The 72,089-nt window shown below is 34.7% G+C and overlaps 2 protein-coding genes and 1 long non-coding RNA gene across 3 annotated transcripts; 1 reads left to right on the top strand and 2 right to left on the bottom strand.

Moving 5' to 3' along the window:
- Positions 1–5,198: 5,198 nt before the first annotated feature.
- On the top strand, positions 5,199–22,860 carry KLRK1 (killer cell lectin like receptor K1). The gene is made up of 6 exons (XM_059934481.1): positions 5,199–5,304; positions 9,147–9,239; positions 9,418–9,471; positions 9,823–9,974; positions 10,270–10,373; positions 22,743–22,860. The coding sequence occupies exons 1-6, from the start codon at positions 5,199–5,201 to the stop codon at positions 22,858–22,860; spliced, it is 627 nt and encodes a 208-aa protein (XP_059790464.1).
- Positions 22,861–31,291: 8,431 nt separating this feature from the next.
- LOC132372469 (uncharacterized) lies at positions 31,292–32,692 on the bottom strand. The gene is made up of 3 exons (XR_009505195.1): positions 32,562–32,692; positions 31,968–32,031; positions 31,292–31,336 (listed from the first exon to the last, which is right to left on the bottom strand). It is a non-coding gene; the product is annotated as an uncharacterized LOC132372469 (long non-coding RNA).
- A 12,440-nt stretch (positions 32,693–45,132) lies between these two features.
- KLRD1 (killer cell lectin like receptor D1) lies at positions 45,133–50,209 on the bottom strand. Its single transcript, XM_059934480.1, has 6 exons — positions 50,186–50,209; positions 48,762–48,854; positions 48,552–48,614; positions 46,953–47,104; positions 46,069–46,172; positions 45,133–45,253 (listed from the first exon to the last, which is right to left on the bottom strand). Exons 1-6 carry the CDS (start codon positions 50,190–50,192, stop codon positions 45,133–45,135), a joined length of 540 nt encoding a protein of 179 aa, XP_059790463.1. The 5' UTR covers positions 50,193–50,209.
- Between the last annotated feature and the right edge of the window lie 21,880 nt (positions 50,210–72,089).

Here is a 72,089-nt window from a genome sequence, read left to right as displayed (position 1 = left end):
GTTCCATATAGATCCTGTCTATTCCTGTTAGATTTACTCATAAGTACCTTACAGTGTTTCTGTTGTGGTTGTTAAGTTAATTAATTATTTCTGTTTATTATTGAACTTTAATAGTATTTGCAAATTAATGTTACATTCAGTTATGCTAATATTATTTCTATTAACTGGTCATTAAATTATTTTTTATGTTCTTTGTGGATAAATATATCACAGCAAAAAAATTTTTTTAAGTCCTTTTCTTTTTAATTTTCTATGGTGATCTTAAATGTGCTGGAGAATCTCCTCAACGATATTGAAAAGAAGTGGTATTATTATCACTTTGTCTTAATGATTTTCTAAAAAGCTACTAATACCTCAAGGTTAAGAATGATGTTTATACAGATTCTGATATATATGCTAAAGATTGTTTTCATCATGAAAAGCTGTTGAATTATAATAAATACGCATTCCACTTGGATATATTCATCTTCTATTTCTTTAATCTACTGTTTGGAGCAAATTTCATTTAACAATTTTTCTTCCAAAAGAAATTATTATTACAACCCTGAAATAAACTCAATTTGGTCATCTATAGATTAGACAGTTTTATACACTGTTTGATTTGGTTTGGTACTGTTTTAGGATTTTGCAACAACTTTCACAGTAAGATTGACTTTTCCTTTTCCTGTTAACACATTCTCATCTAATTTGGACATCAACACAACTCTAGTTGTAGTGAAAAAAAATAGCAACAATTCCTTTCTCCCCTATAGTTTAGGAAAGTTTATATGTTTTAATTATTTCTTCCTTGAAAGTTTATTATTTCTCTCCTTTAAAAAAATTTGGCTTTTGTGTTATCCCTATGGGAAGATTTTAAATAATGTATTGATTTCATAAAAATTATTATAGCTTTATCAAACTTTGCAGAATTGATTTTTACCTATGTTAAATTATCTCACACATATTGTACACAGTAAATAGTTACAGTGTCTATGTAATTGTTCTATTAACTAAAATTTATTGCTTGATAATTCTCTTATTGACTGAATAGGTTGTGGATTTACTGGTTGAAGTTCTGTTTTCAGAAGAGCATGTTCAGTGAAAGTTCATATGAATGACTCCTTTTTAAGCTGTTTCCCTTTAGAGTGGTTTTCTGGTTTTCTGTTTCAAATTGCCCCATCTAATTTATAATAATAATAAAGATAATGATTATTACTATTCTGTAGAATATAACATTATAAAGAAGTACCAATACCTATTTTTAAATAAACGTTTTATCTTAGAATAGTCTTAAATTTACAGAAAAATTGCAAAAATAGTACAGAGTGTTCCCATACACCCAGTGTCCAGTTTCTCTTATTATTAACAGCTTACATTAGCATGGTGCATTTTTCACAATGAATGAACTGATATTGATATATTATTATTAACGAACATACTTTACTCGTATTTCTTTAGTTTTTACCTAGTATCCATTTTCTGTTCCATTATCCCATCCAGGATACCATGCTACTTTTAGTCATTCAGTCTCTTTAAACTCCTTCCAGCTGTCATCATTTCTTAATATAACAGAAATTATAAATAGCTAAAAATGAGAGCATTAAGACATTAGTTGATTATGTTACTATTCTGGTAAGAGATTTGGTGCTATTGTTCTGAGCAATAAAGAGAGAGTAATATAATGAGTGGTGTACACAAGGAAGAAGGAGAAAAGAGCCTTATTTAGGAGCAGAGATAGATCTGAGACACTCACATACATCAGAAATGAAATAATATTGGCCATAAGTTGATAATTATTTAAATGAGGCATATGATGATTCATCACGGAATTTTTATTTTGTATACACTTATATTTTCATTATTAAAAGGTCATATAAATACACACATATGCATATATACATATGTATGCATATACATGTAGGTATGTATGCATATACATGTACCCATGTAGTATATATATGAAAGCCATCTCTCTGTTGTTTCAACTTATATGATACAGCATACTTAATTCCACTCAAACTTATAAAAGCCTATGCACAAAATGATTAAGAAGTTTAATTTTTTCTCTATTTTTTCCACACAGTACTTATAACCATATTTCATTACAAATTTTTCACTTTTGAAAAAAATTCAGAAAGAGATTATGTGATCCCACCATTTGTTTCTTAAAACTCTGGTGACCTCTTATCACTGAATTCACCATTTTTAAGTCATAAAGTGATGTTAGGACCTAACATTTATTCCACCAAAAAGGGAAATTTTCTGTGTAGTGAGAGGCGGAAGTACTGTGGTTTGTGCTATGCTTTTTCAACAGAAAGATGACATTAGAATAACACTTGTCATATCCTTTTCAGGGATCAGAATTGACTGGATATTGCTAGTATCAAATCTAAATCAGGAATTCAGGACGTGTCTGATTTTTTCAGGAGGCTCTTATCCACAAGAATCAGGACCTTCCTTCTCTAATCAGGTGTGTGTCTGTGTGTGTTTGTGTGTGTGTTTCTAACAACTATTGTTCAAGAAATAAGAAACTCTTGAGGTTTTTTTTTTTTTTTTTTTTTTTTTTTTTTAAATTATTTATTTATTTATTTATGACTGTGTTGGGTCTTCGTTTCTGTGCGAGGGCTTTCTCCAGTTGCGGCAAGCAGGGGCCACTCTTCATCGCGGTGCGCGGGCCTCTCACTATCGCGGCCTCTCTTGTTGCGGAGCACAGGCTCCAGACGCGCAGGCTCAGTAGTTGTGGCGCACGGGCTTAGTTGCTCCGCGGCATGTGGGATCCTCCCAGACCAGGGCTCGAACCCGTGTCCCCTGCATTGGCAGGCAGATTCTCAACCACTGCACCACCAGGGAAGCCCTTGAGGTTTTAACCTCAAGAAAATTTCTAAAAATATTTGCGCCATAAGGTAATTCTAATTGTTTCTTAAGTGTTTGAATTGACTTACTGAAGGCAATGAATACTTGTTACTTCTGAGATATATTCTTCTCCACTTTATTTAATGATAGGTAAGTAGGATATACTTATTGAAGAATCAGAAGTTATGATATTACTATAAGATGTGACACACAACCTTACTTGCAAAATGAAACAAATTATTTTCATTGTTTCCAACTATCATGATCAAATGTAAAACAGTTTATATTTTTTAAAATCTAAGCACTATGCACATTTATTAAACATCTTTTATTTTTTCCTGAGAGCTCTGCTAGGCAATGTTAAGATGTTACTATATAAACAAATGTGAGATTAGTTTTGTTAATGATGACAACGATATGGACAGAACTTTAATTAAAGTATACTAGGAAAAACCATTCAACAAAAATTCATATATCCTACCCAGACTTACCTTGCAAAGAAAGCAATTACCACCAATAAAGTTACCACCAAATAAAATAATACAACTATAAATAAAAAACTGTGTGTGTTATCATTCACTATCAGTGATGAAAAACATCTTTAAGTATCTTAGTGTAGGTGAACTAAAAACAGCTATTACATTTTTTAACATTTTGGTTTTTTATTTTGTAGCAAGAGAAAATTTAAAAGTTAATTTTACCTGGCTCTATATGAATTCTCATTTCCATTCTTTCCTTTTTCATGTCTGCATGGGTGAAATTTTTCTGTATTCTCACTTTTCTAATCTAAATATATCAACTCACCCCAAGGAGAGGAAACAGGAAAAAAATTCCCATTTTTATTTTATTCAGTAATCCTTTGTAAAAAATGAAGAATTTGGATTCATCTGTGGGATAGATGGGCAGTCATAATTCTATGATGGGGTTGGTCCGACATCAGTGGGCCCATCACGGCGCAGGTACGTACTTTCCACGTAAATGTAGTTTGGTCTTTCTGTACAATTTTAAGATACCCAGAATTTGATACAAGCATATAAGTCATAGAAAAGTAATTTACTATGATTCACTTACGTTCATTTTATATTATGGTCATGTTATATTTTAAATCCTGGCTTCAGAAACTTGAAAGGTTTTTTCCCCCTTCATTTCATTAACTACCTAAAGGAATGTATCTCACAATTTGAGATAACAGCCTTAGTATTTGGAGTTAGAACTGAGTTTTAATCAAAATTTTACCAGTCTCTAGCTTTGAGATCTGGGACAATAACAGCCTCTATGGACTTACGTTTCCTTTTTTATTAAATAGAGATATAAAACATGCCATATTTACCTTAGTGGATTTCTATGATATTCAACTCAAGTGACATAAATTTGAAAGTGCTTTTTAAACTAAAAGTATTATAAATTACTCATAGGTGATAGGTTTATGCTGAATAAGCAGTATGATTTTGGCCACCTCTAAGATTTAATTTCTTCACCCATAAAATAATAATAAATACTTACCTAAATAATAAATAAATAATAAATAAAATAATACCTACCTTTTTCACATACTTAATAATGAAGTTTAAATTAAATTACATATTGTATGTATAAACTAGAAAAATGTTTTAGTTTAATTTTAGGTGTAAAAGGTAATTCGTATTCACATTTCATTTATAAAAGGCTTTTACATATTAAGTAGTGATTATTTCAATAAGAAAAAGAAATTATTTTTCACTCGTGTTGTTCAGAGGTGAGATTCTTTACTTGTCGTTTTCCTAAAATTTTAGAACCTACTATTTTACTCTTTGTAAGTCCTTCACTATAAAGAACTTTACTACATGATTTACATTATTGATACTAGATGCATTTCATTTTCTTTTACTTTTTAAAATACCCACACCAGGTTTTGTTAATATTCTTTGTCTTCCTCCCTCCCTCCCCTCCCTCCCTCCCTCTCCCCCTTTCTTTCTGTCTCTCTTTCTCCATTTCTTTCTTTCTTTCTTTTTTTCTTCTTGCAATTTGTGAAATTATTAACCTAGTAAACGTGGCTCTGTGAATTAAACACATGTTTAATGCCCTAGATCCCTGTCTTTTTCATGATACAGTGTCTTTATTTTAATGTTATATTTCATTACACATTAAGAATTAACTTATTTTAATAGTACATAGGATCTTGCTAAAGATATCTTGCCATAGAATAAATATAACTTTACTTATATTACAAAGTATAAAAATCATAACAAAGTAATACGAAACAAAAGTAACTTGATGTTGTACTTTAAAAAGGATATGAATGGAAATGGCAACTTAAATTTTAAACAATTATGATTCAAGTGGCAGAAAGGCCATGATACAGTGGCCTGAATTGTTTTTTCCCAGAGATGAGTGAATCTCATGATCATGCCAGTGAACTGGTAAAGCATGGTGCTTCTACACGACAGCAAAAGAGAACATGTACATCAGTCACAAGCAAATGTGGAGAAAACTGTAAGTTCTATACTCCATTTGTCTTCTCTCAGTGTACTGAAGTGAATCTTAGAAACTGTGATTAAACTGGTGATAAATGTTCAGTTTATTTTACCTTCATGAGGAAAGCAGAATGAGGTTAACTCTCATATACTATTCAAATATATAATAAAGTTTATCATGTTTAGGATCTTTTCATGCCCTAAAAATGATGAAATTATCATAATAATGAAGACAGTAGTTTCTAAGGTATTGTTGAACAACTAGCTTTAAGGAGGAGTAAAGAGAAATGGAAAACAGAAGAGAAAACAAATACCAAATTTCCTTCAGTTATGTTCTTAAACAGTATGGAGGAGATGACTTGATTGCTATTCCCAGAAATGTTTCTGGGTGGTGAAGAAGATGTGTTCTCTGTCCTTTACCAAACCAGAATATCATGAAAAATAAAGCCTGAAATAGCTTATACAAAAGGAAAAACAACAGACTACTCTCACCTATAAATTTTGATTAAATGTTAAAAAATAAATTATCAAATAGCATCATTTCACAATGATTAATAACAGGGATGAAACTGTGCTGTATGTAATAATCAAAGGGGAAAGATTGTATGATCGTATGCATAATGTTGAAAAGTTTTCAGATAAAAATCAATATGAATTCTTAATTAAAAATAATTTTTAAAACCTCTAAAATATAAGTACTTGCCTTTGATATATTTTTTTCAAAAGGTATCATTATGCTTATTGATAAATGGTAGCAGCATTTTCACTGTAGTTAGAAAAAGAAGAATTTTTATTATCATTACTGTTGAGTAATATTGATTGTTTTGCTGGTATTAGCCAACATGAATAAACCAGAAAAGGAAAAAAGTAAATGATATAAAATTAGAATTAAAAGACAAAATTAATATTATTTGAAGAAATATGTGATTTAAAATATCTTTTAAAACTTTACTCAAAATATTACAAACAATAAGGATATCTAATATGTGGACTTGATTGAAAATAACATATAAAAATCAATTGCCTTACTAACTACAAAAACAAGGAAAATGTGATGAAAGAAAAGTGTCATATTTATAAAACAAAATATCAGAAAAAAACAGAAGTAAACTTTTAAATTGAAAACCCTAGAAATAAATTTAATAATTTAAAGTTGTACTGATGAAAGTAAAATAAAACATGCATAATAGAAATAGAAACTATTCAAGGATAAAAGCCAACATTTTAAAGACGTCAATTATCTCTCTATATACATTTAATGTGATTCTATCGAAAGACCATTATATCATATTTTTAAAGTGATGAAATGGGAGATTGGGATTGACATATATACACTATTGATGCTATGTATAAAATACATAACTAATGAAAACCTACTGTTTAGCACAGGGAACTCTACTCAATGTTCTGTGGTGACCTAAATGGGAAGGAAATCCAAAAAAGAGGGGTTTTATGTATACGTATAGCTGATTCACTTTGCCGTACAGTGTAAACTAACACAATATGGTAAAGCAACTATACTCCTATTTAAAAAATAAATAAATAAAGTGGCAGGTTCTTGAAAAGCTGATTTGAAATTTCTTAAGGCACATATGAAGTGTAATGATAGGGAAAATCATCTGAAAAAGAAATGTAATATTATACTGTGGGCACTAACAAATACTCAAGCATATTAGAAAATTTTACATGTGGTTTAAGTGGAAAGACAGACTAAAAAAATATAGGAATAAATGCAAGTACAAATTGGAATGTACTGTATGCTAAAGGTAGTATTTCATATCAATGAGAACACATTGATTTATTGAGCAAATATGTTAGAAAAATTCAATGCCCACTTGGAAAATAATTTTTTTTATAAATTTGAGCTCCTACATCATTTATTACACACACACACTACCAAATAAACTAAGTACAAAAGGAAACCATATAATATTATGGAGGAACATGGGCATAACTTATTTTATAAACTCAGAATAATGAAGACATTTTTATTCATATCAGGAAAAGCATAAGCCATAAAGGAAAGTTTGATCAAGTCAACCATTACCCATTTTGGCACCCCAAAAGTACCATATGTAAAGTTAAAGCAGAAATGGAATCTGAGATGTGTATTTGAAAAACATATGGTATGAAGTGAACTAATATTTTTAACCTGAAAAGTAAGAAACAAACAAGCTATTTAATACAAACAAGAGCAGTCTCAGGGAAATAAAATAAAAACATTATTTTTCCACAGAAAAAAGATGTTTAATCTTATTCATAACAGGAAAAACAAAGTTAAAATTTTGAAAATAATACTGCTTATCTTATTTATACATTTTAAAAATGTGAGTAATATTTAGCATGGAAGAAAGTGTGAGGAAACAGGCTTTTAAATTTATTTTTGGTGCTACATAAATTGGTATACCTTCTTTGGACTAAAACTTTCAATCATTACAAAAATTAAAATGCATATGTCCTCTGATTTAGCAACTACCCTTTTGGGAATTTCTCCTAGGGAGCTACTCAAAAATATGCACAGATAAGTATGAAATGTTACTCATATTATTATATCTAATAGCAAAAACTAAGAAAATTTAAATATGCATTGGAAAAAAATAAAAATCTGCCAATAATTAGATTTTGTCCATATACTAATGAAACACAATGCAAGCAGCTATTTATAAAAATTTGACCACTTTATAAGACATGATATGGAATAATCACCAGGATATTTTCTTAATGTTTCCAGAATATTTTGTGTAGTTTCTTAAATATGTGTTTTTAAAAGAGAGTTGAAGGGAATTGTCCGTATTTCTTATTGTATCTGCATGGAAAATTGTAAATGTTTGTTTCTTCTTTTATTTTTTTTTGAATTTTATTTTATTTTATTTTTTTATACAGCAGGTTCTCATTAGTTATCTATTTTATACATATTAGTGTATATATGTCAATCCCAATATCGCATTTCATCACACCACCACCACCACCACCCCTGCTTTCCCCCCTTGGTGTCTATACGTTTGTTCTCTGCATTTGTGTCTCTATTTCTGTCTTGCAAACTGGTTCATCTGTACCATTTTTCTAGATTCCACATATATGCGTTAATATACAATGTTTGTTTTTCTCTTTCTGATTTACTTCACTCTGTATGACAGTCTCTAGGTCCATCCACGTCTCTACAAATGACCCAATTTCGTTCCTTTTTATGGCTGAGTAATATTCCATTGTATATATATATACCATTTCTTCTTTATCTATTCGTCTGCTGATGGGAATTTAGGTTGCTTCCATGTCCTGGCTACTGTAAATAGTGCTGCAGTGAACATTGGGGTGCATGTGTCTTTTTGAATTATGGTTTTCTCTGGGTATATGCCCAGTAGTGGGATTGCTGGGTCATATGGTAATTCTATTTTTAGTGTTTTAAGGAACCTCCATACTGTTCTCCATAGTGGCTGTATCAATTTACATTCCCACCAACAGTGCAAGAAGGTTCCCTTTTCTCCACACCCTCTCCAGCATTTATTGTTTGTAGATTTTTTGATGATGGCCATTCTAACCAGTGTGAGGTGATACCTCATTGTAGTTTTGATCTGCCGGAAAATTGTAAATTTTTAAAATGGTAACTGTGATTTATTCTAAAGGAAGACTAGGGAACTTGAAGAAAGGAATAGGAGGGGATAATACATTTTTATACCTTATTTTTTAATAATTTACAAAATATATGTTTTACCTTTGCTGAGAAAAATAATTATGGAAAAGCACTGATATCATGCCTCCCCCATTAAAAAAAAAAAGCCTCTAACATTTATATTAAACAGAAAGATACCAGAACCATTTATCCTTTTTCTCATTTTTCTCACTCTTTTTTTTCTTTGAAAGCATCTCCATTTTTTCTTGCCCAATCCATTGCTGTAGCTATGGGGATTCGTTTCATTGTAATGGTAGTGATATGCAGTGCCATGATCATAAATTGTAAGTGATAACAGAGAAGTGAGTAACAGCATTATTGATCTAATGATTGTAATGCGTTACTTTGATTAGTATTCAGAAGCACAGAAATATAAACTAGCAATATTGAGTGTATTTTCTTTATTGAGCTTATACTTTTGCTTAGGCTATCAGTTACTAACAATACAAACCCTTTCAATAGCTGTGATTATTTTAATAACATTATTCAACCAAGAAGCTCCAATTTCTTTGAAAGGTAAGTGAAAATTTTCTAATATTTTGAAGCACAAACTGCATGAATCTGGGTATAGGCATGTATCCAATGACATGAACAAGAAAGTGAATAAGAAAATGATTAATCCTTGTCCACAATTCACTGTAAATTTATTTATTTATTTATAATGAAGAAGTACTTGTAAAAAGTAGAGGACATAGTTTTGGCATCTCTCTTTATATAAATGTGTAGAGATATGTCATTGGGCAATATCATAATGAGTTAATTATCTGGAATTTTAGAGTCGGAATAAAAAAGGCATTTAACCTGTCTAGATAAAATCTGCTATAATGTTCAGACATTCAGAATTAATAACGTATTCTACCTTTCTAGAAAACTACTGTGGTCCATGTCCTAAAAACTGGATATATTATAGAAATAACTGCTACCAATTTTTTAATGAGAGCAAAAGCTCGTACCAGAGCCAAGCTTCTTGTATGTCTCAAAATTCCAGTCTCCTGAAGATATACAGCAGAGAGGAACAGGTTGAGTATTTGTTTTAATTCCCCTTTCTATGTTTAGTCCTAACATAAAAACAACTCAGTGGAATATGAACCTAAAACACGAGAGGCACTAAGAGTCAGATACACCAACCAAAAATCTTTCTGCATTAGAAATAAGAAAGCACAGAAATTGCAGGTATTTTGTATGTGGTGTTTAAGTTGGAATTATGCTAGCGTACAGAATGCAGCTTCCCCAAATGTGGGAAAAAATGATTAAATGATTATAGCCTGTACTTATGAAATTCTAAGGACTGATTTTATTTGTGGTTTCAAACAGGATTTCTTTAAATTGGTGAAGTTGTATCATTGGATGGGACTAGTACAAATTTCCACAAATGTTTCCTGGCAGTGGGAAGATGGTTCCATTCTCTCACCCAACCAGTAAGTTTCTGTACCAATTGGTCTCTATTTGTGGATTTGTCCCTAAACTATCTCTATGATCACTCCACTATCACATTTTCCTTCACACAATGCCAGGACATCCTCATATTCTGATCAGTTCTACAAAAAACTCTTAGAGACTAAATTTAGGAGATTGTGGAGCAGAGCATCCAATACAAATAATAATGAGTAACATTATGTTGATGGATATTTGGGTAGTTCCCAGTTGTTGACTATTACAAATAAAGCTACTTGCAATGAACATTTGTGTAGAAGTCTTTGTATGAACATAGACATTCCTTTCCCTTATTTAAATATCTAGGAGTAGAATGGTTGTATCTTATGATAGGTACATGTATAACTTTTTGAGAAAGTCTTGAGCTGTTATCCAAAGAGGTTGTGCAATTTTACATTCCCATTACAACGTGTGAGAGTTCTAGGTACTCTACATCCTGGTCAATGCTTATTAAAGTCAGTCTCTTAAATTTTAGTCTTTATAATAGATATGTAGTGGTATCTCATTGTGGTTTTAACTTGTGTTTTTCTAATAACTAATGATGTTGAGCATCTTTTTGTGCTTATTTACCATTTATTTTTTGATTTTCTATTTAGTTATTTCTACTATGATTTTTATTTACTATCTTCTTATTCAGGATGGACTTTTCTTTTTCTAATCTCTTATGGTAAAAGCTGATATATTGATTTGAAACCTTTCTTTTTTTCTAATAGAAGCATTCATGCTATTAATATTTGAGGTGATTTGGCAATATCCCCACATATTTTGAAATATTGTGTTTTCATTTTCATTCAGTTAAAAATAGTTTTTAAATTCCCTTTTGCATTAGTTTGATCTATTGATTATTCAGAAGTGTGTTATTTAGTTTCTAATATTTGGGAATTTTCCTGACGTCTTTCTATTATTGTTTTCTAATTTAGTTCCATTCTGATCACAGAACATACTTAGTATGACCTAAATCCTTTAAAATTTATTGAGATTAGTTTTATGGACAGACAATTGTCTCTCTTTGGAAATGTTCTGTATGCACTTTAACAGAATGTGTATTACATCGTTCTTGGGTAGAGTGTTCTATAATTTCAGTTAAGTCAAGTTGGTTGAGAGTGTTGCTCAAGTTCTCTGTATCCTTTCTGATTTTCTGTCTATTTGTTCTATCTATCATCGAGAGAGAGGTATTGAAACCTTAGACTTATAATTATGGATTAATGTATTCTGCTTCCAGTTCAAACAGTTTTTACCTAATGGATTTTGAAGTTCTGTTATTAGGTGCAAAAATGTTTAGGATTGTTGCATACTTTCTATAAATTTATGACTCTATCATTATGCAACAAGTCCTGTCTCCTTAATGATATTTTGTGCTATGAAATTCTACTTTGTCTAGTATAAATATTTCCACTCCAATTGATTAGTGTTAGTATAGCATGTATTTTTGCATTCTTTTATTTTTAACCTATATGTATCTTTATATTAAAAGTGACTCTCTTGTAGACAGAGTGCAATTGGATTAACTTTTTTATCCAGTCTGACAATCTCTGCCTTTTTAAATGGGAAGTTTAAAACATTTACATTCAATGTGATTATTTAAATGTTTACTTTAAGCCTATTATCTTGCTATTTGTTTATTTGTTCAATTTACTATTAATTCCTGTTTTCCTCCTTTTCAGTCTTTTAAGAATATTCTAATTTATTATAAAATGTTATCTACTTATCTATTTTCTTTCTTACTAGGTATCGCTATTTGTTTTATTTTAAAGTTTTCTCTGAAGTTTATTACATTTATCTTTAGCTGATCAATTGCTATTATATCACTCATGTATAGTATAGGATTCTTGTAAAAGTATCTTTTCATTTCTCCCTTCCCAAACTTTGTACTATTTTTCTATCTTTATCAAGATATGGCTGACATATAATATTGTGTAAGTTTAAGGTATACAATGTGATGATTTGATACACATATATACCATGCAATGATTATCACAAAAAGGTTATTTAACACATCTATCACCTCACATGACTACAATATTTTTAAAACACTTAAGATTAACTCTCTTAGCAACTTTCAAGTATGTAATACAGTATTGTTAACTATAGTCACCATGCTGTATGTTAGATATATTATTAGATAATGTAGATATATTATATTTGTTTATTTAAGATCTTTCTTTTCTCTTAATGTAGGCCTTTATTGCTACAAAATCCCTTCTTAAAACTGCTTTTGCTGCATCCCATAATTTTTGGTATGCTGTTTCCATTTTCATTTGTCTCACACATTGTTTGATGTTCCTTTTGAATTCTTCTTTGACCCATTGTTTGTTCAGGAGCATGTTTAATTTCCCTGTATTTGTGAATTTTTCTTTTTCCTCCTGCTATTGATTTCTAGTTTCATGCCACTGTGGTCAGAAAATGTACTTGATATAATTTCAATCTTTTAAAATTTGTTAAGGCTTGCTTTGTGGCCCAGTATATGATCTATCCTGGAGAATGTTCCATGTGCCCTTGAGAAGAATATATATTCTGTTGCTTTTGGATGGAATGTTCTGTGTATGTCTTTTAGGTTCATTTGATGTATAGTATTATTCAGGTTTACTATTTCCTTATTGATTTTGTCTGGATGATTTATTCAGGGTTGAAAGCAGGATACAGAAGCCTTCTATTGTTATTTTATTGCTACCTTTTTATTCTTTCAGTTCTGTTAATATTTGTTTTACTTAGGTGCTCCAATATTGGATGCATATATATTTACAATATAGTAATTTTATCCTCTTGATTAATTGACCCTTTTATCACAACACAGTGACCTTCTTTGTCTCTTGTGACTGATTTTGACTTAAAGTCTCTTTTGTCTGATATAAGTATAGTCACTTCAGCTCTCTTTTGGTTACCATTTGCATGGAATGTCTTCTTTCATCAGTTCACTTTTTGCCTACGTGTGTCCTTAAAGCTAAAGTAAGTTCCTTACAGGCAACACATTGTTTTTTAAATCCATTCAGCCACTCTGTAATAGGTCTTTTTAATTCTCCCTCTCACTGGGCTTTAATAACTTTTCTTTATAACTGGATTTGAGAAATTTCTTTGTAATATGCTTTAGTTTAGATTTTTTTATATCCCTCCTGCTTGTGTTTTGTTGAAGCTCTTGGATCTATGAGTTTATAATTTTTGGCAAAATTAGAAAATTTACTGTTACTGTTTCTTCATATATTTTTCCTTTCCCATTTCTCTTTCCTCTACCTTAGATGCTACAATTACAGGTACATTAAGCCCATTGAAATTGTGATAAAGTTAACTGATGCTCTGCTCATTTATTTTCCTCTTTGTGTTTCATTTTGGATATTTTCTATCATCCTGAATTCAAGTTTACTAATCTTTCCGTCTGCAATGCCTAATATTTCCTCATTCTATAAAGTGTGTATTTTATCTCAGACTTTGAAGTTTTCATTTGCAGAAGTTTGATTTGGCTAATATCTCTTGAATCTCCCATGTATTTCCTTAACTTTTTGGATATATGGAATACAGTCATAGTAGTTGTTATAATGCCCTCATCTGCTCATTCTAACATCTGTGTTTGTTCTGAGTCAGTTTTGATTGCTGCATTTTCCTCCTTTTAATGGTCATATTATTTTATTTCTTGTTTACTTTTTAAAAAAATTCCAAATGCTATGTATTTTACCTTCTTTGGTGAGGCATATTTTTTACTTTAAAATATACACATGAACTTTTAATCTGGGGCATAGATAGGTTACTTGGAACCAGCGTGATGCTCAACCTACAGTTAATTATCCCCCGCTACTGAGGCAAGACCCTTCAAAGTAATCTACCCAAAGCCTTTTGAAATGTGAGGTTTTACAATTTGGTTGGTGAAAATGAGCATGATTTCAGACCTCATACAAGCACTAAGTACTTTTCCCTCTAAACTTTTAGATAGCTCCTTCTTTGTCCTTAGGTAGTTTTCTTATACATATGCATTGATCAATGCTCTGCTAATACTCAGGTGAGACCTTCTGAATACCCTCAGATTTGTTCAACTCTCTCATCTCAAGTACTATGTCCTGTGAACCACAGCTGTCTTGGTCTTTCTGAACTCTCAGATATCCTATGTATTCTGTTTCTATAGCTTGCTCTTTTAACCACTTGATTATACAGCTCAACTGTGTGTACCAGAACCAAGTGACAATATCCTTGTATTCATAGAGTTTATGAATATAGCCTTAATCCTTTTGATGAATGCTAGGTGAGCTCTCTAAAAAGGTCAGTTCCATCATTTGGAGGATCTGGCCTTTCACTACACTGTTTAGTAATTTTTCCATGCTGGCACAAAGATCAGGAATAAAACCTAGGTGGTTTGTCACTTCTGCTTTCCTCAAGTCTCATAATATCACAGATGAAACAAAAGTTCTCTAGACTATAAAATTTTCTAATTCTTTATTTCAAGTATATATTACTTGTTTGCATCTTTAATTTTTAACAAGCATAATAAAAACAATCCAGGTCCTGTGAAGGCGCTGGGGAGGTCGTAAAGGAAGAGCTGGCTGCTGCCGCCAAGAGGGTCCTGCTACAGCTCCTGAGTTTACCGCTACCTGAGGTCGGGACTGGTCTGAAGGCGGCAGGCGCCATCTGTGCCTTTTCAGCGGTTCCCTTCTGAAACTGCAGCCCTCAGCTGGCCCTGAAGACGGGTCCGCAGCTTCCACTGCTCAGGCCTCCGATAGTGTAAGGAATTTAAAGATGGAACTCCCATTGTAATCCATAGCACTTAAAATATGGATAATGACCTGTTCTACTAAGAAGATATCTTATGGAATTTAAAAAAGTGATTTAAGTGCATGACTAGAAGACTTTCTCATGAAGATCTTCTTCCAGAAGATATTTTTTTGAGACAGGCAATATACCTGTAACTGCTGTGTGGATGAAAGGCTCTTGGTGCTCCAGCCAGGCATCAGGGCTGTGCCTCTGAGGTGGGAGAGCCAACTTCAGGACACTGGTCCACAAGAGACCTACCAGCTCCACGTAACACCAAACGACAAAAATCTCTCAGAGATCTCCATCTCAACATCAAGACCCAGCTTCACTCAACGACCAGCAAGCTACAGGGCTGGACACCCTATGCCAAACAACTAGCAAGACAGGAACACAGCCCCATCCATTAGCAGGGAGGCTGCCTAAAATCATAAGGTCACAGACACCCCAAAACACACCACCAGACGTGGACGTGCCCACCAGAAAGACAAGATTCAACCTCATCCACCAGAACACAGGCAATAGTCCCCTCCACCAGGAAGCCTACACAACCCACTGAACCAACCTTACCCACTGGGGACAGATACCAAAAACAACGGGAACTACGAACCTGCAGCCTGTGAAAAGGAGACCCCAAACACAGTAAGATAAGCAAAATGAGACGACAGAAAAACACACAGCAGATGAAGGAGCAGGGTCAAAACACACCAGACCTAACAAATGAAGAGGAAATAGGTAGTCTACCTGAAAAAGAATTCAGAATAATGATAGTAAGGATGATCCAAAATCTTGGAAATAGAATAGACAAAATGCAAGAAACATTTAACAAGGACGTAGAAGAACTAAAGAGGAACCAAGCAACGATGAAAAACACAATAAATGAAATTAAAAATACTCTAGATGGGATCAATAGCAGAATAACTGAGGCAGAAGAAAGGATAAGTGACCTGGAAGATAAAATGGTGGAAATAACTACTGCAGAGCAGGATAAAGAGAAAAGAATGAAAAGAACTGAGGACAGTCTCAGAGACCTCTGGGACAACATTAAATGCACCAACATTCGAATTATAGGGGTCCCAGAAGAAGAAGAGAAAAAGAAAGGGACTGAGAAAATATTTGAAGAGATTATAGTTGAAAACTTCCCTAATATGGGAAAGGAAATAGTTAATCAAGTCCAGGAAGCACAGAGAGTCCCATACAGGATAAACCCAAGGAGAAACACACCAAGACACATATTAATCAAACTGTCAAAAATTAAATATAAAGAAAACATATTAAAAGCAGCAAGGGAAAAACAACAAATAACACACAAGGGAATCCCCATAAGGTTAACATCTGATCTTTCAGCAGAAACTCTGCAAGCCAGAAGGGAGTGGCAGGATATACTTAAAGTGATGAAGGAGAAAAACCTACAACCAAGGTTACTCTACCCAGCAAGGATCTCATTCAGATTTGATGGAGAAATTAAAACCTTTACAGACAAGCAAAAGCTGAGAGAGTTCAGCACCACCAAACCAGCTTTACAACAAATGCTAAAGGAACTTCTCTAGGCAAGAAACACAAGAGAAGGAAAACACCTACAATAACAAACCCAAAACATTTAAGAAAATGGGAATGGGAACATACATATCGATAATTACCTTGAATGTAAATGGATTAAATGCTCCCACCAAAAGACACAGACTGGCTGAATGGATACAAAAACAAGACCCATATATATGCTGTCTACAAGAGACCCACTTCAGACCTAGAGACACATACAGACTGAAAGTGAGGGGATGGAAAAAGATATTCCATGCAAATGGAAATCAAAAGAAAGCTGGAGTAGCAATTCTCATATCAGACAAAATAGACTTTAAAATAAAGAATATTATAAGAGACAAAGAAGGACACTATATAATGATCAAGGGATTGATCCAAGAGGAAGGTATAACAATTGTAAATATTTATGCACCCAACATAGGAGCACCTCAATACATAAGACAAATACTAACAGCCATAAAAGGGGAAATTGACAGCAACACAATCATAGTAGGGGACTTTAACACCCCACTTTCATCAATGGACAGATCATCCAAAATGAAAATAAATAAGGAAACACAAGCTTTAAATGATACATTAAACAAGATGGACTTAATTGATATTTATAGGACATTCCACCCAAAAACAACAGAATACACATTTTTCTCAAGTGCGCATGGAACATTCTCCAGGATAGATCATATCTTGGGTCACAAATCAAGCCTTGGTAAATTTAAGAAAATTGAAATCGTATCAAGTATCTATTCCGACCACAACGCTATGAGACTAGATATCAATTACAGGAAAAGATCTGTAAAAAATACAAACACATGGAGGCTACACAATACACTACTTAATAATGAAGTGATCACTGAAGAAATCAAAGGGGAAATCAAAAAATACCTAGAAACAAATGACAATGGAGATTCGACGACCCAAAACCTATGGGACGCAGCAAAAGCAGTGCTAAGAGGGAAGTTTATAGCAATACAAGCCTACCTCAAGAAACAGGAAACATCTCGAATAAACAACCTAACCTTGCACCTAAAGCAATTAGAGAAAGAAGAACAAAAAACCCCCAAAGCTAGCAGAAGGAAAGAAATCATAAAGATCAGGTCAGAAATAAATGAAAAAGAAATGAAGGAAACAATAGCAAAAATCAATAAAACTAAAAGCTGGTTCTTTGAGAAGATAAACAAAATTGATAAACCATTAGCCAGACTCATCAAGAGAAAAAGGGAGAAGACTCAAATCAATAGAATTAGAAATGAAAAAGGAGAAGTAACCACTGACACTGCAGAAATACAAAAGATCATGAGAGATTACTACAAGCAACTCTACGCCAATAAAATGGACAACCTGGAAGAAATGGACAGATTCTTAGAAATGCACAAACTGCCGAGACTGAACCAGGAAGAAATAGAAAATATGAACAGACCAATCACAAGCACTGAAATTGAAACTGTGATTAAAAACCTTCCAACAAACAAAAGCCCAGGACCAGACGGCTTCACAGGTGAGTTCTATCAAACATTTAGAGAAGAGCTAACACCTATCCTTCTCAAACTCTTCCAAAATATTGCAGAGGGAGGAACACTCCCAAACTCATTCTACGAGGCCACCATCACCCTGATACCAAAACCAGACAAAGATGTCACAAAGAAAGAAAACTACAGGCCAATATCACTGATGAACATAGATGCAAAAATCCTCAACAAAATACTCGCAAACAGAATCCAACAGCACATTAAAAGGATCATACACCATGATCAAGTGGGGTTTATCCCAGGAATGCAAGGATTCTTCAATATACGTAAATCAATCAATGTGATACACCATATTAACAAATTGAAGGAGAAAAACCATATGATCATCTCAATAGATGCAGAGAAAGCTTTCGACAAAATTCAACACCCATTTATGATAAAAGTCCTGCAGAAAGTAGGCATAGAGGGAACTTTCCTCAACATAATAAAGGCCATATATGACAAACCCACAGCCAACATTGTCCTCAATGGTGAAAAACTGAAACCATTTCCACTAAGATCAGGAACAAGACAAGGTTGCCCACTCTCACCACTATTATTCAACATAGTTTTGGAAGTGTTAGCCACAGCAATCAGAGAAGACAAAGAAATAAAAGGAATCCAAATCGGAAAAGAAGAAGTAAAGCTGTCACTGTTTGCAGATGACATGATACTATACATAGAGAATCCTAAAGAGGCTACCAGAAAACTCCTAGAGCTAATCAATGAATTTGGTAAAGTAGCAGGATACAAAATTAATGCACAGAAATCTCTTGCATTTCTATACACTAATGACGAAAAATCTGAAAGTGAAATTAAGAAAACACTCCCGTTTACCATTGCAACAAAAAGAATAAAATATCTAGGAATAAACCTACCTAAGGAGACAAAAGACCTGTATGCAGAAAATTATAAGACACTGATGAAAGAAATTAAAGATGATACAAATAGATGGAAAGATATACCATGTTCCTGGATTGGAAGAATCAACATTGTGAAAATGACTCTACTACCCAAAGCAATCTACAGATTCAATGCAATCCCTATCAAACTACCACTGGCATTTTTCACAGAACTAGAACAAAAAATTTCACAATTTGTATGGAAACACAAAAGACCCCGAATAGCCAAAGCAATCTTGAGAATGAAAAATGGAGCTGGGGGAATCAGGCTCCCTGACTTCAGACTATATTACAAAGCTACAGTAATCAAGACAGTTTGGTACTGGCACAAAAACAGAAATATAGATCAATGGAACAGGATAGAAAGCCCAGAGATAAACCCACGCACATATGGTCACCTTATCTTTGATAAAGGAGGCAAGCATATACAGTGGAGGAAAGACAGCCTCTTCAATAAGTGGTGCTGGGAAAATTGGACAGATACATGTAAAAGTATGAAATTAGAACACTCCCTGACACCATGCACAAAAATAAACTCAAAATGGATTAAAGACCTAAGTGTAAGACCAGACACTATCAAACTCTTAGAGGAAAACATAGGCAGAACATTCTATGACATACATCACAGCAAGATTCTTTTTGACCCAGCTCCCAGAGAAATGGAAATAAGAACACAAATAAACAAATGGGACCTAATGAAACTTAAAAGCTTTTGCACAGCAAAGGAAACCATAAACAAGACGAAAAGACAACCATCAGAATGGGAGACAATATTTGCAAATGAAGCAACTGACAAAGGATTAATCTCCAAGATTTACAAGCAGCTCATGCAGCTCAATAACAAAAAAACGAACAACCCAATCCAAAAATGGGCAGAAGACCTAAATAGACATTTCTCCAAAGAAGATATACAGATGGCCAACAGACACATGAAAGAATGCTCAACATCATTAATCATTAGAGAAATGCAAATCAAAACTACAATGAGATATCATCTCACACCAGTCAGAATGGCCATCATCAAAAAATCTAGAAACAATAAATGCTGGAGAGGGTGTGGAGGAAAGGGAACTCTCTTGCACTGTTGGTGGGAATGTAAATTGATACAGCCACTATGGAGAACAGTATGGAGGTTCCTTAAAAAACTACAAATAGAACTACCATACGATCCAGCAATCCCACTACTGGGCATATACCCTGAGAAAACCATAGGTCAAAAAGAGTCTTGTACCAAAATGTTCATTGCAGCTCTATTTACAATAGCCAGGACATGGAAGCAACCTAAATGTCCATCGACAGATGAATGGATAAAGAAGATGTGGCACATATATACAATGGAATATTACTCAGCCATAAAAAGAAATGAAATGGAGGTATTTGTAATGAGGTGGATGGAGTTAGAGTCTGTCATACAGAGTGAAGAAAGTCAGAAAGAGAAAAACAAATACAGTATGCTAACACATATATACGGAATCTAAGGGGAAAAAAAGCCATGAAGAACCTAGTGGCAAGACGGGAATAAAGACACAGACCTACTAGAGAATGGACTTGAGGATATGGGGAGGGGGTGGGGTGAGATGTGACAGGGTGAGAGAGTGTCATGGACATATATACACTACCAAATGTAAAATAGGTAGCTAGTGGGAAGCAGCCGCATAGCACAGGGAGATCAGCTCGGTGCTTTGTGACCACCTAGAGGGGTGGGATGGGGAGGGTGGGAGGGAGGGAGATGCAAGAGGGAAGAGATATGGGAACATATTGTATATGTATAACTGATTCACTTTGTTATAAAGCAGAAGCTAACACACCATTGTAAGGCAATTATACTTCAATAAAGATGTTTAAAAAAAAAAAAAAAAAAAAAAAAAAACAATCCAAAGAACATCCATATTAGCATCAAGTTAATTAGGAGCTTTCTATCTGTCAGTTTTAAGCGTTTTATATATATCATCTCACAAAGTACTCTTAAAAACCTTATATAACAGGTAATATTTTTAATCTTATTTTTCCGGTAAGGAACCGAGTCTAGGAGTGTATAATAATTCATCTAAGCTGTAAAGTGAGTAGTAGCTGCATTAGGGATTCAAACATATATCTTTCTGACTCCACAGCCAGAAATATTAAATTACTAAAAAAAAAAAAACCCTTCTTTTCACTGATTTTAAAGTTTACTTTGCACTCTAATGGTTAGTTGACAGTAATCAATGAACAACATTTTACTTTCATGGGTTCCTTTCAAGTAACAGGGACTTGTATTCATTATTACATTGTAACAGGGACTACCTACCCTCCTATTTCATTATATACTTGGAACTTGAAGGTACTGGTACACCTTAGAATTGATCTGGGGTGGTCTCACTTCTGTGTTACTCAAGTTTTACTTTTGAAAAAAAAGAGTTTATTCTCTGGAAATACTAAGATTTTGTATCACCCCATCTCAATATTTTTCAGTCTGCAGTGCAAAATTTTGTTTTTGCTAGAAGCAAAACAACTAGCATACTAAATTTCTGTTTCTGCATGTAATTAATATTTGTTGAGTGTGACTCAATTTCCAGGAACTGTGCAGAAATTACTACAGAGATGATTAGGACATAACTCCTTCAAGAGCTTCACACTTCAGTCAGAGATATAGTTATAAATAAATAAAGTATAATCCAGTGTAATCAGTACCCTGGTGAAATGTGATGAGAGTAGTATGGGAAAAACAAACACAGAAATTGAAGAAACATATGAGAAAAGTGAGACTAAAAAAAATGAGGCTTTAATGTACATAGGTTGAGACCAACTAAGAGGAGTTACTAAAAATCTCTTGATTGTTTTTCCTACAGTGGCTAGTTTTTGCTGTATCAAGAGAGTTCATTCTCTTGTCCTTTTAAATACATATACTATCAAACCATGATACTTTTTTTTTTTTTTTTAACATCCCAAGGACACACCTTAGTTTTTTTTTTTTTAAAGAAATTCACGTTATTTATTTATTTATTTATTTATGACTGTGCTGAGTCTTCGTTTCTGTGTGAGGGCTTTCTCTAGTTGCGGCAAGTGGGGACCACTCTTCATCGCGGTGCGCGGGCCTCTCACCATCGCGGCCTCTCTTGTTGCGGAGCACAGGCTCCAGACGCGCAGGCTCAGTAATTGTGGCTCACGGGCCCAGTTGCTCCGTGGCATGTGGGATCCTCCCAGACCAGGGCTCGAACCCGTGTCCCCTGCATTAGCAGGCAGATTCTCAACCACTGCGCCACCAGGGAAGCCCTATTTTTATATTTTTACCAAGTAAAATTGCATATATCTGAAGAAGATTATTTTTGCACAAAATGTGACGTCTGCTGACTTCTAAATTGAATTCTGAATTCACTTCTAATCTATTTGTTTTAATTTTTTTAACTTTCATTTTGACTCACATACATAGATGAAGCGATTTCAGACTTTTTAAAATGACTAATTTCTAATGTATAATAAAATAGTGGCACATAATTTATAATAGAATGAAATTTTTACTGTTATTATCTGAGTTGGCTATATTTTGCATATCTATGAATTAATAAAGGCCAGGCATGGTCCCCAAATCTCCTGAAATGATATTATTTCAGTACCTATATTTAAATATTATTTCATTTTTGTATTTTTGCATTAGTAAAGTTGTGCATATAATTTGTCCTTTTCTCTAATCTAGACTAGCAATGGTTGAAATGCAGAACGGAAACTGTGCAGTCTATGGCTCAAGTTTTAAAGCTTATACAGAAAACTGCTTAACTCCAAACACATATATCTGCATACAGAGGATTGTGTAAAAGCTTATAATTTATAAAATGTGATGTATTCAAAGACACAAAAGCCATTCTCTGAGTGTTCTCCTTGAAGAAAACTTCCAGAAGAAAATTCTACCAATAGTTATTGAATTATTTTTCCATGTACAACATATCATAAAAATTTCCTTGCAGGGAATAAAGACCAACAATTGAAGAATTTATCTTTTATAACAAAGTTTTGGGTTTTTTAAAAAATTAAGTTATGAACAGATTAATTTTTAAATTTAATAAACTGTTGATAATACCCAGTGTTGAGCTAAATTTTAAACTATAATTTTATTAAGTATGCACAAGTATTAAACTAATAACGCTTTTAGATCCTTTCAAACTTGAAACTTTTAAAAATTAAATAAAATTAAGGAACCTCCATACTGTTCTCCATAGTGGCTGCACCAATTTACATTCCCACCAACAGTGTAGGAGGACTCCCTTTACAGCATTTATTGTTTGTGGATTTTTTGAGGATGGCCATTCTGACTGGTGTGAGGTGATATCTCATTGTAGTTTTGAGTTGCATTTCTCTAATAATTAGTGATGTTGAACATCTTTTCCTGTGCCTCTTGGCCATCTGTATGTATTCTTTGGAGAAATGTCTATTTAGATCTTCTGCCCATTTTTTGAGTGGCTTGTTTTAATGATATCAAGCCGCATGAGCTCTTTGTAAATTTTGGAGACTAACCCCTTGTTGGTCACATCATTTGCAAATATTTTCTCCCATTCTGTGGGTTGTCTTTTCATTTTGTTTATGGTTTTCTTTGCTGTGCAAAAGCTTTTGAGTTTAATTAGGTCCCATTTGTTTATTTTTGTTTTATTTTCATTACTCTGGGAGACGGATCAAAAAAGATATTACTGCGATTTATGTCAGAGAGTGTTCTGTGTTGTTTTCCTCTAAGAGTTTTATGGTGTCCAGTCTCACATTTAAGTCTTTAATCCATTTTGAGTTTATTTTTGTATATGGTGTTAAAGAATGTTCTAATTTCATTTTTTTACATGTAGCTGATAGAGCTACCATATGATCCTACAATCCCACTCCTGGGCATATTTCCAGAGAAAAACATGGTCCGAAAGGATGCATGCACCCCAATGTCCATTGCAGCACTGTTTACAATAGCCAAGACATGAAAGCAACCTAAATGTCCATTGACAGAGGAATGGATAAAAAAGTTGTGGTACATATATATATACAATGCAGTATTACTCGGCCATTAAAAAGAATGAACTAATCCCATTTACAGCAACATGAGTAGACCTAGAGATTACCATACTGAATGAAGTAAGTCAGATAGAGAAAGAGAAATGTCGTATGACAGTGCTTATATGTGGAATCTAAAAAAAATGATACAGATGAACTTATTTGCAAAACAGAAACAGACTCACAGACTTTGAGAGCAAACTTATGGATATCGGCAGGGGAGGGATAGTTAGGGGTTTGGGATTGTCATGTACACACTGCTATATTTAAAATAAATAGCCAATAAGGACCTACGGTTTAAAAAAAATGGAGAGGGGACAAGAGAATGATATAGATGAGATGAGATTGGCCATGTGTTGATAATTCTTGAAGCTAATTGATGGATTCACGGGGATTTATTACACTACTCCTTCCAGTTTTGTGCATGTTTGAAATTTTCCATAATAAAAATGTTCTAAAAAATTAAATAAAATTAAAGCTTGGTGGAGGGTATATGAGATTTCATTAAATTTTCTATACTTGGAATTTTCAAAATGAAAGTTGAAAAATCAACAAATACACCCTCCAATCTTCAAAATTCCTCTACAAATTTAATATTGCCCATGACATGTTTGGCAGAAATTGAATTACTCCTTGCAATAAGAATATGGCACTGATTGCTACAAAACTTAGAAAATAAATAGTTGAATTTGAAGGGGACTTACAAGGCTTCTAGGAAAAGAATGGCCACTGGGTTGAAACCTGTAGAATGACTAGAAATTGTCTGGGCAAATCATTAGGGTAACAGAATTTTTGGCAAATGAAATAATACTTGCAAACGTGCAGTCATTGGAAGAGTCTTTGACTCTAAGGAAAGATGGTTTGGTGGAAGCAGAATGATGGAAAAGATGAGGAGCATAAGAAGTGGTGGAGAGAGAAGCAGAGGCTAAATCATTCAGGGTTTCGTATACTCTAGTAATAACTTTGGATTTTATTCTCAGTGCAATTGCCCTTTGTATATTTTATGAAGGGTATTAAGAAGTGGGTTGAACAGCATTTTAGGTGGAAATTAGTATAAAATGCCATGGAGAAAATGATTTATTTTCTACATAGCCAATTAAGGGCTGAGGAATGTATTGGTCCAAATTAGTTTTTAAATTATTGTCTGAATTTGTAATATACACCACACAGAATTAACAAAATTTAACATTTAGTCACATTTGCTTTAAGATTTTATTATTAAATGTTTAAGTCATAAAAAAGCATGCAAAGAAGCAGATATATTTGCTTTGGAAAAATTAAGCAACTTAAATTGGGCTTTGCTTCTGTTTCTGGAACTAAGGAAGGGAAGATATTAGGTTCCACTAAAAATAACAAAAAAGGTTTTATGATATTGTTGTATATTATAGCTTAGAGAAAACATTGTTAAACCAAAAATGGTAAAAACTCTGTAGAAACTCAGAATTCAGTGAAAATGAAAACCCTAAGAGAAAAGCAACCACAGAAACTGGCTTTCATTCTGAGGGTTTGTAATAACCTTGGGGAACTTTAGTTTCTGTTTTGAGCACTGGAAACACACAGTAAAGCCCAGGGGCCATCTAACCTAAAAAGTTGAATACAAGTTTTCTTTCTAAAGGTGGGACCCTCAAAGGCTACAATAACAAATAAAACCTACATTTCAGGAAATAGTAACAAGGACACTTGTTAGTGAAGCAAATAGTATATGCCCCAAAATATGCCTCTTTGACATAAAAACTATTTTGAGCTAGAGGTAATTAAGAAGCAACTTGAAATCACTGTCTTGAATATATTTGCACCCCATTTTCATAGCATCATTATTCACAAAACCAAGATGTGGGTACAACCTAAGTGTCCATCAATCATCAACAGATGAATGGATAAAGAAAATGTGGTATATAAACAAGGGAATACTATTCAGGTATAAAAAGGAAGGAAATCCTGCTATTCATGACAACATGGATGAACCTGGAGAGCATTATGCTAAGCAAAATAAACCAGACACAGACATATACTCTATGATCTCAGTTACATGTGGAATCTAAAAAAGCCGAATTCATAAAAACAGAGAGCAGAATCATGGTTGCCAAAGGCTAGGGGGAGGGGGAAATGGGAAGATGTTGGTCACAAGGGGCAAACTTCCAATTATAAGATGAATAAGTTCTGGGGATTTACTGTACAGAAAATTTCTAAGAGAGTATATCTGAAATGTTCTCACAGCACAACAAAAAAATGGTGATTATGTGAGGTTATAGATGCGTTAACTAACCTTACTGTGGTACTCATTTCACCATACACACGTGTATAAGTCATCACCTTGTATACTTTAAATTTACACAATGTTCTATGTCAATTGTATCTCAAACTTGTGAGGAAAAAAACCTGTTGGTGGTTTCCTTTTATCAACTAAACGAAACAAAACAAAAAGCAAACAGAAATGGCAAACACAGGGAAAAGGTCAGTCTACCTTTCCCTTTTCTGTGTAAAGGCAGACTACAAACGCTCCTTTTACTTGAAACAGACCCTTATCTGCCCATTGACAGCACCAGATGAATCTGCAAACATTCCATTACTCACCTCCCAGATATTTACCTTCCCACAGTTTGCTGCCCTGGAAAGCTTAAAATTGCTTATCTTTGCCCTATCATTTCTCTACAGATTTCCTGTTCTTTGTGAAGATAGAACAATATCTGTCTTCTAAGTCCTCACTTTGAATTACTCTTCCATTTAGTTTTCTCCCACATGATATGCACTGCATGTGTTAATAAACTTTTCTCTTGTTAATCTGTTTCTTGGTTAACGAGACCCACCTGAAAACCTAAGATGGGTAGAGGTCAAATTTTGCCTTCCCTGCACTAGTCTTGACCGCTGATGAAAAGAGAAAATAAAAATCTCCACTGAGCTTTTGTAATCACAAATGAGCCCTCTTTTTAGTTTACAGCCCAAAGTCTATACTAATACTTTCCAAAAGAAAGCAACTTCAATCCACTTTGTAAAGAATTTTGACAAATAACCTTCCAAATTTCTTGAACACAAAGACAAATATTGAGGAGGAGGGATGGGAAGAGGGAGGGATAGAGAAAAAGAGAGAGCTCATGCAAATATGATAATATTTTAACATTAAAGTAGTCTGGATAAAGGATATACAGTAATCCTTTGTACTACTTTTTCAGCTTTTTGTAAGTGTCAAAATACAAAGCTAAAATAAACAAACAAAAAATGCTGGAGTCATCCTTGAAGTCCCTCTTTCTCTTACACACCACTTCTAATACATCAGTAAATCTGACCAATATACGTATATACATAAGTCATCATTTCTTATCACCTCTATCACTATCAGACCTGCTGCTATTGACAAATTGCCAAAGTTTGATTTTCCTTAAATACTTTTATTTTACCTTAATCTTTGAAAGATATTTTTTACTGGATATAGAATATTATTTTGGTAGTTATTTTTGTTTGTCATTTTCAAAGTGCAATACCATGAATTTCTGCCTTCCATTATTTCTGTTAACTGCTTGGGTTACTGTTGTCCTCTTTCTCTGGCTACTGTTAATATTTTCTCTTCATCTTTGTTGTCAGCATTTTGACTATGATATGCCTTGTTATGGTTTTGTTTCTGTTTATCCTGTTCTGAGTTTGCCATGTTTTGTTTTATTCTGTTGGGACGGTTTACTGCTCCCACTTTTTCTCTACTCTTGTCCCATGATTCCAGTTCTCCATAAATTTGCCTTGTTGAGTATGTAACACATTTTGTTCATCTATCTATCAGTTTTTCTTTTTCTACTTTATTTTGTCTCTGTGCTTGAGTTTGTGTATTTTTATACTGACCAGTCTTTCTGAGTTCACCAGTACTACATTTTCCATTTGCAAGTGCTATTGCTATTGCTTGTAATCTGCTATTTAACTTATCCATTGAGTTCTTACTTTCAGATATTACAGCTTTCCAGTTTTAGAATGTCCATTTGGTTGTTTTTGGAGACAAATTTTCTGGTGAAATTCTTAACACATCTTAATTCCATCTATTTTGTCTATATTTTCCCATAAATTTTGAACACATTTATCATAGTTTAAAGTCCTTTAAAGTCCTGGTCTGGTAACCCCACATATGGACTGTTTGTGTAGCCTAATCTCGTGTGTGTGTGTGTGTGTGTGTGTGTGTGTGTGTGTGTGTGTGTAGGTTGTTCTTGATTATTGATACTATTTTACTGCCTTTTTGAAAGTCTTATAATTTTTTGGATTGTATGTCAGATACTGTGTATAAAAAAGAACCACATTGGTCCAGATGAAGTTATCTTTCATGATAAAGTGGTCCATCTTTTAACTTCCTTCAAAGTGGATAGGGTGGGGATGTGAACACTTTAATTAGGGAATTAGAGGGATTAAGTTCGGGTAACACTGAGTTACTCTATTCCTGTAATCTATGAGAAATTCAGTTCATTTCTTCATTTATTTTCCTTTCAATTATTTACCATCTTACTACACACAGCATCAAAATTTGACAGACGTCTTGAGGGTATTACCAGCCGTGTATTTCAGACCCACTATTCTTCAGCTTTGCCATTTTTTTCCCTTTGTTCATAGTAAAATCTCCACCACATTATTTTGTCTTGCAGCCATGCCTTCTACCAAAGGACAAATTTAGTTCTTAGCTTCTAGATGTTCCTAGACTCAGCCATTGTCACCAGCTGTGACCGTGGTGCAGGTCTCCACTGTCGGTTCACTGATCCATCCATGTCTTCTATATACTGTTTTCTGTTTGTCTGTTTATAACCCCTTCTTCTGGTTAGTCTTTGCTCCCTAAACACCAGAACTCTTTGGGAGGTTTCTACTTTTTTTTTCCTCGGAATCTTTTGATTTCACTTCCTCTCTCTGTCTTATCTCAGAATTTAGCAAATGGCTTCTGGGAAAAGTGACAATTTGAGGACTTTTAAATCTCCAATATTGTCACTCTAGTCCATGTAACCAGTAACAGATATTCATGACCCCCAGAACCTCAAAATGTGACCTTATTTGGAAATAGGTTCTTTGTAGATGTAACTACGTTTAGGATGACAATGAAAGCATATTGGATTGTGCCCTAAATCCATGAGAATATCCTCATAAGAGAGCAATAGACACACAGAGATGCAGAGAAGGAGCAATGGAAGTTGGAGGTATAGACAATCATCCCGTTGTCTCCAGGGTGTGTGTGGGGGAGTGGGATTGGTTCCAGGACCCCTGAGGATATCAAAACCCACAGATGCTCAAATCCCTCGTATAAAATGGAGTAGTACAGTCAGCCCTCTGTATCTGCATGGTTGGTTGGACCTGAGGATTCGGAAGGTGCAGACACGCAGGGCTGACTGTCTTTGAATGATGCCAAGGATTGCCAGAATATCTTGTATTTTCACAGAGGTTTACTAGATTTCCTTTATACATTAGCATTTTGATACACAAGTTCTACAGTATATACAGTACAAAAAATTGTTTTTAATAATCAGTAACAGTTTTCTCCCTGGAAAAGTTCAGCTAGCTCCTTCAAGGCAAAGGATCTTCCAGAGGAACCAACTCTACCAAGATCCTGATTTCAAACTTCTGCTCTCCTGAACGATGAGAGAATTAATTTCTGTTGTTTTAAGCCACCCAGTTTGTGGTGATTTGTTATGACAGCAAACTAATACAAAGTACACTGGGAGAGTCCTAGAGAAGCAGAGAGCACACTTTCAGAAAATTTCATTATGTGCACATGTCTTGGAGTCAAACTATATTGAAGTTAAAATGACAAATCTGATATGTACTCACTTTGTAATCTCATGCAAGTTTACTTATTCAATTACCTTTTAATAAAATGCAGAATGGTAATAACTCAATCAGCAACCTAAATGAGTTTTGAAAGTAAAATATTTAGCTTAGTATAAAATTTAGTATTTACTTAGTATTTTATTCCCTTCTTTCCATCTTTCCTGTCATTTCCTTGTTGATTTATTATGGCTACACCTGTTATGAAATCTAATATCTGTCCATATCTACACTAACTATTTAGATTTAGAAGAAAATAATATTATTCTTTACTGAAATTTTAAAACAGCAAGAGACTTTCTTGTTCAGGGTAAGTTGTGTGCCATCTAGCCAAACCCATTTCAGTTGTTGGTAGTTGTAGTATAAACTGATTGAAAACTTTTCTTTTTGCATACCACATTGCATTTTTGACAATTTTATTATAAAATTCTGCAGAGAGGAAGAGGAAAATAAATCAGAAAGTAGAGCTTTCCTTGAAAAGGAGGAATATAATAGTTTAAATGCTCATATTTCATGTAAACTTCCTTTTGGATTCTCTGTTCTTTATATCAAGAGAATCTGGAAGGATTAACCATAAATTCTTCAGCCATAGGCTGCATGTCCAGAGCTAATGACTCATTTATTCACTGAGCAATTTTTTTTAGTACACATTATATTCTAGGCATTTTCTTAAGTTTGGGGTTGTAAAAGTGAGCAAGAAGTCTTAAAACTGTAGTTGCTTAAATTAGGCACTGAAAAATTGAACAATATTCAATGAGCTTATGTAATGAGAAGTGACATATGCTACAAGAACAGAAATACAAGATCAAAGGAGAAGAATTCGCAGGGGATTTTAACAGGTTTTAGTGAACCAAGAATATTTTCCAAGGGGATCGTCTAATAAGCTAAAATCTTAAAAATGAGGATGTATTAACCGAGAGACAACAGTTTGGGATGGGAGGTGAAGGAGATAAAATTTGTCACAGGTAAATGGAAAAAGGGCATAAAAGAGCATAGGGGGACCATGATGAATTTAAATAACTTTAAAACAGCTGGAGACCATGGCACACTTCCCTTAGAGCTGTGTTATGGAGAGTCCTTAACAGCAGAGGAAGCCAGAGAAATAGGTAGAAATCAGATCACAAGTGACCTTATCTACATGTTATTTGTACTTTACCCCAAGTGCTGGGGAAAACCACTCAGGTGTTATTGAAGTACACATTCAAAATTACAAATTGCAAAGATTTCTGTGACTATGATACGGAAGGTAGTTCAGAAGAATATAAAACTCGAGTGACTGCTGTCATTCTAGAATTTTCTGATACTGAAATTTATGAAACAAAAATCTTGTCTTTGCCATCTCTTCTTCAATATTCAGTTTAAGAAATCTTGAATCTAAATCAGTGCAATAATGGTGACATTCTTTCCAAGGAAGTGTGTTTCTTTAAAAACAGTAGCAGTTTCCTCCATACTGATGCCAGTTGTTTGAACAAGCAGGATATTTCCAAACTATTAAAAAATTAGAATATAACTGAATGACTTCCATCGTGCAAATCACATCCAGTAAATTGACACAGCAAATCTACTGTCTACAAATAAAAAGTCTTCTGATTTTTACATTATAGACTGTGTGCACTTAAATTTAGTAGTAAATTTATCTTAAATTAATAACTCACTTCTTTGAAAACATTTTGGTCTTCAAGACTCATAAGATGCATATTGGGAAACAATTTTTTAATGACAAAATTAGAAATGTATCAGGAAATATATCCAATATATATAACTGTTAAAATTGTCAACATAATGTTCTTTGTCTTCACAATGAAAATAAAACATGTATATATTTATTTTTAAAAAGCTGTAAGTTTCAAAAATTAGAAAATAAGAGACACATAAATGAAATTATATATAGATATCCCAAAACAGATACCTTGTCAAAGTATTTTATTTAACTTTAGGTCATCATTTGATAGTGTCATCATTTTGAGTGTATACATAATATACACAGGACTACAGGAGAAATAATTTTTGACATACAAGTAGATTTGACTCATATACATTTACATGTATCAAGCAAAATACTTAATTATCACTTCTCTCCTGAAATAAAATTGTGACTCAGGGACTCTTCCAAAATTACCTGTTTTATTTACTTCCTTGTTAGAGGAGATATTTCCTGGACATCCTTCTGATTGAAATGACTTCTTATTCATTGAAGAGAATTCAGAAAGGTCAGTTTTAAACTCGAAAAGAAAAATAACTGGACACATTCTTGTGTGTAAGACATTGTACTGAATTTGGAAATACAAAAATGATTAATGAAACATCACTTGCTTCAAATAACTCAAATTTGCAGAGTTGCATTAGCAGAGTCAAAATTATAAAAATCAAATTACAATATATGTACAGCAACTTCACACAGCAATCGATCACAGAAGAAAGAAAAATTGGTCTGATAACAGTGTAAGCAAGTTTTTCATAGAGTAAAAAATTTTTTAAAGGCATTTCTGGTAAAGGAAACATGAGAACAAATAGTAAGGCATTAAGTAATGTTCATGATATGCTTAAAAATGGACAATATTTTGATGTGTCTCTAAGAAATTATCTTAAGTTCTGTGCAGACAATATTATACTTTGTAAAGGAATAGAAATGATCAAAACACTGTACTATCTTCAACAGATTTCACTACGTGAGTAATGGAAAAGCAAACTTCTATTTCACGTTGTGACTTACACTCAATGGCTAAGTATCCAACAGACGAAAGAAGTCCCAGGCAAATGATCCACAGAATCACTGCAACGAATTTCCATGAAGAAGATGGATTAGGATGATCTGTAGAAAGATTTGAATAAAACTTGTGACATCAGCTTCTAAATGTTTATTTAGAGTTCTTCTGTTTTAGGTGTAGTAAACTATACAACAGTATAGCTCGCATCCTAAAAATAGAGAAAAGGAAGGTAATCTACAAAATCATAACTCATTTTGAGAGAATGAAGCAGCTGAATTTAAAAAGTGATCAGGTGATCTGAATTCTAAAGAGGTGAAGCCCCGCTTCCTTGGAAGGACAGGACACAAACTCTATTTCACCTTTGGCAAAGCATAGGAGGAATAGTGGCAGTCATAAAACAGTGAAGAATTTCAACAAATCTTCAAGGGTAAGAGCAGGCTATCATGAGACTTTAGAATCTCTTGTACCCATAGACTAATGCGAGTTCACACCCAACTGCCAATTATTCTCTGCTGGCTTCCACTGGGAAGCTTGAGAGAACCCCTCTCTCTGATGTGGGTCTACAGGATCTGCCAAAGTTTGTGGGTGTAGTGGGTAAATCTGGAGAGGACCATCTCTGCTCTGAGCCCTGCCTAAGTACAAGGTGGTTAATGTCTGTCCTTGAGGGACAAACATAAAACCCACCTGGTGCCGTGGGTGTCCAGACTCCAGGACCCCCCAAAAAACAAGCTGCCCCTGGGGAAGGATTAATAAATGTTCCACCACCTGCCACCTCACTTATTCTAGGAAGAGTTCACCTGCTACTGGAGGAAAAGGTAGAAATCTAACCCACCCTGTACCCTGCACTGACAATAGGCAAAAGCCACCTGCTTCTAGAGAAGGGACAGAAAACCATCTTCTGCCCGGGATCCTGAAATTGTACAGAGCAGAGGACCTCCGCTGGGGGAGAGAGAGGTAATTGCCTCACACACAAAATCTACCAATACAGGACAGATGCCACAACGAAAGGGACAGAAAATCCACCTGTCTGAGCAATAAATTCTGCACTGAGTAGAATATTTTTTAAAGATAAAACATTAAAAACCAGATCTGGAGATGGATCAGCTGTAACTTCCAGGCAGGGAATTTGAAATAACAATGATTGATAGGTTAAAGCATCTAGTGGGAAAGACAGAAACTGGCATAAACATATGGGACATTTCAGTAGAGATTTGAAACTTCGAAGTACATAATGAAAATAAGAATATAATCTGAATAGAAAACATGGAATCTGAGATGAATAACTTGCTCCATGGACTTCTCAGTAGAGGTGACACAGCAGATTTTACCTTTCAGATCCTCTAGGCCTTTGCTCCAAACTTTGATAATACATATATATCTTCTTAAACTTCTTAAACTTGAATTTCTTGACTTTGCATTCTTCCAAGTCTTTAATATTATCTAAACCTACTTGTCAAGGTGGAATCAGTGAAAAACAGTGGACCTGTGGCCAACCTGTATTCATCTGGCTGAATTCCATGTCTTTCACTTCAAATGTCAAATTTGTGCAAAACATTTATGTAATCGTGACAGCGAGCATATAAGTGAGAAAAAGTGTACGAGAGCATTTGGGTGGATAATATCAGGAGTACAATTTGGAGTACATGTTGAGATTTCTACTAACACTCAAGAGATGATTTGGATTACAATACTGTGTAGTTAGTCTGGAATGCAGGAGAGAAATCCAAGTTTGACATAAATTTTGAGTCATTAGCAGTTAGATGATATTCACAGCCAAAAAACTAGGTGAATCACTAGGGAGTATATGTAAAAATGAAAGACAAGAGGGTAAGCTGAAACTACAGACAGTTCAATATTTAATGAATAGTGAAAGTAAGCATTTTATATCATGTGAAAACAAAAGCTATAGAGTAAACTTGCATTTTGTTAAAAGAAAAAATAAGTTTATTTAAGTAATATATGGTATTATTTTAATGTTTTTATGTATGCACTCATATAATTATATATATGTAAAAATGATTTAAAAGGCCTATGTCCAAATTTTACTTATGTTATTTTTGGTGATATAATTAATGTCCCATGTTACCTCCTTTTTCTTTCTTTTTGGTAAATTATAATTTTGCCTATTAATTATGTAGCACTTTGAGAATAATAATACCTGTAAGAAACTACTCTACTCTTCCCTCATATTTTTTCTTTATGGCCATGAATACATCACCAATATCTGGAAAAAATTTTGACCTTTGCTTTATAAACAGTGAAACCCGAGGGCCAAAATTATCTTCAACTAACATTTCAAGAAATACTGATAGATTCTTGTTTTCACAACGTGAAGTGAGGCATTTACTATCACATACATCAATCCTTCGCTGTAGTTGCCTGAGTGAGGTATATAGCAAAGGTTGTATTTTAAGAAATTTAGCTAAAACTAGAAAAAGAAAAACATCCAGCTCCTTGTTGAAGAGTTAGTTGAGAGTCATCAGAGGAAGAAAAGGCCTTGAACTTCCCAGGTAAAGACTGACTTCCAACAATTACAGACTCCAGTGTCTGTAACATGCCATTTAACCACCATGTCTCTGCTTATGTTTGTATATTGGGTATAAAAAAGAAACTTACCTTGTGGAGTTCATTTGCAATTGATTTCCATATGTGAAAGCACTTTATAAACAGTGAAAAACTAAGAAATATTGTTAGGTAAAGGTAAATTTAAAAGACAGGATAATGACTCTAAATCATTCTGTTTTGACATATGGAAAAACAAGAACAATGGTGAAGTATGTCATTTTACACGTACTTATGCATATACACACAATTAATAATATCATCAATAAAGTGTTCCCAGACCATTAGATTTCCCATACAAATCTAATGGTAACTACATTGGTAAGAAGTACATACACTAGTAAGATGAATAGTTCATGAGAAATAAAAAAAAGAACACAATTTCTGAATCCATAACAGGCAGAGTGTATAAGGCGTAAAAGGGCTTTTAAAAAATTATTAACAATATATTAAGCAAAATTGAATTAATGAATTCATCATTAGCCACATGGTAAATGTGTATATCATAAATAACATTGTAATAATTAACAATCTAAAAAATTGGAAAGTAACCAATTGAGGCCCTAGTTAAAAATAATACATCTTAGCCAAAGTCATGAATATCCATTTCATGTAAGACAAAATAGAACTAGCGCATTAATACACAGCACACTTCTAATCATTCCACTTATTAATTTAAAACATCCAAGGAATGCAAATTAGCAACAGGGAAAATACAAATTAAAGCAAATTTCAAATGATAGGAAGATAGTCAAACTCCGTATAGTCATACATACCAGTAAAGTAATAGCACTGCAGTGTGTGTGTGAGAAGCATGACACTTGAAAAAGATACACTTTGATCACACTAAATTAGCAAATATATAAATCAGGAAAACAAGAAAAATAATCCAAGTCACAGCAACTGTGTTAGAATAGTGAAATTACCTCTACATTTTATCACTTCTCTATTTCACAAATATCCTATTATATAGTATTGATATCTTAAATGACAGAAAATGATAAATAACATATTTCAATCCCCAAATATTTTACTCATTCTAAAAATATTGATGTAATGTTTACAACATAGTTAAAATTATGGACTCTCATAGGGAAAAAGTCAATCTTCCCTCAAAAGTGCTTATTTTCCTTGTTTAGTAAAAGAAAAACATTTAGGGACTTCCCTGCCGGTACAGTGGTTAAGACTTCGCTTTCCAATGCAGGGGGTGCGGGTTCGATCCCTGGTCAGGGAACTAAGATCCCACATGCCTTGTGGCCAAAAAACCAAAACATAAAACAGAAGCAGTATTGTAACAAATTCAATAAAGACTTTTAAAAAATGGTCTACATCAAAAAGAATCTTTTAAAACAAAAGAAAAACATTTAAATTATGTGTGTGTGCATATGAGCATGATAATGCATAATTTTATATATTTTTAAGTGCAATTTAAGATAAAGTGTAGAAAACACAAAATGCATTGATGTCTAAAACACAAAAGACCTCTTCTCTTAGGAGTTTCAAGTCTTTGCCTTCTCTGTGGCTAAGATGATGGCTGAAGTTGCAAATCGGAGTAAGTTACACCATCATCACTCATTACTGTAGGGCAGAGATACATGAAAATAAACAGAAAAATACATTTTAAATTCATGTAAATTATGAAATCCATAAGTAAAATTGGTATTGAATAAAATAGTGTTGGGAATGAAATTGAATAACTAGTGGTTAGAATATAATTACAAATATGAAAATATTTTAAGATTGAAAAAATATTATTTTCTAAGTGTTACTTAATGAATTGGTATGTTATATCACTTTTGGTCTTCTTAATATTGTCTATTCACAATGGCAAATCTATAAATGTCATTTACTGATAAGTAAAAATGCAAAAGATGATCTGATGGCTTTACTGAACTCTGTCAACTGAAATTTATCTTTACAGCCCGGCATTCACATTCTTCCACAATTTCACTTGTTCCAGCTTTCTTTTCAGTCTCATCTTTCACTTCGACCTACTTCCATTTTCCCCACAATTCCACTGACACTCTTGTTCTTTTTCAACATACCATAAGCACTTCTCCAATCTCAATGTTTTGCTCAAATTCTTCCTTCTCTAGTACATTTTCCTCCTGTATTTGCTGATTATAATTTTAGTTTGTTCAATCTGTAAATCAGATTCCACCACCTTTAATAAAACTTCCAGATCCTTCAATAACAATTCACCTCTTCTTCCAATTATTCTCATTATTCTTCATTTGTCACCATTCCATTAGTTATCTCCTCCTATCTTTCTTTCATTAAGGTCTCCCCACTGTATTATGAATTTCCTGATACATCTTATGATTCTTTGTTACTGCTGCAATTGTTTATTAGATTTCTATACAAAGTATAAAAAAGTTAAATTTATCTTCAAAACTAACGTTTTGTGTACTAAATAAACTCTAATTCGAGAAAAATTTGAAAAATATTTTTCCTGATTAAAACATTTTAGAAAATTTGATAGGAATCTATGTGAAATGTTTTTACTCTCATACTAAAGGATAATATACCCAAGTTATTCATAGTCACAAAACACATCTATGAAAAGGTTGATTATGCTGTACCCTGGTGAAATTTTGTATTTCATTTATTTTCTTTAAACCTCTATTTTATACCACTTAACAATGTTATCATAAAATGTCATATCTAATAATAACAGTGATAATAATAATGAAATTACTAAAAATAAATAATAATTAGAATAGTTTCTTTAAGACTACTCGAGCTCATTTGATTTCCCTCCTAGCAGCTTTTTTTTCTTCAACTCTTTCTCCCTTCCTTTCCTCTCTGTCCCCTTTCCCCACTCTGTCACTCATACTTTTGTTCCCTTTTCTCTCAAATGATATATATAGAGAGAGACATATAAATATATAGATATACATATTAATCATACGATTAATCAAAGATTAATCATAAACTCATTAAGGGAACTTGGCTTTAGGGAGACTTGATTTCACTCACTAACAGCCAAATGGAAAAAATGCATAGGACAAAGTATGTGTAAAGGCCAGGGAGCTTCCACACCCTCTCTGGACAGGTGCACCACCCTGCCAGCATATGGATGTGTTTACCAACCCAGAACCTCTGTGAATCTCTTTGTTGAGGGTTTTTGTGGAGGCTTCGTCATGGAGGCATGGATGATTAAATCACTGGTTACTGGTGATTGAATTCATGTCCAGCCCTTCTTCCCCTTCCTGTAGGTCTGAGGGTGGGGCTGAAAGTTCCAACTTTCTAATCCATATGGTTGGTTCCTCAGACAACCAGCCCTAGTTATCCAAGAGTCACCTCATTAGCATAAATTTAGAAATGGTTGAAAGGGGCTTATTATGAACCACAAAAGATGCTCCTTTCACATTTCACTCAGGAAATTATGAGGGTTTTAGAAACTCTGAATCAGGTACCAGGGAGGGAGACCAAACATACATTTCTTATAATATCACAGTATCACAGATAATATATATTAGCAAACTGTTGTATACATTTTCAGCTCTGAATTTTTTTAAAAAATCCACATTTTCATTCAGAAAGAGTGAGACGAATAAATCATTGACATCATTTTTCTTTTCAGGAAAGTGAGGATAGAACTTCCCAAGTTAGTAGATCACATGAAGCACTGAAATAAAGTTGTTGTGTATTATTTGGTGTCAATCTTCATTTAAATCTGTGTTGAGATAATTGCTAAGAAAAGAGGTATGGTGAAAAAAATACTATGTATTTAACATATAAAATTAAGATCAGAATATTCATAAAATAATTTACTTTATAATTTCAAGTGGCACAGAAATCTCCTCAATCTTAAAAGGAGGGCTTCCCTGGTGGCGCAATGGTTAAGAATCTGCCTGCCAATGCAGGGACACAGGTTCGAGCCCTGGTTCGGGAAGATCCCACATGCTGCGGAGCAACTAAGCCCGTGCGCCACAACAAGAGAAGCCACGGCAATGAGAAGCCTGCTCACACACGAAGAGTAGCCCCCACTCGCCGCACCTAGAGAAAGCCTGCGAGCAGCAACGAAAACCCAACACAGCCAAAAATAAATAAATTAAATTAATTAATTAAAAATAAAATAAAATGAATTCCTTCAAAGATATTCAAATTGTAATACATCTTAGTCTAAGATACAAATTGATCCATTTTACCTACTCCAGAAATAGATAGTTGATTGAAAAAAAGCAATTATTATTCTTCCTGCACTTACTGGACTATTTAAAAAATTAAATTATTATACATGATTATTTACATATATAACAATATTTGCTTTCACATTTTTATTTTGAAACAATAGTGCTTGGTATGTACATTATGAAGTCCCTTAGACATAAAATACATACGTTTTAATGATACTGAGATTATTTTACTTTCATGGCATCACAGCATTCTATTTCTATATTTTTAGATGTATATACGTGTTGATTTATCATTGTTTCTTGGATTCTCCCTAAAATGCTATATACACTCTACATGATATCTTTAATTTTATCACTATTTTATAAATCTTTGAGGTGTTTTATGCCAGTTTTGTAATGAGTATTTCAAGGTACAGGGACTCAAGAGACAAATTTTTTTCTAAGATAGCTATTCATTTAGTATCTGAATTAGAAACCAGGTCAAAGTATTCAACTTACTTGACTAGTTTGTTTTCCTAGATAAGCTGCCTACCGAAGGAAAATGTGTAAAATCAGGATTAAGTACATACTTGTCATCCTTGCCTTCTGGTTGAAGTATAATGAAATTCTAAGTAGCACAGAGAACCCAGCTCTCTGTTAAACTTTTTTCTTCATTAGCAAAATACTGTACTAACGGTTGCATCTGTACTCAATACACTTTCTGGACAAGCACAGAAGCCAGAGTCTAAGAGTGGAAAATAAAACATAATTAATAATATTGTTATTTTCAACATTTTTCACTGCTATTTACTCAATCAAAAACCACTTGTTATTTGTTCATTTCTATCAACAAACATTAATTGAGAAACTACTCTATGCACTGCAGTGTGAAGTGCTAAGGGGATATGACTAAATAAGTCAGATACGATCTTTTACACCATAATATAAAGGATAAGGTAAAGGGTAAGATAATAAAATTACCAATAATTTATTAATTACAATAAGTTATTCTTATTAATTACAATAAGTTACTATAATTAATAACTTATCAATTATAATAAGTTATAATCGATAACTTATAATTAATAATAATAAGTTATTCTTGTGGAAAACATTACAAGAATCATAGTTTGCTAAAAAAACAAAAACACGTAGCAGAGAATGAGATGGGAGTGCTTAGGAGAACGCCTTTTAGGAAGTGACCTACAAGCTGAGCTCTTAAGGGTGAATAGGAGTTAAACAGAAGGGGAAGTAAATGAGAAAATCTTAACAGGCAAAGGAAACAGCATTTTCACATTTCCTGAGCTGGAAAAGAACCTTGTGTATTGATGAATTTTTTTTATTGGTAAATAAACTAAGAAAAGAAATATATTTGTGCACCCTTAATTAGGTAGTTTAGTGGTGGAATTTTGATGGATGTTCAGAAAGTGTTTTTATTTTCCTCCAAAGTTTGATAGATTAAAAAAAAAATTAGCTGAAAATCTGGTAACATGATATGCTAGTGATGGTGTCTTATTTACTTTTCTCTCCTTAGTACCCACAAGTCACAGTATATGGTAAGAACTCAAGTGTTGCCATATGAAATTTGCTGAATTTGCTGAAGCGAGTCATGAAAGAAGTGTTACATGATCACAAAAGAGTGAGGAACAATTGCAGGAAGCATTCAGGGAAAGAAAGAATTCATGTAGCAATTGGATTTTGAGCTGGATAAGAAGGACTTGGAAATGCCCAAATATTTGTACTTTTTCCTGAGTCATGTAGTTAATAGCAGGAGCAAAGGAAAAGAGTTAGGAAAGCCTCAAAAGCTATGAGCAATCACAGGCTGGTAATCAGAATTCGCTGTAACATTTGTGGTATTTTGTTTGTAATCTGTTACATAATCATACGCAGGCAGAAAGGAAACAAGCTTGCATATCAAGCTCATATTTCCATTATTCATTAACATACAGATGTTAAACATTTACTATCATCCTTACATTAGAGAACGTTAAAATTGGACCCTCCTACAATGAAGAAAGAGAAGGTTTATTACTGTTATATTCCCTCATGCTCCTGAGTGGTGGAGTAGAGGAAAACCTCTATTTTCAGATTTAAACCAACCACTGGGGTTGCTTTACAAATATTGAAACCTACATGGTGATGGTGGTTCCTGGAGAGGATATTGCCTGGAAAATGTGTTTAGAAAATGCTGTAAGAAAGCATTAGATATTTACGTGATTAGGTTCAAGTTTCAAGAAATACATGAAATTTTAAGAATGTTATATATTGGTGAAATAAAACCTTTATGGTAAAAATGCTTCTGAAAAGGTTTGAGTCTCAAAAAGCTTCTCTAGAAGAAAATTAACCACTTTTAAATGAGTCATGCCGTAATTCAACACAAGGTGCAGCACTCCTAGAGTCTCAGGAATAAACCTTAATGGAACAGTCTGAGAAGATGCAGAGGAAGAAAGAGAAGAAAGAATCAGTTAAGGGATGGAGGTCTTAAAAATGGAAACCACTGGGGGAGAATTCAAAAGGCTCCGGGATCTGCGTAATAAATATATGGATGTGTCTTTTAGTCTTTAAGTCGTTTATTTGATACATAGCCATTTGAGCAATGAAACACTGGAAAAGGAAGATGTTCTGTTCAGACCCCTAACTCCATAATTTTTAAGTGGAGTACTTTATTCTTCAGTGAGATTATTTTTACATTTTCTTATCTACCTCCATCAGAGGAGTGTGAAGTGCTCAGGGGATATGACTAAATAAGTTGGACATGATCCTTTATACCATATTATAAAGGATAAGGTAAAGGGTAAGATAATAAAATTACCAATAATTTAGAAATCTGGAGTAAGAAAGCAGCAAGCTACCTCAGTTATTAACTGAGCATCTGCTATGTTCTCATTTCTGTTTTATATGCTTGCTTTTCAAGTACATTTTTTACTTCTCAGAAAATTCACAAGGTAGATATTCCCAATGTGTAGATGAAAAATTGAGGCTCTGATAATAAAATTATTTGCTCAAAGCTTCAAAAATAGTCAAAATTGAACTAAGAATTCAAATTCAGCTTTGTCTAAACCTCTAGCACTTTTAGTGACTGCTTATGGGGAGGAAAGGGGAGCTGTGGGTCTCAGTCCTACAACCACAAGGAACGAAATTCTGGCCAAAGGGTGAATGAGCTTGGAAGAGGACTCTGTTTCAGATGAGAACACTGCCTGGCCAAGACCTTGGTTCCAGCCTTGTGAGGCCCTGAACAAAGAACACAATTAAGCCGTGCCTAGTTCCTGATCCGTAGATAGTGTGAGATAATAAACGTGTTGTTTTAAGTTTCTAAATTTAGTGTAATTTGTTATGCACCAATACATAACCCATATTACATACATTCAGGGCAATGGATAACACATTCAAAGCAACAGGATGAAATTAAGAGAGAATAAACTGACTTTTGGCAATATTATTTTGTTATATTGTGTGTTTTTTACAAATTTCCTTACCCTCTTCCTTTTCTTCTATATCCAACATTGAGATAGTCATTCAACAAGATCCTTTCATGTACATTAGCCCATTTCATAGCAAAAAACAGAGAGCAAAAGAAAAATAAGTGTCTATATTCCAGAGAATATATCAGAAATGTCATATCAGAGGGAAAAAATATTTTGTGCAAAACCTTTCTATAAAAAAAGTTGTTCCCATCCCAAGGACTACAAAGATATTTTCAGGATGAAGGAAAGCAGAATGCAGGTAAGAGTGGGAGAAAAAATAATAAAAATGAAATGGGTCAGATGGTCCTGGATTGAGTGTGATTAATATGATGGGGCCAGAAGTGAGAAGGACACTGCCATGGGTGACCAGTACTCTTCATTCAAATCAGCACTTTCCATCATAAAGCCCTGAAATGATATGGGAGCTTAAAAAAACATCTGAGCTATAATTGGGTGGCAACAGGAATTTTCTTCCCTCAGTGGAGACAATTTTGACATAGATTACTCTCTGAAATTAGACATCATCCGTCATATTTAACACCTTCCGTTCCCTCATTGTTCTTGCAACATTGTAATAAATGTTCATGAGTTCTCAGAAAAAAAAAAAAAAAGGCTGATTGAACTCTGGACACTTCATAGTGTGATGATATGAAAGTAACAATGTGAACCTATACTTTAATGCAGCTAAATAAACACAGTTGAGATTCATCCTGGACAAAAATTATGAAAATAGACTATCCTTGGTTCATTACAGAGAAAACCACTCTAGGTAGGAAAAAACAAAGAAACACACAAAAAACTCAGAGGAAATTTTTTGTGGGAAGAGGACAGATTGATGGGACAGTTGGAGCAGAAAACTATTTATTTTCATTATAAGCTTGCCTATAATGTTCTTTTTAAATTCAATTAAACTATATTATTATGAAAATCACATGGACAGCAAAGGCAAAACATTTCAAATATCTAGAAAGTGCAATGCATGTTCGTTTAGTCCAAGTTAAACATTTGAAAGATGTTATAGTCTATCCTGAATTTTGCATAGTACAACTTAAGTGCATTTTTCCTAAGTCAACCTGCATACAAGAATGTGAAGAGTTCAAGTTGTAGTACTATTATATTTATATTTTGAGAAATAAAACATAAGAGGCTCTTTCCTCTTCCTGATTCTCTGTATTTTAAAAATCAACTTTGGGTTCCTAATTATTATTATTTAATTAAAATATAAAACTAGAGAGCAAATATAGATGTCAACACACAAATTTTTAAGATGTAGATGCAACAATTTAAAAAAGGGAATTGGCTTTTGATATCTGTGAGGTTGGGAAAATCTCTTCCAGGTCAGATGGGCATCAGAACTCATTGTGTTCCCACCCCTTTTTTTACCTATTTAGAAATCCTTCAATAAAATGAGCTAGCCCCTCCTCCACCCAAAAAAAAGGGTAATTATTGGGTTGGCCCAAAAGTTCGTTCGGGTTTTTCCGTAACATCTTACAGTATTTAGTTTTTGGTACATACTTTTAGGAAAAGGCTTTGGGGACTGGCTAGAGATTAAAATCTTCAATGTACATGTAAGAATGGCTTTTTTACTGATGGATAAGCATAAGGCAAGAAAGATATGTGGAGTAAAGAAATAAGTATTATAAATTTATACGATCAGGGCTTAGATGCCCTTTCCTCTTGCAAAATATGAAAGCAATCACGTGAGACCATATATTTGGCCAAAGACTTCCAACTGTTCTGCAGAACTCTGTAGCATCAAGAGAAGACACACAAATGTGTTCCCCTCTGAGGCCGGGTGATACATATGAAGAAGCTATTATATGGCACTTTCAGCTCTAAATTAGAACATGTAGATGTATAGATATCCAGAAAGAATTAAAAAAGAACACTAAAATTATTTTTACTTCCAGAAAAAGAGAGATGAGGATGGGATTTCTCAACTTAGTACACCATACAAAGGACTGATATGATGTGATATATATTATTTGGCATGAATTAAGTTTTATTTAAATTTCTGCAGAGAGAATTTCCAAGAATATATGCATAAACTATTAAATTCACTATTTACCATATACATTAATATTCATGAAATTATTTGTCTTGACTATAATTTTAGGTGTAGGCACACATTTCATCAATTTTAAGACACATGGCAAAATTTAAAAATTATAACTATATATGATGATGGATGTTAATTAGACTTAGTGTCTAGTTATTGTTATGTTGTATACTTGAAGCTAACATAATGTTATATGTCAATTATATCTTGATAAAAAATTTAAACACGTTTTCAAATATATGAAAATTATATGATTGATAAGACAATATGAAACACTTTACAGATCCCAGAAGTAGGTAGTTAGTAATATATGTTACCATTCTAAGTATACTGAATCTTCATTGCACACCCGTTCTGCCCCAAGAAGCATCTAAATAAGCTGTTGCTTACAGATATAACGATATTTACTTCCACAGTCCACATCCAAAACACTTCCGCTTGGGCCATATATTATGCAGTTCTTTAGATTTAGATGGTGAAGGGATAGAAATCTGTAATGAAGAAGAATTTTTTAATATATTGGGAAAAGGAAATGAGAATGTTCAAGGATGATGCTTTTGTTAAATGATAGAACTATAGAAAATTTAAAAGCATTTTAATGAGATATTACCACATTGAGTCATTATCTTTTTTTCATTCAAGTCAGTTTTCACAATTTCAGAGTACAGTGTTACAAAAACTCAGCTATTGCATCAGTAATCAATAGCAATGAAGTTGGGGATTTTTTTGTTTTTGCTGTTGTTTTTAATGGTTTTGACATGTTATATACTTTACTTCTAAGATGCATCTGCTAACCTAGTCTAGGGAAAAAAATCAGAGCATAAAACCTGTCATTGAATGATACTGTAAATCCCACATTTATGAATGAAAATGAGATTTGAAGATTACAAATACACAGAAAATAAGCCCAGAATGTTTGAAATATGGGATGATGCGGAGAATATTGGGCTCCACCAGAATAAGGAAAATAGTGGATATACTCTTTTCTCTGGACGGCTTTTGTGTATGTGAGAATCTGTACATGTACATACATATCCAAGTGCTTGTACCAAGGCAGGAAATAAAAGCATACATCAAAAGCTCTTTTAGAGTCACAAGTACACTAACTTCATGTCACTTGAGCATACACTTGGGTGTTGTGGTTGGGACTAAAATTGTTATTCTGTTGTATCGATTCTCTTTTCTGTATTCTCATGTCCTAAACAGGATATCTTACCTACAGTGTTCCTGGATGTTACGTTCTCTGATCAGATCTAAGGATAAACTCAAAAAGAACAGAAAAAGGTTTTGAGTGCCAGAAACTTACAGATCTTGGGAGAGAGTAGAATTATCCTCCCACAACCAGGCATGATGTTCTTCACTGTAAGAGAGTCCAATCCAGTAATAATAGGAACTGGAGTTCATAAAATGCTGTTTGGAAACAAAGACCAACATATTAACCTACTTTGAATCTATTCTAGGGATCATGTACTTTTAAGAAAGTCAGTGTCCAGTATTCAGATTCAGTTTTTCAATTATACAAACTAAAATCAGTTTTAACTTTTAATTTAGGAGGTATAGTCAAGTCACATGCCTTATATTTCTCATTCATCAAGCCCATTTATTTATGGAGGAAAACATACCACAAAATCTCACTTCTTGAAAGAATGAAAAACGTCATAAAGGGAATTAGAGCTTTCATGGAACACTTCCTTCACTGGGGATCAGCAATCAAATTTGATCTCAAATCAACAGTATCTTGAGGGATAAATCTTAGCACAGGTTCTGCATGGAGCTAGAGAAAATTTTCACTTTTTCTTAAGAGTTGGGTAATTATTTTATAATATTCTTCATATTCATTCCATGTTATATCCAAGAGTGATAACAAAAGCTATATAATTACAAAATAAACTATAAATTCAATTAATGCGCTAAAAATTCAAAGTTCTTTGAATAAAAATAATGATCTATTATTTATTCTTTGAATTCTCTCTAAAAAGTTTCTTGTACTTTATCTGTCACATTCCCATAATGTAAATCTTTGAGAAATTTTGTGTAGATTTTATGACTGTTTCAAAGTATAGGAAATTAGCTCAAATATAACTGCCTATTTACTATCTGATTAAAGACTTGAAACAAAGTATTCAGCTTACTTAGATAATACTTTCCTAGGTCAAAAAAAATGTAGAAAAATCGGAATTAAATACATGCCAGTTCATTTCTCTTTTGTATCTGAAGTAGACTGGAATTATGAGAAACACAAAAATTTCTACTGTCTTTCCATGTTTTTACTTCATTAGAAATGAAGTAACAGTTGCATTGGTAGCCAAGCCACTTTTCTTGGCAAGAACAGCAGCCAGATCCTAAGAGAAAAAACAAAACATGACTTAATGACATTGGAGATTCAGGTTTTTTCAGTGCTATTTACTCACTTGTTATTTAATTTTTTCTACAACTATTCTTTGAGAATTTACTGCATACACCACAGTTCAGGGGATATTAATCTGAATGACTCAGACATGACCCTTCTTCCTCATGAAGATTATATTCTAGAGATAGAGACAGAATTATACAAATTTCAGTCATTTATGAATTATATTTAATGATAATTTGTGTAAGTATACACAAGAAATTCAGTATGTTCAAATATTGTGTAGCAGAGTATAGGATGGGGGGCGGTTAGAAGAACCTTTTTTGAGGAAGTGACCCAAAGTTGATCTCTGCTGTGTAATTAAAAGTGAACTAGATAAAAGAGATATGTAACGGAGGAAAGCATTTTAGCATATTTCCTGAGTCAGAAAATAATTCTGGATATTTTATTTCAAAATGAAGTTAATAAAGCACTTAGCTTGAAGTCTGACCATCCAGTTTACTAGTGATAGTGTCTTCAACATTTACCATCCTCAGTGATAAAAGTCATATTATGTGGTAAGCACTCAAATCTTTGTCAAATGAATGGTGCTGAGATTGTAGAGTTGAATGGTGGCTACCAGGGGCTGGGATGTGGGGGAAATGGGGAGCTGTTGGTCAAAAGGTACGAGCTTCCATTTAGAAGATGATTAAGTTTTGGGGATCTACTGTGCATCATTGTAACTAGAGTTAACAGCACTGTATTATATACTTGGGAGTTGCTACAAGAGAGCTTCTTAAACATTCTCACCACAAAAAGACATGATAGTTGTGTGACATGATGGAGGTGTTAGTTAATGCTATGGTGGTAATAATATTGTAATAAGTGAATCATTGTACACTTTAAACTTACACGATGTCATATGTCAATTATATCTCAATAAAGTTGGAAAAACGCTGAGGGAAAAAAGATATGAAGGAAGTGCTATATGAACACAGAAGATGGTGAGACATCATTTAGGAAAAGATATGTTTAAAAACTTGGACTTTGAGCTGACATTCACTGGTTAAGTAGAGTTTAGAATTGCAGAAATCTCTGTGCTTCTTTCTGAGTTATGGAAGAAGCGGAGGTAAAGGTAAAGAGGTATCAAAGTATGGGTTATGAAACACACGCAGGCACTTAGGATCAGCTACAATATTTACTGTAATTTGCTTTTGTTACTTAAACATGAGCAGTCACATAGGAAAAATAGGTCACTTCAGGCTAATATTTTCCTTATTACTTCATGTATAAATGACACACATTCAATGTAATTTAATAAATTCTTAAGTTAGCAATAAAATGAGACTATCCTATAATTTCTATTACTAAGCATAATGTCCCTTCATGCTTCTGTGTAAGAAAAACAAGAATATTTCATTCTCTACCAGCACTAAAGTTTTCCAAAGTATGGAACCCACCTTCCCGGAGATCTGTGGAGGGTCCTGGAGAGAATGTTGGCTGAACACTTTGTTTAGTAAATGCTGTAAGAAGTGATTAGAAATTTACTTCATCAGACACAGGTTTATGAAATAACAAAATATTATGCATTAGCAAAATGAAACCTTTACTGTAAGACAGTTTCATCACAATTTTGATCTTTTTATATAGTCTTGACTAGAAAAACTTACAATTTTTCAACAAAACTCCCAAAGAAGCCACCAACAAAAGGCACATTACTCCTAAGACCCCAGAAATCAGCCTCCATGGAGTGGTCTGAAAAGCTATAAAGAAAGAGAGATAGGATAAAGATTTAAAGAACAAACACAGGAGCTGAAGTTCTTAAAAGCAGAAACCAGTGAGAGAACCCAAAAAGTTCCTTGGTTTAATAACCCAATCATTTTGCCAATGAAATGTTGGAAAATGAAGACATTCCATTCAGAACTCCACCCAATACAAAAAATTTTATATGATGAACTTTATTCTTCAGTGAGATTATCCATACCTTTTCCTCTTTATCAGCTCTATCTTATCAAACTGTACTTACCATTTATTTTTTAATTTGACAAAGAAGCTTAGAGATCTGTAGTAAAAAGAGATCAACAGGCACCAAGTTCGGTCTTGTGGGCTGATATAACAAACTCTTATTTTTGTAACAGCAACAAAAAAATCACAAGATAGAGAATCTGATTGCCATTAGGTAGCTGAGAAAATGTAGGATCCATTAATAATGTTATTTTCTCAAGGAATCAGAGCTATTAAGTACCCAAGTCAGAAATCAAATGAAAGTTTGCCTAGACCCAGAGTCTTTCATTTAACATATTCCATCATTGTTACAATAATATCAATACTACTTGCGAGTGTGTCCTTCTGCTAATCTCAGTGTATTCACTACTCTGAGAAATGTCAGGCTGCTCATAGCTTTGTAGAGGCTGTACCGTGAAGAGAAGACACGGTGTGATGAGAGGTTCCCCAACCGATGTAGCGGTAATAACTTGGGAACCTGAGTTCATTTCACAGTACATTGAATTATGATACGTAAAAAACCACTTTTTTACAGGAATCATTTTTTACATGTATTACATCTTCTCATACCAAAAATTACTTGCTCACAGGCTTTTCCCCTAAAATAATTTAGCATCAGGAGATTCTGCATTAATATTAGTGCACCAAAGGGTGTTGTCATTCACAACAGTCCAATGTGTCAAACTGTTAATCTGGGTGGTTTTGGGGATGTCACAACACAAATGGTAAATTAAAAAAAAACAAAACACTTTTAAACATTTTGTTGATAATATTTAACATTCTCTATTTATTTTCGTGCTAGAATTATGTTGTTTATATTTTTCCTGGTAAATTCAGATTCCAATCAGAATTTAGAGCTATCCCTGTCAGAATCCACTCTTTAAACCTGTTGGAAAAATCTTTACAAAAGCATTTCTAAGTTACAGAATGAAGAATCAGAAAAATGTAATTAAACTAGAAAGTGCAGATACAAGGGAAGGCTAAAAATGTATACTTTTTTCTTAAAGCGTTGCCTCAAATTAGCCATCCCCACAAGATATTTTTCCTGGTTATTTTTATTTTTTCATTTTATGACTTGGGCTGCACATACCTGCCATGTGAAATGCTGTTCCAGTGTCGATGCAGGAAAGGCACGATGGCTGCTTGTTCAAGAAGAACTGGGTTAGATCACGGAGCTGAGCTGGAGGTTAAGGAACCTGAAAGTTGTGTATGAAGAAATTTTTAAAAAAAGAAAAATTGTGTATTCAAGTGTGCTTGCATCATCTGCTGATGAGACATGGATGTGTAGTATGAACAAGAAGCAGTAAAATCACTATCTTCTAAAATGTTTCCGGAACCACAATACAGGAAATTCTCACTGAATTTGTGCAATGCACACCCTTTGACTATCACAAAAGAAGGTGAGAAGAAGTTTTTTTAATGTTTGAACATCAAAGTCATCTTAAAAAAAATTACTTGGAAAATGGAAAATATAAGCAAACCCAAGGTAAATTTACTTGGTATAATAAAATTCCACACATAATTTTCCTCTTTTAATAATGAGAAATGTCTATTATTTACCATATGCCAAACATAGTTTAAAGCACTCGGCGTATATTAGCTTATTTATCCCTGAAAATGACTTAATAATAAAGATATATAAATATACATGTTTTACCAATGAGAAAAGTAAGGTATAGTAAAGCTAAGTACTAGAAAAAGGTCACTTATGTTTGAAACCCTCGTAGTCTTTCTCTAGAGCACCTATGTGATATATTTCAAATTAAGCCTATCTCTCTGTGTCTATATGTTTTGTTGATTTTCATTTATTTTCTTTAGTACAGAGTGGTTGGAGTTTTCCAGCTCTCATTCTGTGCTTCTGATTCCTGCCTCATTAACTCAAGTATGGAAGGCAAAGATAAAAAAGGTAGAATCAGACGGAGTTCCCATGACCGTCCCATACACACACACACACACACACACGCACGCGCGCGCGCGCACTATGACTGCCTCAGCTGCCCTAAGCCCACACGTAATGCCTCATTCACAACAGCCTTAAGAAGTTTCATTTAATCTTGACTGTCCTTATTTTTACTAATATGTTAATTATTATAATCATTTACAGTGTTATTCAGATAATATAGAGATAATTCAAGTTATACATTTTTGTCCTCAGAAGCGTAACCTTAACAGTGGGAATTTAAAAAGAGGGAGAGATAGGCAGATTAAGAGTCGAGAACAGAGACCTTGATCTACGATTAAGAGTCAGGAAATACAACCTACCATTCATCCCCACACAAAAAATAACTCCCAAGTTTTTTTGTTATTTATATTGTTTATTTTTAAGCATTATGATATTACCATAGATGAGCCCTTTTGTAAAAGACAGGCTTTTCAACCAAAAAGAAGAAGAGAAACAAAAAACCAGAACTGTGATTTGATTTCTTGGTTTCCATGAAGCTAAAAGTTTTCCATCTTTTTAACTTGCACTGTGTGCATGGGGCTGCTTTCACTGAATCACCAAAATAGCTAAAACATAGATCCTTCCTCGAGAATGTGAACATGAAAATTCTTCATCCAGATTTTACACAAATCCAAGTTGAAAGAGGTGATATAAATGAAACTGTGCCTTCTTAAAGTCTATTTTTTCTGTTTTAATGTTGTACAAAGCTGAACTAGCAAAAACTCCCTAATTTTGTTCATTTTTTGCTCTCTGTCTCTATCTTAGTTCACTAACTCAGAAGTCAAAATCCATCAAAGATGTGTTCAGTCCAACGACTCTAAGCTCAAGTCACAAATAAGATAACTGAATACACACATGCACACACACACAAGATATAGATAGATAGATAGGTAGAGATACATGATATGTACGTGTGTGTGTGTGTGTGTGTGTGTGTGTGTATATATATATATATATATATATATATATATATATATATATATATATATATATATAACTCCCTTTAATTCTTTCTGAACTGTCGACCCTGGTTGATTGGTCCATTTTGGCACATAGGCAGTTGAATTGTTTTTGTGTCAGTTTCTCTACTATTTATCTCCACTTGGAGCAGAAGTTTTCATTTCCCCACCCATATCCCTCGGAATATTTGTAAACTATGGCCAATCAGTATCTGCAACTCTGTGTCTGCAGACTTTTTCCTCCTGGAACTGCTGAAAGCTCTGCTGCTCTCACACATGACAGTCCAGAAGTACTACGGAATTCTCACCTAGATGGCCCTCAGGCAACGAATCTCAGGATTTGGTGTAGTTCAGCAACTTTGACCTGAATGTGAAGCAATTTAGAAGATTGTGTTTTTTCCTATTTCCCAGAATCTTTCAACAGTGTTGGGTTCCAGTCTCCTCCTCTAGTATCTAGATTAAGAGAATGACCCATAGTGTGTTCTGCCTTCCCTTTCCTGTATCAACACTCCCTACCTTTATCCACCACAAATCCCAAATAAACTTTTCACTCAAACCTTTATAGGGGTCTGTTGCAGAGAGAACTCAGATGGAAATTCCACTGAAATGTTCAGCTTCACTTACATGTTTGTTTGTTAAATGTTAGGTGTCCTTCCAGAAAATGCATGTCTCTCTGCAGGATCTCCTCTGCCCTAGTGTCCATTGCAGGCAAATACAATTTTTCTTCCCTGTAATTTACTACTGCCCTTGCTCAAAGCAAGTCATGACTCCAATAACTAAAAGATCATTCAAACCTGAACAAAGAGCTGGGGAAAATAAATGAATGTCAGTTTAATTATAAACAGTGAGGTCTTTTCCCTGCCTAACAATGTATAACTAAAATGTTCCAGAACACAGTAATAATATATATTCCAATGGTCCCAAATGAGAAATTTACTTTGATCTCATGACTTGGAAAATGTGTGCATTCTCTGAGTGGAAAGAAAATTGCTAGCATCAAGTTGCAAATTATTCTCCTTTAAAGGGAGGGGAGGGACTCCCTGGGAAAAGAAAAAAAAGGATTCTGATCTGATAAAATCTCCTTGGAAACACGTGTCAATGACAAACCTACTAGCCAACACTAGTGGGTTTTGCTTGCCAAAATCCTTATCATGGACTGTTTTTAGGAGGATGTATTAGATTGCCTAAAATGGTTTATGGTCAAAACAAAATAAAATAAGAGATGGAATTGGGATCTATTGGTTTATGGAGCATGGCTTCCTAGAAAAATGTGTCATAAACTATATAACCATCTGAGTATGAAATGGAGATGTATAATGACCATAGCATCTCCTTTTGTGTTTGTGGTGCAGCCACAAGCATCATTTGGACCCTCATATGTTAATCTGTTAGTCTGGACCACAGTACATCCTAAGGTGGAAAGGAAGGACCTGGCAGGCTGCACTGGCAAGCTCGTACTTCTCACCACTTGGTCTGTACTTCACAGTGATTGTATCATAGAAATTACTAGTAAAGTTTCTTGCTACTAGGTAAAATCTCTGATGATGCTGTGAGTCTGATTTAACTATCCAATTCTTTGTGTCATCTTCTTGACAAATTGATACATTTTGTCCACATAGATAAGGAGAAATATGCATCTTAATATATGTGTATAATCAAACATCCCCTGCCACTCACCTTAACTTGTAGCAGAAGTTATCATTGCTCCTCTCATATCCCTGGGAACCCTCATTTTACGTAGACAGATTTCTGCATCTCTGTTCTTAGAGCCTTCTTTCCCCCCGAGATCTGCTGAAAGCTTTGCTGCCCTCACACCAGTAAATCTCAGGATTCAATATATAAATATTCCAGCTCCTTTTGCTTCTCTAATACGCAGGGACTATTTGAGGATGCATGCTTGAAAAAAGAAGTGTGTGAAAAAAAAGTGTTCCCCATCCCTAAGACTAAGAAAAACTCTCCTGACCTGAGGGAAAGGAGAAGCTAATGGTGTAATGGTTGGGGGGGGAGGCAGGAAGACAAAAAAGAGGTCAGGGGCAAGACTGAGGGCTACTGATAGGAAAGAGTGTGCTGTGAGTAGAGAGGCTGCATTGGGTGACACTCACCTGCCACTCAAGTCAGTACTTCTCTTCATCAATGTCTTGAATCATTATAGGAAATGAGTAAATATATAAAGATGATTCACCCTCTATGTGGGAAGGTATCGTGCATTTCCTGCTTTTAAGTGGTATTCTAGCTGTTCATCTTACTATTATCTGGAGATGATTTCCCTTTGAAAGAGATAGCATCCATCCTATTTAACACCCCTGTTTCTTGCAACATTCAATAATCCTCATAAGCTCTCAACAACAACAACAATGATCATAATCAAACAGAATGGAACCCTAATGGTCAATTAGAAAATAGTATTTCTGAACCTTGATTTGGTTAGACAAAAGAAGTCCAAGATTCATTCTTGGCTGGAAATGTAAAAAACACCTCTCTATACTTTCACAGGGAAAGCTAATAAAAGTAGAAAAACCAGGATAAGAATCAGTTTGCCCCTGGGGGCAGGACCAGAGTGAGGAAAAACAGAAAAAAAAGAATTGTTGATTTTCATAATAAGCTCTTCTGTACTATGGAATTTGAAAGCATATGCATGTTTTGCTTATGCAGAAAAATACACAATTAGGCAAAAAAATTTACATCTCCAAGAAACAATTCATAACTTTAGACTTCAAATGTATTGAAAGATGGCATTTTCTAATCTGCATCTATCATTGTATAACTTAAGTTTATATCTCCTAATTCTTACTTTATTCAAGAGTAAAAAAGACTTCGGTGTGATAGTCACATCATCTATCATAAGAGATAAATGAAGGGATTTCCTTACATTGACACACTGTATGGTGCAATGATGAAATAAAATCATATACCCCTCAGTTGTGTTATTAGTGCTTGAAATAATACAATGAATATGCACAAAAAATACAATAAAATTAGGAAATTAAAAGAATAATTTTTCTTAATCTTTATATTTCAAGTAGAGACACAAATTTTATCAACAACAATATAAGTGGTTTCAAATGTATTTATATAATATTTATTACGAGATAAAATATACATGGATACATTTCACTCTCTTCTAGAGGTAGAGAAATGAGCATGATTTATTATAAGAGCTTCCATTTTTAGTCAGATGAGATTTGAATTTTTTCTAGGAAAACAGTTAAATAAGGTGTTTCTTACAAATACAATAGCTTTGAATTTTTTTAAATTTCCCTTTCCTTACACTCTAGAGGGTGACAAAAAAGAGAAGGGGTGTGTGTGTGTGTGTTTATGTGTATGTGTGTATGCACACTCCAGTATACAAAGGAGCATAAGTCTAAAATAGGTATGGACACAGCAACATCCTTTGAGCCTACTAAGGTAATCTAGGTAGATATGAATTATTATCCTGTTTCTCTTCTTTTCTAGTCTCAAATTTCACACCCTGAGACTTTACCTTTAGTGCAATTCTATGAAATGTGAATTACCTTGGTCAAATCTTACGGTAAACCAAAAAAAAAAAGCAGCACAGCACCAGAACTACCAGACACTTAGCAAATTGTAAGCAAAAGCATTGTCCCACAAGCAGGTGCTAGTTGAGGGTCTGGGGCAGGAAAAAGATGGTAGGGAGTTCAGAAAGCCCTGGCTGGAAACAATCAAACACATAAAATGAATCCCAGTCCCTGCAGCCCCATGACACAAAAATTCATAAACTTACTTTTGCTTATGCAACTCTGGGCACCTTGCGTTTTGAATAAAGTAAATGCATGACGTCACACTCAGCCATTCAATCTCATGCTCCAAAATTATTTCCTCTTATAATAAGGGAATAACCACATGACTCCCCGTTCTTTTTTTTTTTTTTTTTTTTTTGCCCATTCCATTATGGAGTATAAATCACCATGAAAGTGCACTCATCATAGGAGAGGTCAGAACATAAATGTTTAAAGCAACACTTCCTTCCTAAATTACTAGCCATTCCATCTCAAGATATCTGAATTCAATGAAACTTTGTGGATAAGGCAACTGCGTAGGTCCTACTGTTTGTGTAGTCGGTCAGCACAGGTTTTGAATGTACTCAGAGAAAGAGCTTTCTTCTTAAAAGTATGGACTAATTTTTATTTTCATACTCCTAAGGTGGTTGTACATGTTATTTCAGAGATGCAAAAAAAGCTACATCATTTTAAAACAAACAATAGAAATGAGTTAAAATTATGATTCAAAGACGTTTAAGTGGTTGTTGAATAAACAGTGTATGAGACTGAAATTTTACTCTCTATTGAAGATAAGTATTAGAATTATGGTTGCCTATTTTATCTCTAATCTCCTAAAGTGCAAAACATGAACATAATAAGCCTATTTAAATGTCACATCACCAGGTAAGAACGTTGAATACATATATTTTAGTCATGATTATGACCATTTCATTTTCACAAAAATACAGGGGTCTATATTTTAATGTTTAATAATGATCTATTTTTATTCATTGTAAAATTTCCTAAGAGTTTTATACACTTTTTTCTGAAAACCTAAATTTTATGTTGTGTAATTAGCTAAAGCACCTATTTCAGTTTTATAATGAGTATTTTAGAGTACAAGTAGTAACCGAATAATTTGTTCTGATTCCATTCAATGTCTACCAATCAAATTAAGTGTTCAGCTTAATTGTGAAGTACTTCTCACTGTCTTCCAAAGAAAACAGTGTGATACCTGGCTTGAGAAAATATTGATTCATCTCTACCCTTTAACTGAAATACACGGGAATTCTGACAATCTGGGGATAGAGACCCCAGCTCTCTATCAAAAATTTTGCTTCATTAGAAAGGAGACAACATCTGAATCTGTTCCCAGCAACTCTGGACCAGAACTGTGTCCCAGAGAAGGGAGAGACAACGTCAGAACGAAATGAAGAAAGAACTCATAATAAGATAAAAATTTGAGCATGGTCGAGTAGGATAAATAGACTTGGAAATATGGAAGTGTGGTTACTATAAAGTAAGAAAGAGTAACAGAACTACCTCATATCAAAACCTAAATAAGACAGGAAAGAATTCAACAAGCGTATTTTCTCTTCTTACCCTTTTCTAAATAAAATATAACATTCATACTGAAAAGTAATAAAATCATAAAGTTTAATACTTATCAGAGGCAACACCCATGTGACTACCACCCCAGTCAAGAAATAGAACATTTCCAGGATGCTCAAGATTTTTCCTCATTTAACCTCGCAGTTCCTACCCTCTTTCTCCTTCCATATATGACCACCATCTTGACCTCTAACACTGTAGGTTAGTTTTGCCTGTTTTTGAAATGTGTACTAGAATAATATAATATAAACTCTTTTGTGTCTAGTTTATTTTGCTCAAGTCCTTGTGAGAGTTATCCAAGGATTCCTCTCCATCTTATTGACAGTAACTAAGCTAGATGCAAATTACTACTGTGACCCATGGATGACACATTGGTTGACTTAGGTCCGTGGGGACCCTACTTGGATTCTGAGGTGGGGTCAACTTTACTCAAAACAAAATGGCAAGCAATGATTATCTAATGGAAATTTTGAGACGCTGAACTTCTAGGATGAACTTTGGAAAGTAGTGACCCCTATCAATAATGTTTCATGTTTGTTTTTGGTTTTGTTTTGCTATTTTCTCAAGATCGGTCTTTCTGAATGAGTCTCCCACTGATCTGCGTGTACAAGTTCACTTGGAAGCACAGTGAAAAGATGAGAATGATCTTCTTGTGTACCTATTGTCATCAATTAGAGTACATATTTAGGGGTGTTGTGTTCAGAAATCTTCAAGTCCAAATTCAGCAAGAAAGGATGTTATAATAGAGGCACAATGGGTTCTGTGAGCTTTGATTTGAAAACACTTAGCACATCCACCATCTCTGAATTTACTGTTTCTGATGTGGAAAGAACCTCTTGTTAAAGAATATAACAGAATTTGCTTTAGTGAAAGAACTAGCAGTGTAGCTGAGACATAAGAAGGACAGGAAAATGAGGATAGTTAGTGCTAATACCAAGGGAATAAATATACTGTCTCCTGTTAACCTCTCTTTTTTTCACTTTTTATTTTGAAATGAATATAGATTGATAGAAAGTTGTAAAAATACGCAGTACAGGGAGATCCCTTGTAACATCTTACATAACTAGAGCACAACATCAAATCCAAGATATCAACATTAGTACAATCTATAGTCCTTATTCAGATTTCACATGCATTTATTCACTTATGTGTGTGTATATATATATGTATATAGTTTTATGTAATTTTATCACATGTGTAAATTCATGTAAACACCATCCCATCTGTTTTTGTAGTCTAGAAAATAATTACCACCAATTATTTTGTTACTCTGAAGTAAGGTTGTTAAAGGCAAGATAAATAACGGAAACTTTACCTTTGTTTACTAATTTTCATTTTAATGAACTGGTTCAGTAGGGGAGAATTTTAACATTTATTGAGCACACATAACATGCTTATTGTAGTGCTGAATGTGTATGTCTTTCCACCTTAGGATGACTATATATATATATTTAACGTCTTTATTGGAGTATAATTGCTTTACAATGGTGTGTTAGTTCTGTTTTATAACAAAGTGAATCAGTTATACATATACATATGTTCCCATATCTCTTCCCTCTTGCGTCTCCCTCCCTCCCACCCTCCCTATCCCACCCCTCGAGGTGGTCACAAAGCACCGAGCTGATCTCCCTGTGCTATGCGGCTGCTTCCCACTAGCTATCTATTTTACGTTTGGTACTGTATATATGTCCGTGCCACTCTCTCACTTTGTCACAGCTTACCCTTCCCCCTCCCCATATCCTCAAGTCCATTCTCTACTAGGTCTGTGTCTTTATTCCCGTCTTGCCCCTAGATTCTTCATGACCTTTTTTTTTTTTTTAGATTCCATATATATGTGTTAGCATATGGTATTTGTTTTTCTCTTTCTGACTTAATTCACTCTGTATGACAGACTCTAGGTCCATCCACCTCACTACAAATAACTCAATTTCGTTTCTTTTTTTTTTTTTTTAAACATCTTTATTGAAGTATAATTGCTTTACAATGGTGTGTTAGTTTCTGCTTCACAACAAAGTGAATCAGTTATACATATACATATGTTCCCATATCTCTTCCCTCTTGCATCTCCCTCCCTCCCACCCTCCCTATCCCACCCCTCTAGGTGGTCACAAAGCACCGAGCTGATCTCCCTGTGCTATGCGGCTGCTTCCCACTAGCTATCTATTTTACATTTGGTAGTGTATATATGTCCATGACACTCTCTCACCCTGTCACATCTCACCCCTCCCCCTCCCCATATCCTCAAGTCCATTCTCTAGTAGGTCTGTGTCTTTATTCCCGTCTTGCCACTAGGTTCTTCATGGCCTTTTTTTTTTTCCCTTAGATTCCATATATATGTGTTAGCATACTGTATTTGTTTTTCTCTTTCTGACTTACTTCACTCTGTATGACAGACTCTAACTCCATCCACCTCATTACAAATACCTCCATTTCATTTCTTTTTATGGCTGAGTAATATTCCATTGTATATATGTGCCACATCTTCTTTATCCATTCATCCGATGATGGACACTTTGGTTGCTTCCATGTCCTGGCTATTGTAAATAGAGCTGCAATGAACATTGTGGTACATGACTCTTTTTGAACTATGGTTTTCTCAGGGTATATGCCCAGTAGTGGGATTGCTGGGTCGTATGGTAGTTCTATTTGTAGTTTTTTAAGGAACCTCCATACTGTTCTCCATAGTGGCTGTATCAATTTACATTCCCACCAACAGTGCAAGAGTGTTCCCTTTCCTCCACACCCTCTCCAGCATTTATTGTTTCTAGATTTTTTCATGATGGCCATTCTGACTGGTGTGAGATGATATCTCATTGTAGTTTTGATTTGCATTTCTCTAATGATTAATGATGTTGAGCATTCTTTCATGTGTCTGTTGGCCATCTGTATATCTTCTTTGGAGAAATGTCTATTTAGGTCTTCTGTCCATTTTTGGATTGGGTTGTTCGTTTTTTTGTTATTGAGCTGCATGAGATGCTTGTAAATCTTGGAGATTAATCCTTTGTCAGTTGCTTCATTTGCAAATATTGTCTCCCATTCTGATGGTTGTCTTTTCGTCTTGTTTATGGTTTCCTTTGCTGTGCAAAAGCTTTTAAGTTTCATTAGGTCCCATTTGTTTATTTGTGTTTTTATTTCCATTTCTCTAGGAGCTGGGTCAAAAAGAACCTTGCTGTGATTTCTGTCATAGAGTGTTCTGCCTATGTTTTCCTCTAAGAGTTTGATAGTGTCTGGCCTTACACTTAGGTCTTTAATCCACTTTGAGTTTATTTTTGTGCATGGTGTCAGGGAGTGTTCTAATTTCATACTTTTACATGTATCTGTCCAATTTTCCCAGCACCCCTTATTGAAGAGGCTGTCTTTTCTCCACTGTATATGCTTGCCTCCTTTATCAAAGATAAGGTGACCATATATGCGTGGGTTTATCTCTGGGCTTTCTATCCTGTTCCATTGATCTATATTTCTGTTTTTGTGCCAGCACCAAACTGTCTTGATTACTGTGGCTTTGTAATATAGTCAGAAGTCAGGGAGCCTGATTCCCCCAGCTCCATTTTTCGTTCTCAAGATTGCTTTGGCTATTCGGGGTCTTTTGTGTCTCCATACAAATTGTGAAATTTTTTGTTCTAGTTCTGTGAAAAATGCCAGTGGTAGTTTGATAGGGATTGCATCGAATCTGTAGATTGCTTTGGGTAGTAGAGTCATTTTCACAATGTTGATTCTTCCAATCCAAGAACATGGTATATCTCTCCATCTATTTGTATCATCTTTAATTTCTTTCATCAGTGTCTTATAATTTTCTGCATACAGGTCTTTTGTCTCCTTAGGTAGGTTTATTCCTAGATATTTTATTCTTTTTGTTGCAATGGTAAACGGGAGTGTTTTCTTAATTTCACTTTCAGGTTTTTCGTCATTAGTGTATAGAAATGCAAGAGATTTCTGTGCATTAATTTTGTATCCTGCTACTTTACCAAATTCATTGATTAGCTCTAGGAGTTTTCTGGTAGCATCTTTAGGATTCTCTCTGTATAGTATCATGTCATCTGCAAACAGTGACAGCTTTACTTCTTCTTTTCCGATTTGGATTCCTTTTATTTCTTTTTCTTCTCTGATTGCTGTGGCTAACACTTCCAAAACTATGTTGAATTATAGTGGTGAGAGTGGGCAACCTTGTCTTGTTCCTGATCTTAGTGGAAATGGTTTCAGTTTTTCACCATTGAGGACAATGTTGGCTGTGGGTTTGTCATATATGGCCTTTATTATGTTGAGGAAAGTTCCCTCTATGCCTACTTTCTGCAGGGCTTTTATCATAAATGGGTGTTGAATTTTGTCGAAAGCTTTCTCTGCATCTATTGAAATGATCATATGGTTTTTCTCCTTCAATTTGTTAATATGGTGTATCACGTTGATTGATTTGCGTATATTGAAGAATCCTTGCATTCCTGGGATAAACCCCACTTGATCATGGTGTATGATCCTTTTAATGTGCTGTTGGATTCTGTTTGCTAGTATTTTGTTGAGGATTTTTGCATCTATGTTCACCAGTGATATTGGCCTGTAGTTTTCTTTCTTTGTGACATCTTTGTCTGGTTTTGGTATCAGGGTGATGGTGGGCTCGTAGAATGAGTTGGGGAGTGTTCCTCCCTCTGCAATATTTTGGAAGAGTTTGAGAAGGATAGGTGTTAGCTCTTCTCTAAATGTTTGATAGAATTCACCTGTGAAGGCATCTGGTCCTGGGCTTTTGTTTGTTGGAAGGTTTTTAATCACAGTTTCAATTTCAGTGCTTGTGATTGGTCTGTTCATATTTTCTATTTCTTCCTGGTTCAGTCTCGGCAGGTTGTGCATTTCTAAGAATCTGTCCATTTCTTCCAGGTTGTCCATTTTATTGGCATAGAGTTGCTTGTAGTAATCTCTCATGATCGTTTGTATTTCTGCAGTGTCAGTGGTTACTTCTCCTTTTTCATTTCTAATTCTATTGATTTGAGTCTTCTCCCTTTTTCTCTTGATGAGTCTGGCTAATGGTTTATCAATTTTGTTTACCTTCTCAAAGAACCAGCTTGTAGTTTCATTGATTTTTGCTATTGTTTCCTTCATTTCTTTTTCATTTATTTCTGATCTGATCTTTATGATTTCTTTCCTTCTGCTAGCTTTGGGGTTTTTTTGTTCTTATTTCTCTAATTGCTTCAGGTGCAAGGTTAGGTTGATTATTCGAGATGTTTCCTGTTTCTTGAGGTAGGCTTGTATTGCTATAAACTTCCCTCTTAACACTGCTTTTGCTGCGTCCCATAGGTTTTGGGTCCTCGTGTCTCCATTGTCATTTGTTTCTAGGTATTTTTTGATTTCCCCTTTGATTTCTTCAGTGATCACTTCGTTATTAAGTAGTGTATTGTGTAGCCTCCATGTGTTTGTATTTTTTACAGATCTTTTCCTGTAATTGATATCTAGTCTCATAGCGTTGTGGTCGGAAAAGATACTTGATACGATTTCAATTTTCTTAAATTTACCAAGGCTTGATTTGTGACCCAAGATATGATCTATCCTGGAGAATGTTCCATGAGCACTTGAGAAAAATGTGTATTCTGTTGTTTTTGGGTGGAATGTCCTATAAATATCAATTAAGTCCATCTTGTTTAATGTATCATTTAAAGCTTGTGTTTCCTTATTTATTTTCATTTTGGATGATCTGTCCATTGGTGAAAGTGGGGTGTTAAAGTCCCCTACTATGATTGTGTTGCTGTCGATTTCCCCTTTTATGGCTGTTAGTATCTGCCTTATGTATTGAGGTGCTCCTATGTTGGGTGCATAAATATTTACAATTGTTATATCTTCTTCTTGGATTGATCTCTTGATCATTATGTAGTGTCCTTCTTTGTCTCTTGTAATAGTCTTTGTTTTAAAGTCTATTTTGTCTGATATGAGAATTGCTACTCCCGCTTTCTTTTGATTTCCATTTGCATGGAATATCTTTTTCCATCCCCTCACTTTCAGTCTGTATGTGTCTCTAGGTCTGAAGTGGGTCTCTTGTAGACAGCATATATATGGGTCTTGTTTTTGTATCCATTCAGCCAGTCTGTGTCTTTTGGTGGGAGCATTTAATCCATTTACATTTAAGGTAATTATCGATATGTATGTTCCTATTCCCATCTTCTTAAATGTTTTGGGTTTGTTATTGTAGGTGTTTTCCTTCTCTTGTGTTTCTTGCCTAGAGAAGTTCCTTTAGCATTTGTTGTAAAGCTGGTTTGGTGGTGCTGAACTCTCTCAGCTTTTGCTTGTCTGTAAAGGTTTTAATTTCTCCACCAAATCTGAATGAGATCCTTGCTGGGTAGATTAATCTTGGTTGTTGGTTTTTCTCCTTCATGACTTTAAGTATATCCTGCCACTCCCTTCTGGCTTGCAGAGTTTCTGCTGAAAGATCAGCTGTTAACCTTGTGGGGATTCCCTTATGTGTTATTTGTTGTTTTTCCCTTGCTGCTTTTAATATGTTTTCTTTATATTTAATTTTTGACAGTTTGATTAATATGTGTCTTGGCGTGTTTCTCCTTGGATTTATCCTGTATGGGACTCTCTGTGCTTCCAGGACTTGATTAAGTATTTCCTTTCCCATATTAGGGAAGTTTTCAACTATAATCTCTTCAAATATTTTCTCAGTCCCTTTCTTTTTCTCTTCTTCTTCTGGGACCCCTATAATTCGAATGTTGGTGCGTTTAATCTTGTCCCAGAGGTCTCTGAGACTGTCCTCAGTTCTTTTCATTCTTTTTTCTTTATCCTGCTCTGCAGTAGTTATTTCCACCATTTTATCTTCCAGGTCACTTATCCTTTCTTCTGCCTCAGTTATTCTACTATTGATCCCATCTAGAGTATTTTTAATTTCATTTATTGTGTTTTTCATTGTTGCTTGGTTCCTCTTTAGTTCTTCTACATCCTTGTTAAATGTTTCTTGCATTTTGTCTATTCTATTTCCAAGATTTTGGATCATCCTTACTATCATTATTCTGAATTCTTTTTCAGGTAGACTACCTATTTCCTCTTCATTTGTTAGGTCTGGTGTGTTTTGACCCTGCTCCTTCATCTGCTGTGTGTTTTTCTGTCTTCTCATTTTGCTTATCTTACTGTGTTTGGGGTCTCCTTTTCACAGGCTGCAGGTTCGTAGTTCCCGTTGTTTTTGGTATCTGTCCCCAGTGGCTAAGGTTGGTTCAGGGGGTTGTGTAGGCTTCCTGGTGGAGGGAACTAGTGCCTGTGTTCTGGTGGATGAGGCTGGATCTTGTCTTTCTGGTGGGCACGTCCACGTCTGGTGGTGTATTTTGGGGTGTCTGTGGCCTTATTATGATTTTAGGCAGCCTCTCTGCTAATGGGTGGGGCTGTGTTCCTGTCTTGCTAGTTGTTTGGCATAGGGTGTCCAGCACTGTGGCTTGCTGGTAGTTGAGTGAAGCTGGGTCTTGGTGTTGAGATGGAGATCTCTGAGAGATTTTTGCCGTTTGGTATTACGTGGAGCTGGGAGGTCTCTTGTGGACTAGTGTCCTGAAGTTGGCTCTCCCACCTCAGAGGCACAGCCCTGATGCCTGGCTGGAGCACCAAGAGCATTTCATCCACATGGCTCAGAGTAAAAGGGAGAAAAAATAGAAAGAAAGAAAGAAAGAGGATATAATATAGTGAAGTAAAATAAAGCTATTATAAAGCAAAGCTATACAGACAAAATCTCACCCAGAAGCATATACATATACAATCACAAATAAAGGAAAAGGGGAAAAATTAATATATCGTGCTCCCAAAGTCCACCTCCTGAATTTGGGATGATTCGTTGTCTATTCAGGTATTCAATAGATGCAGGTACATGAAGTTGTTTGTGGAGATTTAATCCGCTGCTCCTGAGGCTGCTGGGAGAGATTTCCCTTTCTCTTCTTTGTTCGTACAGCTCCCGGGGTTCAGCTTTGGATTTGGACCCACCTCTGCGTGTAGGTCGCCTGAGGGCGTCTGTTCCCCGCCCAGACAGGACGGGGTTAAAGGAGCAGCTGCTTCGGGGGCTCTGGCTCACTCAGGCCGGGGGGAGGGAGCGGTACGGAGGAGGCGGGGCGAGCCTGCGGCGTCAGAGGCGTCGTGACGTTGCAGCAGCCTGAGGCGCGCCGTGCGTTCTCCCGGCGAAGTTGTTCCTGGATCACGGGACCCTGGCAGTGGCGGGCTGCACGGGCTCCCGGGAGGGGCGGTGTGGAGAGTGACCTGTGCTCACACACAGGCTTCTTGGTGGCGGCAGCAGCAGCCTTAGCGTCTCCTGCCCGTCTCTGGGGTCCGCGCTGTTAGCCGTGGCTCGCGCCTGTCTCTGGAGCTCGTTTAGGTGGTGCTCTGAATCCCCTCTCCTCGCGCACCAGGAAACAAAGAGGCAAGAAAAAGTCTCTTGCCTGTTCAGCAGCTGCAGACTTTTCCCGGACTCCCTCCCAGCCAGCTGTGGCGCATTAACCCCTTCAGGCTGTGTTCACGCCGCCAACCCCAGTCCTCTCCCTGCGATCCGACCGAAGCCCGAGCCTCAGCTCCCAGCCCCGCCCGCCCCGGCGGGTGAGCAGACAAGCCTCTCGGGCTGGTGAGTGCTGCTCGGCGCCGAGCCTCTGTGCGGGAACCTCTCCGCTTTGCCCTCCGCACCCCTGTGGCTGCGCTCTCCTCCGCGGCTCCGAAGCTTCCCCCCTCTGCCACCCGCAGTCTCCGCCTGCGAAGGGGCTTCCTAGTGCGTGGAAACCTTTCCTGCTTCACAGCTCCTTCCCATGGGTGCAGGTCCCGTCCCTATTCTTTTGTCTCTGTTGTTTCTTTTTTCTTTTGCCCTACCCAGGTACGTGGGGATTTTCTTGTCTTTTGGGAGGTCTGACGTTTTCTGCCAGCGTTCAGTGGGTGATCTGTAGGAGCAGTTCCACGTGTAGATGTATTTCTACTGTATCTGTGGGAAGGAAGGTGATCTCCACGTCTTACTCTTCCACCATCTTCTCCCTGCCCCTCGTTTCTTTTTATGGCTGAGTAATATTCCATTGTATATATGTGCCACATCTTCTTTATCCATTCATCTGTTGATGGACACTTAGGTTGCTTCCATGAGGATGACTATATTTAATCTTAGTGAAGTATTTTGTTTTTGTTTTTGTTTTGGCCACGCAGCATGCAGGATCTTAGTTCCAGGGATCAGTCATGTGCTCCTGCAGTGGAAGCACAGAGCTTTAACCACTGGACCACCAGGGAAGTCCCTCTAGTGAAGTATTTTGATATTTCACTATTTTACTGATGCAGAAATTTATTAATACACCAGAAATTCTCTGTGCAATACCTTCTTTAATGTGAAGATCACACAAGTATACCTAGCAATAGGAAATCATTTAAATTTCTCCCATGCCTGAATAATCTTGTCCCAGATCCTGACGCCATTTAAAATTGAGTAGCTGGCCTCTTATTGGTCATTCATTTCCACTGATGGAAGTTTTCTAAGAATTAATTAGGATTGTTCTTCAACAGGTCTTGCTCTGGCCTTCTCTAAGAAGTAGAGATGATCACCTTGTAGCTCCAATCAAGTGAGAAATATTTGCCATTGGTGAGAATCTGATTTTCAGTTCTCGTTCAACATATTATCTTAATTTGACCTCTGACATGTTACCCAATATCTTTATAATTATATTATTGGTTTTAGATACTGCACTGTTGTTTTTACAAGTATGGTATCGCTTTACTGTTACGATTTTAACTGACAGTTACAAATTCAATCATAGATATTGACCAGAGACATTACACAAGAAAGTGTCCCTTTTTTGCATGAAGTTAAAAGTGCCAAGAGTACTGTTTCCCATCAAAAGAAATAAAAGGATAAACAAGCAATAAAACCACAGCGGCAATCAGTTCTGCATCTGGTTTAGGAATAGCTTACTCAGACTCAAGTGAAAGAAATAAAACAATGTGAAATTTTTGGACATATCTAGATCTTTCTTAGCACTCGACTCTGCTTAATAGCTATTTTATAAAGTGAGATGTTTACAGAGAAAAAGAAGCATTCAAATAATAATGATCTAACAGGTAACATATATTTTGGATAAAACATTGGCATTCTGTGATTGTTAAGGGTTGGGAGAGGTTTATAAAACCAGAGTGAAGAGAACGTACAATTTGTTTCAAAATTTCTTAATGTCGGCCCTTAACATACAGCTCTTCTAACTGATAAGCCCCATCACCTGAGAATTAAGCAAAGTGTAAAAACTTCACGGAAGAGCTGCAAAGAGCTTGCTCCTTGGCGGCAGCTGCGGCTTGTCTTCCCCCACGTAGCTGGAAACAGTGTCTCTGTGGCGAGCTGTTGGAGAGTCTTTGGGTTATCACTCAAATAACACCCCAAAGGTGACAAATGGGTCGCTTTTTGAAATCTAAAGCACAAGCATTTTTTTTACTAAGTGCCATTAAAATGGCACTGAGCTTCTTTTTTGGCCTTTAGGCAAAAATATCTACATTGAAAAGTTCTATAGTCAGAATCTGTTAATGAAAAAGGCATCGAGAAAAAGACAGGGGAAGTAAAAGGATTCTCTAAGAATAGTAAGAATCAGTACCCGAACAGGAGATTATTCAACTCGGTAAAAACCTGTCAGTTTCAAGAACGTAACTTTTAACTTTTGCGCTAAGCGCTCATCCAGTGATGAGTGTCAATTTACACATTTCCAAGCTCCACTAGCCTGAAATGAATCTGAGAAAAAAGATTCACATAAAGGATTATTGTTAAAATTTTATAATTCATTCTTTAATTCTTTAGTCGAGACGTGGTCTATAATTTATTATATATATTATATTTAATAATTATCTGTAAAATAATTTTGGGGTTTATGCCAGTTTTGTGCTAGATATTTTGCATGATTTACCTTTATAATCTTCATTTACCCTATGTTATTAATAGCATTATTTCTTAAATTTCATAGTTGAAGACACAGTTTTATCAAAGAAATATGCTCCAAGTCAACTAGATAGCAATGGCTGAACTGAGTCTTACTAAGTTTTGTCAACCTGTAATAGATAAAAATGTGGAGAGTCACTTAGCATAATTGTAGGAGAATATATGTGATTTTGCTTCAACTATCCTGGTAATTTTGAGTCTTTATTTGGTTTTAGATACATAAATAGCCACCGAAGCATTGGATATTATTACATAGTAATTACATATATTTGCGTATTTATATACTATACATACTACATGCATAATTGACTATGAACTATCTGATTGTTCTTATGGAGGTAAAACCCAGATTTAGACAAATAATTAAACCAAGTTCTTACCATAATTTTGTACAACTTAAGGTCGTTTTTAAAGTCTTAGCAAGCTTTCAGTTATATGCTTTGTTTCCTAATTTCCCTGATTTCATGCCTTCTGTCTCCTAAGAAGCATAATTTAATTTTTAAAAATATCTGTCTGTATACACTAATATCTATTAGTGAATTTTATGATACTTTCATATATAAAATAATTCACTTGAAGAGGATACTGGCACCAAGCTGGGTGGTCCTTGTTAGAATTTATTTGGATTTGTTTGAAGTTAGATTTCATGGTGGAAATCTTACCTTGCTCCCTCCTTCTTCTATTTGTGTGTGCATGTATGTTTATATGTGAGCATGTTTGTGGGTGTGTATGTGGTAAGAGAGGTGAGAAATCTTTGACCAAAAAGATTAAGTGCAAAGATGAAAGTAAACATTATAATTTGGCTGTAACACTTAAAGGATATTTGCTATTCACTACATGTGAATATTATGTTTACAGTGTTCCAACAGGCACTAGGGGTAGAATGATATGAATATATATTACATCTTATTTTAAGATCTATGTCTACTGAAAAGGTTAGAAAATTATAGCACATTTTATCAACAACATCAGAGAGGTGCATATAAGAATTTAGGTACTATAAGTCTGCTACATGACATAAAGTAGAAAATATAACATGTGTTGGTTGAGAAAAACTTTCTTTGTTATACTAAGGAATTTGATTGTATCCTGTTCCCTTAGGTTAGTGGAGAATTTTTACATCATATATATGAAGTTTTGTAATTTACTTGTTTAATATGATTTTTTCCTGGTTATAGACTCCTTCAAGGGTTGAAAACTAGAAAAATAAAAGGAACAGAAATGGCCTGTATTCTGTTTACAGGCATACCTCCTATAATTTCACTTTGCTTTATTGCACTTCGCAGATACTGTGGGGTTTTTTTGTTTTTTGTGTTTTTTTTTTTTTTTTTTTTACAAATTTAAGGTTTGTAACCAGCTTCAACATTACCTTAAATCAAACCCTAGTCCAGAGTAAGGCCCTAACTCTCTCCAATTCTACGAAGGCTGAGAGAGGGAGGAAGCTGCAGAAGAAAATTTGAAGCTAGTGGAGATTAATTTATGAGGCTTAAGGAAAGAAGCTGTCTCTATAACATACAAGTGCCAAGTGAAGCAGCAAGTGCTGATGTAGAAGCTGAGGCAAGTTATCCAGAAGATCTAACTAAGATAATTATAAGGTGGCTACACTCAACAACAGATTTTCAATGTAGATGAAACAGCCTTATATTGGAAAAAGATGCCATCTAGGACTTTCATAACTGGAGAGAAGTCAGTGCCTAGCTTCAGAACTTCAAAGAACAGGCTGACTCTCTAGTTAGGGGCTAATGCAGCTGGTGACTTGAAGTTGAAGCCAGTGCTCATTTATCATTCTGAAAATTCTAGGGCCCTTCAGAATTATGCTAAATCTGCTCTGCCTGTGCTCTATAAATGGAACAACAAAGCTACAGGCTTTGTGACAGCACATCTGTTTACAACATGGTTTACTGAATATTTTAAGCCCACTGTTGAGACAACTGCTCAGAAAAAAAGATTCCTTTCAAAATATTCTTGATCACTGACAATTCACCTGAGTCACCCAAGAGCTCTGAAGAAGATGCACAATGAGATTAATGTTGTTTTCATGCTGCCTGAAAACATAACACAACACAACATCCATTCTGCAGCCCAGGGTTCAAGGAGTAATTTTGACTTTCAAGTCTTATTGTTTAAGAAATATATTTCACGAGGCCTTGGCTACCATAGACTGTGACTCCTCTGATGGAACTGAGCAAAGTAAATTAAAAACCTTCTGGAAAGGATTCACCATTCTAAATGGCATTAAGAACATTCATGACTCATGAGAAGAAATGAAAATATCAACATTAATAGGAGCTTGGAAGAAAATGCTTCCCACCCTCGTGGATGACTTGGAGGGGTTCAAGACTTCAGTGGAGGAAGTAATGGCAGATGTGGTGGAAACAGCAAGAGAGCTAGAATTAGAAGTGGAGCCTGAAGATGTGACTGAATTGCTGCCATCTCCTGTTAAAACTTGAATGGATGAAGAGTTGCTTCATATGGAGGAGCAAAGACAGTGGTTTCTTGAGATGAAATCTACTCCTGGTGAAGGCGCGGTGAAGATTGTTGAGGTGACAACAAAGGATTTAGAATATTATAAAAACTTAGTTTATAAACCAGCTGCAGGTTTTGAGAAGATTGACTCCAATTTTGAAAGAAGTTCTACTGTGGGTAAAGTGCTATCAAATAGCAATGCATGCTGCAGAGAAATTGTTTGTAAAAGGAAGAATCAATTGATGCGGCAAAATTCGCTGCTGTCTTATTTTAAGAAACTGCCACGGCGACCCCAACCTTCAGCAACCACGACTCTGATCAGTCAGCAGCTGTCAACATCGAGGCAAGACCCTCCAGCAGCTGAAAGATTATGACTCGCTGGAAACTCAGATGATGGTTAGCAATTTTTAGCAATAAAGTATTTTTTAATTAAGGTATATACATTGTTGCTTTAGACATAATGCTATTGCACACTCAATAGACTACAGTATAGTGTCAACATAACTTTCATATGCACTGGAAAACCAAAAAATTCATGTGAATCACTTTATTTTGATATTTGCTTTATTGAGGTGGGCAGGACCTGCAATATCTCTGAGGTATGCCTCTACTTTCTCCCAGGTCCTTTAAATGTAGTTAATTCTCTTTCTGTTCCCAGTAATTAACACGAGAAGAAAGTGAATGTTGGGTGTTGCTATTCCACTGTGGAAAACTATGAGAAATTGATGAAAATGTGGAGGCATCCAAGAAAAGTATCACATCCTTGCTCTTTACTTGGTCCTGCCTTTAAAATAATGTGCTAAATGTTTTGAAACTACCATTACTTAATCTGAGTGATTTTTACACTTCCTCTTCAGCACTCTAGAGAGAACAGAATCATATTTTCTCTTGTATAAGAATCATAAGATTTTTATCGATACAAAGTAGGAACAGCTTTCATGAAAATGTGAAGCTGATATCTGAATGGGTTAAAAATCAACGTTGTAAAAATAAATTGCTATTTTAAAGATATTCTATTATTAAATGATTAAGCGTTTACCCGACTATTACATTAACAAGCATCAACATTTGCTTTGAAAATCTTTCAAGCCAAAAGTGGTTTCTTGATTTAAGAAATGATTGCTGAATGCCTACTAAGTGCCAAACACAAAAAGAAAACAAAAATCTTTGCAAGGTGGTATTTTAATTCTATCACAGGGGTCTAACAATAAGACCACTCATGTGTAGAAGAGTTTGTCAGATGGAGAAATATAAAACAAAGAAGGAGGATTTGAAAAGCTGTACAAGTATGAAGTATGATAAAATTTTGATTCAGACAGTGAAGCAAAGCCACACTGTGAGACAACTCAACAGACTTGAAAAAAGTGAATAAGCAAGTCGTACAGCTTGGCATCCACAGTTGAGGTGCTAACATTCATCTGGCTCCTTTACTAAAATAGACCTCAGAGTGTTACTAGGAAATGTATAATCCAAGCCTGGAAGTGCTTCCTTATTCTAAATCTAACTCTCCTGGAAAGAATGGCTAAACTTTAGTCAAGAGTCCTGAATTATTTTGTTTTCCTTAGAGAATGTTAATTTTTAGTTTGTTTCCAAAGCAGATGAATCTACTTTTAATCAGAAATATC

Source organism: Balaenoptera ricei, chromosome 10, assembly GCF_028023285.1.
Source record: "Balaenoptera ricei isolate mBalRic1 chromosome 10, mBalRic1.hap2, whole genome shotgun sequence".
In the NCBI taxonomy this organism is placed as follows: Eukaryota; Metazoa; Chordata; class Mammalia; order Artiodactyla; family Balaenopteridae; genus Balaenoptera; species Balaenoptera ricei.
Note: the sequence above shows the minus strand (reverse complement) of the source record. Positions and strands in the feature narration are given on the sequence as shown.

Bases quoted from the DNA above. Each gene is read 5' to 3' on its own strand.
- KLRK1 (XM_059934481.1), top strand. From the start codon at position 5,199: ATGAGTGAATCTCATGATCATGCCAGTGAACTGGTAAAGCATGGTGCT. The intron at 5,305-9,146 runs GTAAGTTCTATA...TTTCTTTGAAAG, and splicing joins AAGCAAATGTGGAGAAAACT to CATCTCCATTTTTTCTTGCC. The intron at 9,472-9,822 runs GTAAGTGAAAAT...CTACCTTTCTAG, and splicing joins AGCTCCAATTTCTTTGAAAG to AAAACTACTGTGGTCCATGT.
- KLRD1 (XM_059934480.1), bottom strand. The intron at 46,173-46,952 runs GCATGTATTTAA...GTTTCCAAACAG, and splicing joins TACAAAAGAGAAATGAACTG to CATTTTATGAACTCCAGTTC. The intron at 45,254-46,068 runs GTAAGTTTCTGG...TCTTCATTACAG, and splicing joins TCTACTCTCTCCCAAGATCT to ATTTCTATCCCTTCACCATC.